The 72,089-nt window shown below is 40.1% G+C and overlaps 2 protein-coding genes across 3 annotated transcripts; one reads left to right on the top strand and one right to left on the bottom strand.

The window, feature by feature from the left end:
- Nucleotides 1-16,412: 16,412 nt before the first annotated feature.
- ALG10 (ALG10 alpha-1,2-glucosyltransferase) lies at nt 16,413-48,283 on the bottom strand. The gene is made up of 4 exons (XM_089684894.1): nt 48,056-48,283; nt 38,518-38,703; nt 25,333-25,524; nt 16,413-21,630 (listed from the first exon to the last, which is right to left on the bottom strand). Exons 2-4 carry the CDS (start codon nt 38,680-38,682, stop codon nt 20,584-20,586), a joined length of 1,404 nt encoding a protein of 467 aa, XP_089541020.1. The 5' UTR covers nt 38,683-38,703; nt 48,056-48,283; the 3' UTR covers nt 16,413-20,583.
- On the top strand, nt 47,792-71,755 carry TPRKB (TP53RK binding protein). 2 transcript variants are annotated; one of them, XM_089684915.1, is made up of 5 exons: nt 47,792-47,814; nt 56,540-56,703; nt 59,825-59,947; nt 69,142-69,318; nt 71,541-71,755. In XM_089684915.1, exons 2-5 carry the CDS (start codon nt 56,563-56,565, stop codon nt 71,625-71,627), a joined length of 528 nt encoding a protein of 175 aa, XP_089541041.1. In that variant the 5' UTR covers nt 47,792-47,814; nt 56,540-56,562; the 3' UTR covers nt 71,628-71,755. The 2 variants fall into 2 exon arrangements, with proteins under 2 accessions (XP_089541041.1, XP_089541033.1); XM_089684907.1 differs by lacking the exon at nt 47,792-47,814 and adding an exon at nt 48,071-48,199.
- Nucleotides 71,756-72,089: the final 334 nt, after the last annotated feature.

The following is a 72,089-nucleotide window of genomic DNA, read 5'->3' as shown; positions in this document are numbered from 1 at the left end:
GTTTGTGTAGTATTATGTTCAGCAGACTGTGTTCTTCTATTGTTGTGACTTAGATGACGTTCAGAGCACATTTTATGCCCAATTCATGCAAAACTCCACATAATCCCAAGGGGTTCACATATTTTTTCTTGCAACTGTAATGACTGGTAAGCTGCAATACAGTATATTACATTTTTTGTTTCATGCTGGAATGACCTGTAGATCTGTGGTGGTTTGATTGGCATGGACCAAGAATGGTTTGATTGGCATGGACCAAGAGCTCCTGTTGATATTTGAATATATTTGTCTTAAAGCGAAGTTCCACTCACTCTGTAAAAAAAAAAATAAAGGTCAGCAGCTACAAAACTGTAGTTGCTGACTTTTAAAAAACAGCCACTCACCTGTCCCACGATCCCACATTGCCCCCGCCACAGCTCGTTTCACCGGCCATCCTGTATTCCAGGTGCTGGCATCTTGAGTGTGGGCACCCGGCTGTGACAGCTTGCGGCTTCACAGCCGGGTGCCCACTGCGCATGCGCGAGTAGTGCTGCACTTCCTGAATGGCCCCGTCTTCTGGGACATGGCACGTGTCCCACAAGACTTTGGGGAGGGAGGGTAGGAGGACAACTTCTGCTTCCAATCGCCTAGGTGATCACAGCAGAAGTGGGAGCGGATACCTGTCAAATTCGGGTACCGTTCCCCCCGCTCCCCAAAGGTGCCAATCCTTAATGGGGAGCGAGGGACCATCTTTAAAGCGGAACTTCCCCTTTTGAGTGGAACTCCGCTTTTACTACTATCCTGACATACTGCCACTCATTATTGGCGTGGTATCACTGTTACACTACTTGGTTTTGGCCCCCAACTGGAAGATTGTGCTTGCTAGGTCATTTGTTGCCTTTTGTAGACATCCAATTACAGATGAAACTAGTTGAGGCAGTGTTCCCCAGCCGATACATCACATGCCATCGCATCCCTGCAGCACAAGCAAGCTTCTGATGTTGGGGCGGTGGCAGCCATCTTAACAAGCGCTGTATGTACTTGGTGCCAGTCCCTAAGCAAATATACGTGTGAGTGCCTTGTAATTATTAAGTTTATATGATTTAACAAAGTCGGCTGCTTTGCACAATGATTTTTTCCCGATACTGTTTTTTGAGTGGCGGTGTATAGAATGGAAAGAAATCGCATTCCTGTGTGACAAGACACACAGTGGGTCCAACCAAAAAAAGCGCAGTGAGACCTATCTAGTAGTAGAAGGTCCATCCATTGTGGTGAGTGCAAATCCATGTGGGGGTCACCTGGGAGGAGTCACCTGTTTTTTTTCTGTTACTAATGGCACCAGCACCTGTTCATTTACCTTTTGACTTTCAAGCAACTATTATTTGAATGAGACTTACTGATACATTGGACATTATTTGTATTTTCTCGTGTTGTCCATTTATATAATGTTTTTTTACTTTTTGCATTTTCACATTGTTCACATTGAAAATTGTTAAGTAATTTTGATTCACATTTTTGGCAGCTCAGTCTATATACACATTTATAGTGTTGACTTTTTGTCATATTAAGTATAAGCGTCCTTATCTGAGGGACAGTGGCTTAAAGCTTGGTGGATTTGGATCCATGGGAAACATCCACATGATGTGAATTACAGAAAATTGCATTGTTTAGCATCCTCTTGTAAACATCAAGTGTGGGTTCCAGTGTGTTGATTCTTTCACATGTGCTCTTGAAGAAGGATTCCCAAAACACATCGAGTCTACATGTGAATTGTACTGGAATCTATACATGTTGTTAAACTTTAAGTAGAGAGTATTTTAATATGTTTTGTATTGTTTTTACTGAGATTTAACATTAAAAAATGTTTTTTATGAAGCTCAGTTTTTTTTCCTATATAGTCCATGACTACAAATAGAGTTTGTGCTACTGAATATAATGTTTGCTTTTGGATTTAATACCTCTATAAAGACTAGTGACAGAAGTATATCAGTCCCCTTGTTGTTATCTCAAATGCACTATACCAGTCATTTTGATCTGTGGTTGGTTTACTAAAACTGAGGAGTGTAAAATCTGGTGTGCTTTACTGCAAAAGCTACGGGTGATCTCCTGTGGGGTACTCACAGGGTAGAATATCAGGTAAGCATGTCTGGAAGTCAAAATGCTTCAACCTGGGTGCCGACCTTCCAGTAGAAAGTATTTGTGGCAAAAGGATGAGAGGAAGCACCTAAAGGCTCTAGGTGGAGGTGGTGGTAATGCACCTTAGTTTGCAACCTGGGCATGATGTAAAAACTTATTCATCACCTGGTTACAGTCCCGATTTTAACAGAATCTGTCAGAGATACAAGGTGCCCCTGTTCATACGGCTGGTCCCTATACAGGATACCATCACAGTGGGCATACCCCCTGAAGGGGTTTTCAGGGTCTGGGTTTCATAGGGAGCAGAAGGTACCAGGCTATAACCTAGTACCTATTATTATTATTATTTTGTGCCTTGTACTTTTTCCTAGTCTACGCTAGTAATTTTTTGTATCTCAGTTGTGCTATTAAAACAACTTGGGAATGATCACAAAATAGTAATTGCATTGCAAACATACAGAACTAATGGTTCAATAGTGTAGCCTACACATTTGTATTTTTATCAGCACACAGCTGCAGAATTGAACAGTCAGGCAAAATTAATTCCTACTACCTGTTACTGCGTAGCTTACACCATCATGTGTAATTTTTTTTCCCATCAGTGAGCAATCAGTTGTTACACTTAGCAATTACTATTGGGCAATTTTAGTAGCACAGTTGAACTAAGGTGGCCATACACTAGATGAAAAATTGTTTGAAAATGTCATTTGGACAGTTCGTTGTGTTTTTTTAGTCCAGTTGGGCGCAAAATCGAAAATCGGTAGTGACATTTTTGAGGCAAAAAAAAAAATCAAAGTTTGGAAACAGTCTGCCAAACAGACGACGAATTGAAAGGTAATGTGTTTCTCGCCTGTTTAAAATTAAACTGTTAGTACTGTGCACATGTACCCCGGAAGCATAAAACAGACAAAAAACTGATTTATTTATGGCCATTGAACAATTTATCGTTCAAAATTCAGTCCTTACATGTTGGCAATATCGTTTGCTCTCATGGCCCTGTGTTTGTTTTTCTAAAATCCATTTGAATGATTTTTCAACTACTGTATGGCTAGCATTAATGTGTAGGTTAGGTCTATAGGACAACTGTCATGAAAACTTGTGCTACAAAACATTACTGAACGCTTTGAAGAAAAATGGCAGAAAAAATTCTTTGACCAGTGTTGGAAATGTACAGATCTCAGGATAGATTAATACAAAATCTCCTTTTTTATTTGACATTTGCCTTCCCTTTGTGTCTCTCTGCTGTTACATACGCTGTGCTGTCAGCCTGTTGTCTCAACATTGTAAATACCAGGAAAGACACACAGGGCAAACTATGTGTGCCTTTCCTCTTCAACGTGCACGTGCCACAACAAAACACGCCACCGAAATTCTGCAAAAGAGATGCACATTTTTTGCTTGTGTTCCCGCAACACACAAATGTGAACCTAACACGAATGCTGGCTGCATGAAGTCCAGAAATGTATGAGGAGTGCCCAACGGGGATATGATTATAACACATGAAATACCTCTATATTACAGTTGGATTACACATGACTGCAAAGCAACTTTTCTCATTTTCTTTTCCCCAAGCGATCTTAATGGCACCTCCCAGGCCAACCAGAACAATTCTCATTAATCTCTCCTCCCAAGGTAGACAGCTTTCCACTCCATATTGAATAATACCAAGCAACCCCCCTGTGGATGCAAATGTTTGTCACATTTTGGAAAGGTGATGGTCACCCCTACCTCCTGAAGTTACAGATAGTTACTGTAAAAAGGTTACATTGCAGAAGAATTCAGTGTCACCGAGGTATGTGATGCTGAATGGCAGTTGGGCCTTTCATAACTAAGATTCACACAGCCTACCCTGCCCACGTTCTTATAATGAAATACATATGAAACTTACAAAATGTCCTAAAACCTTCATAATTAGAGGGACCAGGGCTACTCCCCCCCCCTTACCAACTTACAATCACTATTTATTTGTATTCAAGCAGATGTGCACTTAAATTATCTTGCATATGGGTGCTTGTACATTAATGGCAGATATATTGTCAAATAGTAATTTGTTATTACACAATAAAGATAATTACAACTTACTGGCTAACCTCATAAGCAATTTCTGTAGGACAGGTTACATTACTAGTGTGTCCCAATGTTGTACAACTGGTCACAAGAAAAGATTCTGAACAATAGTTTATCTACACCTGCTGCTATGTCCAAGCCTAAAAAATACAGGGAAATTAAATATCAGAATTGAAAGCAGTAAACAAAGTTTTAATATAGCCATCTGCAACCAACTGGTTACTAACATCCTAAATTAAGTGTTATATCTGACATTTCTTTTCTTTTGTCAGCTCATCTCTGAAACCTAGACATTTCACTCAATCTAGACTGCTTTGCATCTCAGTGCCCTTTAGAGTTAGAAGATTCAATCTTTGAGCTTGACGAGCACTCACTCCAAGCACAGCATCAAGGATGTCTGTGAAGGTTGCGTTCAGCCACATCCAGACTATTACAGATGCAATTACGTCCTCTCCCTGTCCAAACTGTCTGATTTCTGTCACCAACATGGCTACCTGACATCTAGAATTCCTCGCTTATGCGTTTGGGAAAATTAAACATTTCCTTCAAACGTTATTTATGCATTGTTGGAGAACTGAAACAAACAGCTAGGCAGATGTAACTGCACAGATTAAAGCATTTGCAAGGCATTTACCCAATCCAGACAGCACATCAGCCTGTTGGGGAAACCAATCTAAACAGAGGAATTATGCAGTGCTTTGTTTCCATATAATTGCAGTTATAATAGACAAACACACTACATCCCTTCCTCAGAAGTGCAACACATTAAATATTCGTATACTGCAAAATATAAACAGTATGCACTAAATATAAATTTGATGAAACCCATACCATAAGGTCAGTGATTTATAATGAAATACAGGACACACGCCATCAGTGTTCACATTACGTATATTCTAACAGAGGCTTAAGTACTCCTGTGCCAACAGGTTCACTGAGATTCTATCAGGGCAATTAATTGGGCACAAGCTGTGGTAGGCTCAAAATTAAGGCCATTCAGATGATAAAAATTGTGGGGCAAAAACAGAAATAACCAGATGCACAAGATGAATGCAATGATGAAAATTAGAGTTAGTAACCTCATATGCCATGAGGGGGATCTATCAACTTCCAATTGAATTAGGATCTTCGCTGGAGCAAATCAGACCACTTCTTCAAAGGGTTTGCAATATTCAAAATAATATTGGCTGTAATACTGAGCAACTGATTGTGACAGTATGTTCACCCCTTGTGCCTGCAATCCTGTGCAGCTGTGACAGTTCAACACCTGTTTTTACAATCCTGGACAGTTGATTGTCAGGGCTGAAACATACCTTTACTATAAGGTGCTGCAGTAATGTCTGCTACCACAAAGCATGTGCATTAGCACATTCTCTTTTTATTGAATGGCACATCAATGCTCTAAGGCAGTGGTCTCCAAACTGTGGCCTGGGTCCAGATGAGGTCCTCTGATTGCCTCTATCTGGCCCTTGAGACACTATTCAACCCACTGACACGATCAACGGCACACTAGTCCTTCCACTGACACCATCGATGGGGCACTATTCCTCCTGCTAAGTCCAATGATGGGGCCTGAATCCTCCCACTGACACCATTGATGGGGCACTCTTCTTCCTACTGACACCAGCACTAGTGCCCTATCGATGGTGTCAGTTGGAGGAAGAGTGCCTCCATCAATGGTGTTAGTGGGAGCAATGGTGCCCCATCATTGGTCTTAGCAGGAGGAATAGGGCACTATTCCTCCTGCCAAGACCAATGATGGGGCAGCATTTTTCCACTGACAGTCAATGGGGCACTATTCCTCCCATTCATACCAAGCATGGGGCACTATGCTTCTTCTAAAACCAACAATGTGCACAATTCCTCCTGTTAAAACCAATGATGGGGCAGTATTTACTTCCAATGATGCCAGGACATTTTCTACTCACACTGGGCATAGTCTGAACCCCTAAAGCATGAAGGACAGTAAACTAGCCCTTTATTTTTAAAGTCTGGAGACGCCTGGTCCAAGACAATGTAGCCCTGATGCACATGCATTGCAGCAGATTGCAATGCATGGTAACATACTACTGTGCATCGCTGCGCTGGAAAAAATGCTGCATGCCTTTTTTAATCTATTCCTGTGTGTTGGCAGCCCATTCAAAAGGAAGGGACAGCCTTAAAGTGTTAGTTAACCTTTTCAGAAAAAAATTAAAAAGGTGAACCAACACCATACACCTCCCCACCCCCTTGGTCCCTGCTGTGATTACCCCCGGTGATTCTGAGCTGTCAGTGCCCACGCGGCCAATCTGGTTGTCTGGGGCCTTGAAATACCTGATCTTCTCTGTGCAGCACTTCCAGAATAGACTAAAGCAATCCTCACTAGTCAGTGCTTGCACAGTGGAACAGTATTTTCAACCCTGTGCAGTGGAGTACAAGGATGATTTACCATTGTAGTTCCAACAATTTTTTTTTTTAAATAACTGTGTGCTTAGCAAGTCAGCAGTCAGGCACAGTTTACATTGTTGCAAACCTATCTCCAGGCAGTAGAGGGGAGATTTTTTCTGAATCAAGCTGAAATCTTATGAGGTATCTGTCTGAATCAGTTAAAATTAAAGTCCAGTTCAACCATATAAAATCATTTAACAAAATGTATAATCCTACACCCACAGTAGATCCAGAGGAAGGAAAAAAAAAATCCAGCAAAGCATGATCCAATTTGCTCCTGCAGGGGAAAAAATTCCTTCCTGATCACCCGAGAGGCAATTGGTTATTCCCTGGACTTTACCTATAAATGTTAGTAACCAGTTATATTATGTGTATCCAAGAAAGAATCCAGGCCTTTTTTTAAAGCAATCCACTAAGCTGGCCAGAACCAACTCTTGAGGGAGTCTAATCTCCAAAGGTTTCTTCACAGTGAGAGCTGTGACAATGTGGAATAAATTTATTTTCCTCGAGACTTAAAAGAGCGCCCCCTTGTCCTCTGTGATGACCTCAAGGTGAATAACTCTACACCGAGTTCACTTTATGAACCACTGATGTATTTATACATGTTGATCATATCCCACCCTTAATCTCCTCTTCTCAAGAGAGAATAAATTCAGTTACTCTAATCTTTCCTCATAGCTGAGCTCCTCCATGCCTCGTATCAGTTTGGTTGCCCTTCTCTGTACTTTCTCCAGTTCCCCAATGTTCTGTTTGTGAATTGGTGCCCAAAGCTGAACTGCATATTCCAGATGAGGTCTTACTAATGATTTGTACAGGGGTAAAATGATATCTCTCTCTCTGGAGTCTATACCTCTTTTAATACGAGAGGATTTTGCTCGCTTTAGAAACTGCAGTTTGGCATTGCATGCCATTATTAAGCTTGTGATCTACCAGAACTCCCAGATCCTTCTCCACCATATTCTTAGCCCCCAAGTGCATAACCTTACATTTATCAACATTAAGCCTCATTTGCCACATAGCTTGGTGTCATCTGCAAATCCCAGACCCTATATTGTTTATAAATATATTAAAAAGTAAGGGTTTTATCCAGCTGTATTTACTCAGTGCAACTTATAACATCCAAATGAAAGATATAACACCAACATGTCAGAATTTCTTTTTTTTTTTTAATTCAAAAACAGAATCACTGAGTTGGAAAAAAGATCACCTCTCCTAAAAATGACTTGTAAACTCAATCAGGAGTAGCTAATCACCTTCTCAATGGCACACAAAGCCATTTGACTTTCATCTGTCATCAGAGGTGGTCATTTTGATTAGCTCTGCATGAAAAGAGCTTTACTAGAGCATTTCAGTCCCTGGTAGTGCAACTGAAGCAAACAATCAACTATAGGTGGCAAGGCACTGTCAAAAGATCTCCAGGATAAAGTTGTGGACAGGCACAAGTCTGGAGATGGATATAAAAAAAATTAATTAATGCCTAGAACAGCCTCTCTCAACCAGGGTGCCCCAGGCACCCTGGAATGCCTTGAGGTTTCTTCAGGGGTGCCTTGGCAAAATGTCTAGAAATTGCCCAAAACTTGTTTACAAGCCAGTGGGTGGAACAAGCCCGTCTTTTAGTTACACAAAGCCACAGGCTTTCATTGTGCACCATTACGACCATCTAACCACTGGCGCCCTGACAACCAATGACATCAATTGATAAGGAGGATGTCAGCTGTGCGCACAGCATCTTAGTTTGACCCTCCCCTGCCCCTCTCCATCAGTGCTGGGGTCACATTAGCTCAGTGATGGAGAAAAACTGAGGGAAAAGAGAAACACTGGAATACTAGTCAGTACCAGTGTGCAAAAGTGTATTTGCTTTGGAAGAATAAATCACTTCCAATTGTGGGTGTCCATGTGTGGATGTTGCTGTGTTATATAAAACTATTAGAATAGTTTTTCACATTTTAGAATGGGGTGCCCCTTTAAAATTATGGGCAGTCTAGAGGCACCCTATTTTAGAATGGGGTGCCTCAAGATTGTCCATAATTTTAAAGGGTACCTCAGGACTGTCGATAATTTTAAAGGGTGCCTTGACTGAAAAAAGGTTAAGAAACACTGGCTTAGAAGCACAGTGCAGTCTATTATTAAGAAGTGGAAGGTATTTGGTACAACACAGACCCTTCCTAGATCAGGACGTCACTCCGAACTGAATGAAAGAGCCAGGAGGAAATTGGTCAGAAAGGCTACCAAGAGACCTACAGCAACTCTGACGCAGTTTCAGGAATTTATGACAGAGTGGTCATTGTGTGCATGTGACAACAATATCACAAATTTTCCACAAGTGCTGCTTGTATGGGAGAGTTGCAAGAAAAAAGGCTCTCCTCAAGAAAGGCAGTCACGACTGAGCTTTCAAAAACGCACCTTGACGATTCTTAGGCCACATGGAAAAAGGTGTTGTGGTCAGAAGAGACTAAAATTGAATTATTTGGCCTCAACGCTAAATTATATGTTTGGCAGATATCCAATACAGCTCACCATCCAAACAACATCATTCCTACAGCAAAGCATGGAGGTGGTAATATCCTGTTATGGGGTGTTTCTCTGCAGCAGGGACTACAGCACTTGTTAGGCTAGAAGGAAAAATGGATGGGGCAAAATACAGTCACATTCTTGAGGAAAATCTGCTGCCCTTTGCCAGAAGGTTGTCAATGGGAAGAAGTTTACCTTCCAACATGACAATGACACAAAGCACCCAGCAAAAATGACCACACAATAGTTGAAGAAGAAAAGGGAGAATGTCCTTGATTGGCCTAGTCAGAGACCAGACTTAAACCCCACTGAAAATCTGTGGAATGACTTGAAGACTACAGTCCACAAATGGTCACCATCAAATTTAACTGTACTTGAGCAGTTTTGCAAAGAAGAGTGGGCAAATATTGCAAAGTCTAGATGTGCAAAGTTAGCAGAGACATATCCAACAGACTAAAGGCTGTAATTAAAGCAAAAGGCAGTTCAACAAAATACTGACACAAGGGGGTGATCTGTTTTCCAACTCAATGATTCTGTTTCTGAATTTTAGTTCTTTCTGGCATGCTGGTGTTATATCTTTCACTTGGATGTTATAAGTTACACTGAGTAAGAACAGCTGGAAAAACAAACTGTTTTTATTTCAGGCTGCAAAGCAACAACATTTTATTTTAAAGCGGGTGATTTTCTATTCCCACTTTATATGTGTGTATATATAGTGAAGGAAATAAATATTTGATCCCCTGCTGATTTTGAATGTTTGCCCACTCACAAAGAAATCATCAGTCTAAAAAGCGAATGATAGGTATATTGTAACACCAAGAGACAGAACAGCAACAAAAAAAATTCAAAACAAATGCATGTCTAACAAATTATGAACTGATTTGCATGTTTATGAGGGAAATAAGTATTTGATCCCCTATCATTCAGCAAGATTTCTGGCTACCAGGTGTCTTTCATACAGATAACAAGCTGAGATTAGAAGCAGTCTCTTAAAGGGAGTGCCGCTAATCTCATTTTGTTACCTGTATAAAAGATACTTGTCCACAGGAGCAATCAAACAATCAGAATCCAAACTCTCCACCATGGCAAAGGCCAAAGAGCTGTCCAAGGATGTCAGGGACAAGATTGTAGACCTACACAAGGCTGGACTGGGCTACCAAAATATCGCCAAGCAGCTTGGTGAGAAGGTGACAACAGTTGGTGCAATCATTCGCAAATGGAAGAAATACAAAACAACTGTCAGTCTCCCTAGGTCTGGTGCACCATGCAAGATCTCACCTCGTGGAGTGTCAATGATCAAGAAAACAGTGAGGAATCATCCCAGAACTACATGTGAGGATCTTGTCAATGATGTCCAGGCAGCTGCGACCACAGTCACCAAGAAAACAATTGGTAACACACTACGCCGACAAGGATTGAAATCCTGCAGTGCCCGCAAGGTCCCTCTGCTCAAGAAAGCACATGTCCAGGCCCGTCTGAAGTCTGCCACTGAACATCTGAATAATGCAGAGGACTGGTTGAAAGTGTTGTGGTCAGACGAGACCAAAAACAAACTCTTTAGCATCAACTCAACTCGCCGTGTTCGGAGGAGGAGGAATGCTGCCTATGACCCCAAGAACACCATTCCAACTTCAAACATGGTGGTGGAAACATTCTGCTTTGGGGGTGTTTTTCTGCTAAGGGGACAGGACAACTGCACTGCATCAAAAGGGACAATGGAAGGGGCAATGTACTGTCAAATCTTGGGTGAGAATCTTCTTCCCTCAGCCAGGGCATTGAAAATGGGTCATGGATGGGTGTTCCAGCATAACAAAGACCCAAAACAAAGGACCAAGGCAACAAAAGGAGTGGCTCAAGAAGAAGCACATTAAGGTCCTGGAGTGGCCTAGCCAGACTCCAGACCTTAATCAGATTAAAAATCTGTGGAGGGAACTGAAAGTTCGAGTTGCCAAACGTCAGCCACCAAACCTTAATGACTTGGAGAGGATCTGCCAAGAGGAGTGGGCCAAAATCCCTCCTGGAGATGTGTGCAAACCTGGTGGCCAACTACAGGAAATGTCTAACCTCTGTGATTGCCAACAAGGGATTTTCCACCAACTACTAAGTCATGTTTTGTGAAGGGGATCAAATACTTATTTCCCTCATGAACATGCAAATCAGTGCATAATTTGTTAGACATGCATTTCTTTTGAATTTTTTGTTGCAATTCTGTCTCTCAGTGTTACAATACACCTACCATTCGATTTTTAGACTGATCATTTCTTTATGAGTGGGCAAACATTCAAAATCAGCACGGGATCAAATACTTATTTCCTTCGCTCTATATACACACACACATATATATATATATACATACATACACACACATATACAGTTAGGTCCATATGTATTTGGACACAAATTTTCATACTTTTGGCTCTGTATGCCACCAGAATAAATTAAAGCGAAACAATCCAAATTAATTTGAAGTGCAGACTTTCAGCTTCAATTCAAGGGGTTAAACATAAATATCAAGTACAAATTTTAGGAACTGAAAACCATTTTTATACACAGCCCATCCATTTTCAGGGCTCAAATGTAATTGGACAAATGAATAAAATCATAAATAAAATGTTCATTTTTAATATTTTGTTGAGAATCCTTTACTGGCAATGACTGCGTGAAGTCTGGAACCCATGGACATTACCAAAGGCTGGGTTTCCTCCTAATGCTTTGCCAGGCTCTAACTGCAGCTGTCTTCAGTTGTTCTTTGTTTGTGGGTCTTTCTGCCTTTAGTTTTGCCTTCAGCAAGTGAAATGCATGCTCAATTAGGTTGAGATCGGGTGATTGACTCGGCCATTGCAGAATATTCCACTTCTTTTCCTTCAAAAGCTCCCGGGTTGCTTTTGCAGTGTGTTTTGGATCATTGTCCATCTGTACTCTGAAGTGCTGTCCAATCAACTTTGCTGCATTTGGCTGAATCTGGGCTCACAGTAAACACTACAGGGTTCATTCGGCTGCTTCTGTCACATCATCAATAAACACCAATGACCCAGTGCCACTGGAAGCCATGTATGACCATGCCATCACACTGCCTCCACCATGTTTTACAGGTGACATTGTGTGCTTTGAATCATGAGCTGTTCCAAGCCTTCTCAACACTTTTTTCTTCCCATCATTCTGGTACAGATTAATCTTAGTTTCACGTGACCAAAGAATGCTTTTCCAGAACTGGTCTGGCCTTTTTAGATGCTATTTGACAAAGTCTAATCTGGCTTTTCTATTCTTCAGGCTTATGAATGGTTTGCACCTTGTGGTGAAACCTCTGTATTTGCTCTCGTGAAATCTTCTCTTGATTGTAGACTTTGACAATGATACACCCACCTCCTGGAGAGTGTCCTTCACTTGTCTGGATGTTGTGAATGGGTTTTTCTTTACCATAGAGAGGATCCTGTGATCATCCAGCACTGTTGTCTTCCGTGGACATCCATGCCTTTTTATGTTGCTGTGCTCCCCAGTGTGTTGTTCTTTCCTCAGAATGTACCAAACTGTTGATTTGGCCACTCCTAATATTGCTGCTATCTCTCTGAGTGATTTCTTTCATTTTTGAAGCCTTACAGTGGCAATAGATTCCAAATGCAAATACCACACTTAGAATCAACTCCCAACCTTATACCTGCTTTATTGATGAAGAAATAATGGAGTAGCCCACACCTGGCCATGAAACAGCTTTTGACTCAATTGTCCAATTACTTTTGGTCCCTTGAAAAAGGGGGGATGGCTATTCCTAAGAGCTGTAAATCATAAACCCTTCCTCCAACAGGATGTACATACCCTCAAATTAAACCTGAGAGTGTGTACTTTCAGCACATATCCATTATATAACTATAGCTTGAACATATTTTGGTAAATACCTGATAAAAACTAAAATTGTGCCTGTGTCCAAATATATATATGGACCTAACTGTATATACACACACACAAACACAGTACAGTGCAAAGGATTTAGGCAGGTGTGAAGAAATGCTGTAAAGTGAGAATGCTTTCACAAATATATATTTCAATTGTTTATTTCTATAAATTTACAAAATGCAAAGTAAGTGAATCTAAATCAAGTCAATATTTGTTGTGATTGCTCTATGGCTTCAAAGCAGCATCAACTCTTCCACTTGCACAAATTCAGGGATTTTGTAGTCAGGTGTATGATTAATCAATTATACAAAGAATGTGCTAATGATCATCAATTTCATATGTCGGTTGAAACCCAGTCATTAACTGAAACAGGAGGCTTAAAACTGGGTGAAAAAAGCCAAACTCTGCTACTAAGGTGAGGCTGTGAAAGAGTTTCATGTCACAAGTCATACACCATGACACAACAAGACACAAGGTAGCTAAACTACATCAGCAAGGTCTCTGCCAGGAAAAGATTTCAAAGCAGACTGGGGTTCCAAGATGTACTGTTCAAGCTCTTTTGAAGAAGCACAAACAGGCAATGTTGAGGACCGTAGACACAGTGGCCAACCAAGGAAACAATGCAACAGATGAAAGGCACCGTCAAGCACCTGTAGTAGTGAGCCCTTGTAGATAGTCAACTGGGGGTTCCCCAGGGCACGGAGTCTAAGCCCCAGCCTGCTTCTTCACCAGAGCCCCTGATAGTGGGGATGGACTTGCAGCAAGCTGGGACCAGGTCGCAGCCCCCAGGTACTCCCAGCTGAGGATGTGGAGACTGCTCATGGGAGCAGAGTACAATGGGAGGAGGCAAACGGAATTCCAATAGACTAGCCGAGGTCAGGACGGGCAGAAAACAAGCAGTCAGTGTACGAAGCTGGGGTCGGTACACGAGTAGTCAAATGCAGGCTATGGGCATTAGCCACACACAGGTGCTCAAACAACTAAGAAGTTGCTCAGGCTAGACTGAGCATGTCTTATATAGGCAGGAAAACAAGGAGGCAGGCCAGGAAGTGATGGAATGGAAAGACATAAAACCCAGAGAACAGCAGACGACGCCCATAGGTGAGCACAAACCACACGTGAAAGGGATCAGGAACAGCACTGCAGAATACACAAACAAGAAACTGCAGGCTAATTTGTGACAGGCACATCATGCTTACTTCCCTTTGACATCAGAAGATATCCAGCAGTGCAGTCAGCACAGAATTGGAGGAAACCGGTAGGACCCAGGTATACCCATCAACTGTCCAGAGAAGTCTGGCCAAAAGTGGTCTTCAAAAATTGCAGAGATATGGCAGCAGGTGCTTTTGTGTGATGAGTCAAAATTTGGCTGTAGCAGGAGACAGTTTGTTTATCGAAGGGCTGGAGAAAGGTTCAATGAGTGCCTGGAGGCAACAGGAAAGCATGGTGGGAGGTTCCTTGAAAGTTTGGGGCTACATTTCTTCAAATGGAGTTGGAGATTTGGTCAGGATCAATGGTGTCTTCAAATACAGGCAGGTCCTTATCCACCATGCCATACCATCAGGGAGGCATATGAATGGTCCCAAATTTATACTGCAGCAGGACAAGGGCCCCAAACATACAGCCAATGTCATTAAGAACGATCTTCAATATAAAGAAGAAAAAGGAGTCCTGTAAGTAAAGGTTTGGCCACCACAGAGCCCTGATCGCAACATCGAGCCTATCTGGGATTACATCAAGAGACAGAAGGAATTGAGGTAGCCTACATCCACAGAAGATCTGTGGTTAGTGCTCCAAGATGTTTGGAACAACCTACCTTTTGAGTACCTTCAAAAGCTATGTGCAAGTGTACCTAGAAGAACTGATGCTATTTTGAAGGCAAAGGGTGGTCACACCAAATATAGGTTTGATTTTCTCATTTGTTCATTTATGTTCAATTTTGTTAACTACTTCCAGTCCAGACACTTTTTCCCCCTTCCTGTCCAGGCCAATTTTCAGCTTTCAGCGCGCTCAGATTTTGAATGACAATTGTGCGGTCATGCAACGCTGTACCCATATTAATTTTTTAGCATTTTTTTTAGACAGATAAAGCTTTATTTTGGTGGTATTTATTCACCACTGGGATTTTTTTTTTTTTGCTATGTAAATGAAAAAGTCAAAAAATTAAAAAAAAAAAAAGGTTTTTCTTATAAAATTTTGCAAATAAATAATATTTCATCATAAATCTTGGCCAAAATGTATTCATATTATCTTTTTAGTAAAAAAAAAAATATAACCCAAATTAGTTTATAACCAAAAATTATCATTTTTAAACTTGAATGAATGAAGTGGTGGAAGGAGTGGAGGAGGTCAGCTGTTAGGTGAGGGTGGGGTAGGCTTTCCTGAAGAGGTGGGTCTTCAGGGTGCACCTGAAGGTGATGAGGGTAGGTGACAGTCTGATGGATTGGGGTAGGGAATTCCAGAGGATGGGGGAAGTCCTGGAGAAATCCTGTAGTCGGGCGTAGGAGGAGACCAGGGAGCTAGAGAGTAGGAGGTCCTGTGAGGAGCGAAGGGCATGGGTAGGGTAGTATTTGGGTATCAGGTCAGTTATGTAGTTTGGGGCGGCATTGTGAATGGCCTTGTAGGTCAGGGTTAGCAGTTTGAATTTGATGCGCTGGGCAATCGGGAGATAGTGAAGGGATTGGCAGAGGGGGGTGGAGGATGTGGAGTGGTTGGTGAGGTGGATGAGTCTCGCCGCTGAGTTCAGGATCGACTGGAGTGGGGATAGCGTTCGTTTGGGTAGGTCAGTGAGAAGGGAGTTGCAACAGTCCAGGCGTGAGATGATGAGGGAGTGTACGAGTTGTTTAGTAGTGTCTGGGGTGAGGAATGTACGTATCTTGGAGATGTTGCGGAGGTGGAGCCTGCATGATCTTGGTATCAATTGGACGTGGGGTAGGAAGGAGACGTGTGAGTCCAGGGTGACACCCAGGACTTTGGCATGTGGGGTGGGAGTGATGGTGGCGTTGTTAGTAGTGATGGAGAGGATGAGGGGAGGGGGGAGCGGGGGCGCCGTCAAAAGCTGCAACTTTGGACACTGGTGGATGAAGTCACAGCTCCACGAAATTCTACCTTGTCATCACCTACTTTATGGTGTCACATGACAACATAAAAAGAATCAAAAAAGGGTATCTATATTGCAATTGATACTTCTTGTATGCACAGCAATGGGTAGGCAGCACTTAAAAGGTAGCTTATTGTACAGTTTTAACTTCAACTTTGATATGATCACCAAATCTCAGAGGTTACCAAATACAGATAAACACACTTCTAAAATGGTTGGAATCCTCAGGAATAGCATTTAGTATAAATCCTTTCCTACATTACAGCTGCATTTCATTTTTTTAAAAAATGCACAGCCTAACCAGTTTATGAAAGCTTTGTTTTATTAATACAAAAATATATCTGTACATATTAACAGTTCACAAAGTAACAAGAAAATGCATTTGTTTCCTTATACCTGGAAATGGACATGAAAATACATTGAAAATGACTTGAATGATGTGATTTCACATGGGAAGACTGACACCTAGTGTTCAATATAAAAACTCAAATGATTTGTTTGCTACCCCAAATAAGTTTTCTAAACAAAATATATTCCAATAAGAATACAAAAAAAACCCACTATTTTCACGAAAGGAAACAACAAATCTTTAACAACTTTATAAACATATAACCTATGTCACCTGTGATTCTACATTTACTTCATACAAAGTATAAATAACACTACACCCCTTTTTTTTGGAAAATACAGAATTACAGGAACCCTTTTATCTGATTAAAAATATTACTATTTTTCCTAAATTATTTTTTGCTAATCTCTCTACAGCCTGTTCTTTGGCAGCTAATTAACAGATGCAGGATTTGGTAGTGAAGTTAGACATGTGGACCCTACTGTGTAATTATGTGATGTGTAAATGATATTTATTCTATGCTACCAACTTCTCCCATTATTACATGTATCAGGAAAATATATAAAATGAAGTTCTCAACAGAAAATAAATATGCTTAAAAAAAAACTAAAAACACAAGTAAAACCAAGAAGCCTTTTTGCAAATATTCAGATAACATAAACCATGGACACTCTAGTCAAGAAATATATATAAATATATATATATTCCCCAATTTGCTCTGTTAAAGCCTGAGACTACTCATAATCTATTGAACGTATCCTGATTGAGCTAGTACTACTCACCTAAGTCCCGTCCATCCAAGTCCTTCTCTGGCCCCATTTTTTCCTGCAGTTACTGCTAATTCATCAGTTTGTTAAACCTCACCGCCTGGTCGTCTTTGCTCCCATCAGTCCAACGTCATCTGTCTTCATGATCCTAAGAGAACCCCTCCTTTTGTTGGCCTATACTGCCTGCCGCTGGATGAGCACATGAACACGGCCTAAGGCAAATGAAAACAGCAATTTAATTTTCTTTGCCCAATGATCAGATAGAGGGGGTGGGTAGGGGATACTTTTATCCTGCAGTTAGGATTTAAACAGTCATTTTTATGATAACTGGCAGAACAGGTGATTTACTGGCGCACACAGAATATGGTACAGCTGCACATACAGTAGTAACCACTCAGCTTCCAGGTTGTATTGTAAAAGCTTAACTGAACAAGCTGAAGTTAGAAGGCAATTGGCTACCATGCACAGCTGCACCAGATTCTGAGTGCACCAGTTTTAGCAAATCTCCCTGATAGTCTTTTTACTAAGGTTTTGGATCTACATTTGAATGGCAGCCGAGTATCTTTTTCTTCTTGCAGTTACATACATATCTTCCTAGGCCCTCTGATTCCTCTTGTACCAAATTGTATTGTAACTGTAACGTCTCCCTTAATTTTGTAAAGTGCTGTGCAAACTGTTGGTGCTATATAAATCCTGTATTATAACAATAATAATTATCCAATTTCACTGCCTTCAATATTCTTTACTATACAGAAAGATCACACTACTTAGAATTGCTAGGGATGTATATGGGTACTTTGTGTACATGCTGAATATAAAATAGATTTTGTTTTCATTGAACTGAAAACAATGAGAAGTTCTAATCCACTTACTTTCGTATCACTTACAGATAGTTAGGGATTGGTCTGTCTATGGTTTCTTAATTATTCTATCCTCCATCTGTCACACAGTAATCCATTATTTGCCCACATAAGATTATCAGTTGTTTGAAAAAGCAAATTAAGCTAAAGGATTTTTGCCTGGAGTGATTATGGTTGTTATCTGAACATCTCAAGGAGATGGATTATGGGTTTACATTGATTTTGGTCATGTTTTAATCATATTTATATGTTTAATAAAAGTTACCTTATCTATATTTTCCTGATACATATAATATGGCTCGACACATATTCAGCTGGAGTTAGTAGCATAGATATATTTTAAATTAATATATAATTTAGAAAATTACACATATCAGTTATCAGTCTAAGTTTTGTATGAACTTCATTTGAATTTCTTGCCTATAGTTTGTTCACAGTTTGTTGGTCTTATAAAAATAGCATACATTTAACTTACTGATTTATACAAATGGTTTTAAAAAAGCACCAGCTGAAAAAAATACTGTATTTTCCAAGTGTTGTAAACACTGAAAGACATCAGTGAAGCAGCTTGAAGAAAAATTCTTCTCCCAAATGCTTCAAAATGTTTGGTGCATTAAACTGTAGGCTTACTTTTTATTAGGGAGCAGTACAGCACAAGCTGGAGATTTTACAATTTTTGTAGTTTTCAATCCAAGCTTTAACAAGCAGATCTAAACCAAAAACAGAATCTGGAGAGCTATATAACCAGATTTGTTGTGAGACAAATTTTCATCCAAGACTCAAAGCCAATATAATGAACAAACTATATGGTGTGTAAATTGCAGACTGCCAGACTCCAGCTGTCATGGGATACTACCAAATCCTACCAAAAAAAAAGTTGTAAAGTTTTTAGTGTGGGCCAAAACACTAAAGTCATACTACTAAAAACAAAAAGCCCCATTTACAAGTAAATTAAATTAATCAGAGAGGTTAGGTGGGGAAACAGTTGCACAACAGGCTGATGCAACTGTGTGTATTTCTAACAACATGAAATGGCTTGTGTAGCAATTACATGCTTTTTCTTGTTTTTTTTTTGTTTTGTTTTTTTAAACAAAAGTTGCCGCTTGGCATCACCTCCTGAATCTTCAAACCACAATACCACTAAACATGTTTGGGAACATTTGAAAAGGTAAGACATTGTAATATGTTTTAGATAGAATGGGGGAAGGTTAGAACCTTTATCAGGTTTTACAGCTATCTGGGGCTTCCTTAACAATATACCCTTGCTTCTTTTATCAGACAGAAGTTATGTTCCGCTGACAAATAAAACTGATAAAGCTTACGTGCATTTACAGGAAGATGGCACACTGATCCATTAATCAAACAGTCTACAATAAGTATTGGCTGTTGCTTCATTATCTGACAAAACTTTTTTTTCCCATAAAATGGGGAAAGGTTGTTATTGCTTTTGGTTTTTCAGTTGGGGGTTTTATCCCTAACTGATCGTCTGCTGTTATATTCAACACAGCAAAAAGTACATTTAGATAATAGTCATTGTAAATGACTACTGATCTATGTTGATACTGTTCTATGGTCAGGGCCTTCATGCCTTTTACATGCTGATGGAGAAATTGCCATCTCACACAATATACATTCTTGTGGTATCTTGTGTTCTGGTCCATTCATTTGAGATGCCACTATAAAAAAAAAAAAAACAACAAACAAACACTATCAGCAACTCTAGGGTCTTGCTGATAAAGCAACCTGTGCTCCTGGCATGCCTTTTTAATGTCTGTTCATACTTTAAATTATAAGGCCTTATACACACTGGACATTTCTTTATTTCTCCTTGACATCTTTCCTCCTAACAGCATTGTTTTGGCAAAAAAACAATACATTTAGCTGCGTCAATCGTTTGGGTGTTAATTCATTTAATTGACCAGAATACAAATATACTCTGGCCACTGAAATGAATTAACATTCAAGTGCTAAACACGCCTAATGTTAACGTGTGTTTAGATGCATTTACAAATGTAAAGCATATTTTCTGCCAAAGCGCTGCTGCTCCTGGATGCGTTGTGTATGGACACATAGGCTAACATGCACGGGCATTTAGGGGCAGGAAAAAAAAAAAGCCAGGCACCCCTAGAAGCAGCTGAAAAAAAATTTCAGTGTGCATGAGGCCTAATTTGATTACCTGTTTACAAATAAAGCAAGTATAGTTGCCATTTATTACATTGGGAGTCTCTGTTTATGAAGCTCCACATATGCATTTGGCAAGAATGAGCCCATCTGAATTTCTATTGTTTATAATTTTATTGCACCTATAAACCAGCATGGTTATCTTGGCTCAATTGGTAGGTGGAAACAGTCTTCTTTACTGGGGTCACTATTTCTATTATTTTTGGAAGGGTAGAAATTCATTTTAGCTTTTTTAAATTCTTAATCAGAACAAGTAATGTTAGCTGCAATCAAAAGTTGTGTGAGATAATGCAGTTCAATTTGGTTTATGGACAGAGTTTACCACATGAATCTTTGAGTGTCTGCGCTATCAGGCCAATGAAACGTTTTATTTAAAAACAAGTGGAATGTAAATATGTTGACAGTAACATAGAGTAACAACTCTACAAGGAGCTTGCCCACAGATGGAACTGATGTATTTACTTTAAAGATGAGGTATGGCAGGATAAAATACCTAAACTCCATTAGTTTCTGAGGAATGGTAGTAGCTAATATACACACAAAGAACATCAGGAGCCACAATATGGACTTGGACTTAAGAGCATCAACAAAACTCCAAGCTGCAAAAATATAACCAGGAACCAACAAATACCTGACCAACTCATGACTCTGGAATACTTTTTTCCAAACATAAAATGTATAATGTCGATTATCAGCAATCAAGTATTTGTGAACATAAGTGAACTTCCATATTAAAAACAGGGACAGGCAAGCTACTAATGTGTATAGAAAAGGATGTTTCCAAACAGACTTGAGAAAGTCTGCAATTTTCTGAGCTGAAATTAGAACTGGAAAGGAAAAGACCAATGTAAATGCAAAAAAGTAAAAGAGCTGGGGGAAATTCAAACAGGCCTCGTGATTGCTTCTGTCACCTATTACTATGCCACCATTGATTACAATAAAAACCAGGAAACCTAGAACTAAAGTGATATAGGGCCAGGTTAACCTCAAGAGTGTCAACATGTTCTTAGGATACAGAGAGTATTGGATAAGAAATTTTACAGCTGCTGCCACGTCTGAAAAAACACCTTTGGAGGAGGTTTTTTCATCATTCTTCTTCAGGTGTGTCCTCCAAGCTTCTGTCACCTTTTCAGCAATAAGGTGTCCTGCACAGAAAATGATCCAGATGATGTTTGTCTGCCGAAAACAAAACGCACAAAGCCCAAGAAGAGCTGCACTTTTATGATTACCATAGAGGCACATTAAATAAGTGAAAAGGACAAAAAATGTAGATCCTGCATCCGTGTAGTAGAGGAATGTGAAAAAATATAATGTGGGAAATACATAAAGCGTAAAGGTGAATAATATTCTCTTCATAACAGAAACCTGAAAAAAAAAGGAAACATTTAAATGCTGTCCACCTATCAGAGATGTTCATCTTCAGTAGAATTCTGTCTATAATAAGTAGATTCTACACAGCAGTACATTTGTGAGCATAATGTATAAAATCAAAGGATACGTTCACCTTTCCTCATAAAATAATAAATGCACTTTTTTTTTTGCAGATAAATAAAAAAAAGTGCATTTATTATTTTTTGTGTTAGGAGCCTGTAAAGCACTGTACCGGCGAACAGCAGATCGCTGATGACATGCAAGTCTCCTGCACACTGTCAGTTTATCTGCTTGCTTGTGCATCCCATAAGCAAACTTGATACTTGCCAACAGGAAGACTCAATGAACTACCACAGCACCATGGCAGTTCATTGAGGACTACAAGCTGTGAGCCGCTAAGGCTGTCGGGACTTGAAGTTCATTCATTCACAGAACACTGTGAATGAATGACGCAGCTGTGTGAACAAAGCCTGGCACGGCCATGCTGTTTTTAAAAACTGACGGCTAGTACGGGGAACTTTTCCTCATACTTCTGTCACAGGGAGGGGGTCAAAGCGGGCGTCAGCTGCAGGATCAGGAACATATTACATGTTCCACCCCAAAAACAGGTAACGCAGAAGTGCCCAGGCATATGCGCACAGGCAAAACTATGTGTCTTGTTTTTTTTTTTCCCCAGAAGGGTTCCTAGCAGTTGTTCAAGCACATAGACCGGGGATCTTTTATGACCTATTGACTTCAGCCCACTTGCTGCACAGTCCAAATAATATAGGCTTTTTACATCACTCTTAGTATGTCACTGCTTCTACATGGTGCCCATTACTGCACAGAACAAACAGTCCTACCCTGTTTTCTCCCTTGTTTTAAAACAGCTGTATTTTTTTTAAAACAAGTAACTTATAAAAAGAGCAGGACAAATGGAGGGGTAGAAAGGCTCTATTATGCCCCCAATTCCTGGCCAAGAATAGAAAATTCCTACAGAGAACTTCCTGTATAGGGAATGATTATATCACTTCCCTCAGATGGTAGCACCACTGTCCAATGCAGAGGTAGATACTAGGCAACGTGGCGTTTGGATACAATGAAATATGGATAATACAAAAGGTAATATGGATTAGCAAGCATGCAATTTTACTGTGTTTGTATTAAGATTATATATTAAAAAAATATGTACAGTCAAATATAGCCCATGATTGCAGCACTAAATTAAAAATGTCTAATATTAGGGAGGTCTATCTTATTAGGAAAACACATTGGGCAGTTCTATGCAATAATTGTCTTGATGTTTTAGAATTTACTCATCATCCCCTTCCTTCTTGCAGAAAGGGACATACTATCCAAACTGTTGTATAGTCTGACTTTGTTTCTGTAGGTACTTTATTGGGACCACGTAACACAGGTTACTACCCTTCATCTTAATTGTATCCAATGCTCATATATGATAAAAGAGTACCTTTAGTCATCCTCATCAGGGTTATGGAATAAAAATAAATTATTACACCTGTCAGTCTAGCTATCCTGAATATTTTCTGAAATGTCCATGTGGATAATATTATGTAGGAGAAATGTAAACACAGAAAGTAAAATTATCGCTTTGCTAGACATAAATATTCCTTTAGGGACAAGCGTACACAATTACCTGTTTGCTAGCCATTTTGTTAAATGTTCACATACTATTTCTCAACTATTATGTTCATGGTTATAGAAAATATACCTAAAAAATAGAAGAGGATGCAATAGGGAAATGACCCAAAATAAAACAAAAAAAACAAGTCTAGTGTGTTTTTTTTCTGCATAAAAAAATGCATGGATAGTAGGTTATATGGTTTCCAAAGGCATAGTTCACACCAGTGCGGTTAGTTCCAGTTCCAGAAAAAAAGTAGAACATGCTGCAATTTTTCTGCACTGAACTATACTGAAATGCGGTAAAACGCACCGGAATGCACCAAAAACGTAACGGAACACACACGTCCTTATTTAAGGTGAAGAAAAAGGGGGGAAAAATGCACCATAATACATAAAAAATGTGCATGCAGAAATACATCCAGACTGCATTTCTATGATGTGAACCCACCCTAAATGATCTGATTTTGATCTGAATTTGTTCCTCTGAAGTGAGATATGGAGGTATTTCTATTTTATAACCATTTAATTTGGTAAATTTGTTTGCACGTTTAGGTGGATTTTGAAGGACATTTTGGATGGACTGAATATTTTATTATCATCATTTGAAAGTTCCACTCCACAGTGGGAGGGCTATCCAGGTATTATGTCTCCGTGATTCATTTGTTTTGTGTTATGCTATAATTATGAGTGGAAACTAAATGTCTGGTTCCTACATGTGTATATATACCAAAATGGTGCTTTGTATATTCAGTGCGTCTTACCTGAGGAAGGGCAGACTTTGCCTGAAAGCTTGTATGCACAGTATATGAGACATTGTTTATGAGGTTTTCATCGATAAATTAAGAGTGTTGCAACCACAGACTTTTTTTGACCATACACTTTTCAAAGAGCTATTGGGGTTGGCCATGTGAAGGAAACAGGCCAGTTTGAATGAGGAGACTAGTTTTGAGAATGGCTGAACACTGGATCTTTTCATTGTATCAAGCATAAAAAAAAAAAAAGTTTCCTCCATCGGTAGCACCTCATGTATGCGAACAGTACAAATTTAAAATTTAGAGCTGTTTCGTCTAACAACTGGTCAGATGTTTTCTAGTAGTTAAAATATAGCATGTTGTAAACCTTTTGTCTTTTAGACCCCCTTTCTGGTCTTCCAGGCTGATCTACGTCACCATCTCTGCAAAGGATCACAGGAAAGATGATGGTGCAAATCAGCCCGAGGAGACCCCCATGCTGACCCAACAAGTACTTGATACAGAGAAGGGGGGATTGTACCATTGAAAGCTTGACTTCTTCCACTGTTTCTACATAATATATTCTCCCTTTGCTGATATAAAAGTAATGAAAGCTTATCAAAAAAAAAAATTGTAGTTTTTTTTTTTTGTTTTTTTTTTTGTAAAACACGAATACAACAGCATTATTTGCCATTTATGTTGACTCATTACACATACAAAGCATGAAAAACACTAAAATAAAATGAATATGGGGTGCTACAACCTAGTAGAACAACTTTATCAATCAATTGGTTAATTGACAGCATACGGTGCCAGGAGAGGTTTGTACACCATATATTGTGTCATTCTTGTACGTGACATTTGTCGTGAACAAAACCCACAAGGCTGAAACACGTTAACATTTGCTGTCTGGATACTGTCTCTTTTATGCAGAATCAATAATTTGTGAGTCTTTGGAAGACTCTTTGCATAAAAAAAACCAATAGTAAGCCCTTTATTAAAGCAATATGCAATGTCCTGTAATCTACAGCTACATGTTAGAATACATTTTCCCTGTCCTGCCTTTGCATATCACTCTTTGCTGTTAGCATCTATCACCATCACTAAAATGTACTGTATGTACCTACACAATTACAGCTACAAAGAGAGCATTTCAGTCTCTGTACATGGGTCTACACATACATTGTCACACAAGCACAGTATAAGCAAGGCTAATTTGTTTTATTTCTTTTAACTGGCATTGTATTTCTAATTAACACTTTCAATTTATCACTGCTGCTTTGGGAGCCAAGCATGTCAATGATAAATGTTGGAAGTCAAAGCTTGGTCCTAAGAAACTTACCCTTGTGTGTAACTTGTTAAGAATTAAATAGAACATATACAAGTTGCCCAGACTGAACAGAAGGTTAATAAACCGCAGCATTCCAGAGGAGCAGACAACATTCTTGCTCCAGCCAAACAGCCAGGCAGCAGGTTTCACAATACCCACAGAAGTCAGGTACAGGCCAGGCAAGGTTGTGATCATGGGATCCCACTGAGAACAAAGAACAGGACATAAATTAGATAAAACATTACCAGTCAAATTACTGCTTTATTTGAAGTAATTCTGTTTTACAACTTGTATTTGTTACCTACAATAAAGGCATTTCTAAATAATCAATAGGTCCAGATATACAGGCAACACATCTCTTGAAAGTTGCACTTGTCCCCACACTATCTCAGTTTCCTGTTACCATTGGGTAATATACAAAGTACAGATATACCCTGTACAAAGTACAGAAACAGCCCTTGCATATGAGATTTGATCAGCTAAATAACACTAACCTTACCACAGACACAAGCCTAAGAATTAGTCTGAATGTATAATTATGTCGTATCAATGTATTATTGCTTCAGTCTGTGATCTATGTTCTCTGAACTCTTTTACCTCAAATACCATGGCTCATTTTATATTGAGCTGTCAAAAGCAGTTCAATAGAATGAACCCCTCTTGCAGACAGCACACTACACAGTTTTTTACCTGAAAAAGGAGACCGACTATGAAATATAGGGTTTCTGGTGTAATTATGTGTTATAAATAAAAGGTCTGACGTTCATTTGCAAATATTTTATGATACAGCTGCAAAGAAAGGGCCATTCTGTAATCCTGGCCATCCTAAAAACAGTTCATGGTCTGGTAGAAAGGTGTATAGCTGAACAACACTTCTGTGTACAAAAACATCTATAATAAAAAGGGACTAATCCCATTGCAATAAGATAATATTCAATAACATGGACGTTAAACAAAAAATATACATCTATATAGTGAGTAATGAATAGAAACAGAAACCATGTGAAGATAGTCTCTGCAAGTAATAATCACCATAGATCATACATTTTAGAGTGTCCATAAACAATTTTTTTTTAGTTCATTCAATAGTCTTCTGTAAGTTTTCACTCAGACTGTATGCCCAACACCTGTGCAAAATTCCACTTGATATCAAGAAGCTTCCTGATGACGCGATTCCACGAAATGCATTGAGGTCTGACTGTTGTCACTTCCGGCCCCCATTGTGCGTCACTTCCGGTGATCTGTATCCCACCTGTGGAGTGCAAGCTGGCTCAGATAGCTATAGCGCCGGTGCTTTAATGGTTTATTTCTATGCTATGCGAGTATTCCAGTGCCTGGATTGACACTTATAAATGTGAGTGGATCCTTGTTTTTTTATCTTGTGCAGAAGACCCTGGTGACACCTGCTTCCTCTGCACAAATTGAAGTAGATCTGGTAAGCCTTTAATCTTACCACACGTGGTGGTGAATAGATACCAAGTGGAATTTTGCACAGGTATTGGGCATACAGTCTGGAAGAAAACATTCAGAAGGTTATTGAATGGACTAAAAAATAATTTTTTTTATGGACACTATAAAATGTATGATCTATGGTGATTATTACTTGCAGAGACTTCACATGATTTATGTTTGTAGTCATTCACTATATAGATATAGATTTTGTGTAAATGTTCAGAATGTTATTGAATATTATCTTATTGGAATGGGATTAGCGCCTTTTTTTATTATAGATGTTTTTGTACACAGAGTGTTGGAACACTGTAAAGAGCTGCTTCCCTGAACTATTTTATATCTTTCTTTTTTAAGGTTTTGGATGGCGCCCCATGGTGTATTTATTGAACAACACTTCTGGTTTTCCATACTTGCCTAAAACATCTGCTTATCAGTTCCGATGGATAGACTGTGTACAAGTTCTGGACATTTAGTAAGGCTAAATCTTTTTAATCTCTTTCCGGCCACAGGAGTACATTTACAAATGTTCTTCTGTGACCCAAAGTCATCGGATAATGAGCCTGCTATCTGTTGAAAGGGCAAAGTCGCACTAGATTCGGGAAGGAGTCCAGCAATTGTCAGGATCCACCAGGCTGCCTAATTATCAGTTGGCTCCGTCTTTCTGAGAGCTGCAGTCAGTTGCAGCACCCCCTACCCAGCATGGCGTTGTAATGACTGCTGGAGGTGCAGAGAGGGGTGCAGTGACTGACAGTCACTGTTCTCCACTGTCAGCAGACTGAGAGCAGACTAATTCGTGGTCAGGTGATCGCTCAGCTTTCAATCTCAGAGCCGATGTGGGACAGCTGCAGTGACACATGTATAGACTGAAGTGGGTGCGTGTGGTGTTTTTTTTTTTTGTATTTACGAACCATATAATTCTCCTTTAAAAAGTCGCGTCACTGTGCACTGAATCCTTCTCTCAGCAGCTCAGATCACCATTCTTCCACCTCCCAGCTGTGACTCAACCAACTTACAGCTTTCTAAAATCTAATGTAAACAGGGAACAAGTGATCTGGAAAGCTGCCTAGTCACTGCTGGGAGAAGGGAGCATGGTGGTTTGAGCTACTGAGAGAATAGCTTCAACCACTTTGGTGCCTCTGCTATGGACATGACCTGCAGCTACAGCTCATTAACTGCTTGTTAAAGTGGAGTTCCAGCAGTTTTTGTGTTTATTAAAAGTCAGCAGCTACAAAAAGTATAGCTGCTGACTGTTAATAAACACACACTTACCTGTCCTGGAGTCCAGCAATGTTCTCACCCACGCCATCCCTTCTCTCCTCCATGGCGCCGGCATCTCAGCTGTGGGTAAGCTGTCACAGCCTGGTACCCACTGTGCATGCGCAAGTCATGCTGCGCCTGCTAATTGGTCTGGCAGTCTTCTGGGATCTGTGAAAGTTCCCAGGAGACTGCAGGAGGAAGGAGGGGGCCGAACTTCCGGCTCACTCTGCCGTGGTGAACGAAGCCAGAAGTGGGAGCAGGTACCTGTCAAAACAGGTATCTGCTCCCCCCTCCCCCCCAAAAGGTGCTAAATATGGCAGTGGAGGGGGGGAGGATGCCAATAAGTGGAGCTTCCGCTTTTGAGTGGAACTCCGCTTTAAGAATACAAGTAAAGCCATACTGAGAGAATAGGGGGCTGTCATTGCAAACATTTCGAAATACCAGTTGCCTCATTAATCTCTAGCTGTCACTGACCTGAAACAAGCATACAAAAAAAAAGTCAAAGTGAAGTTAGAACTTGATACTGCAGTGATAAAGACAACTTTTTTCAGGTCAATGCCTTAAAATGTATTGCAGTCACCGAATTAGCATGACAGCCAGGAAACCTACCTGTACAGATGGAACTGGTCAGCAATGCGAGCCTCCATATTTTCACAATAAAGATTACTTTAAATACTTGCACATACACTCAGCAGCCTACCAAACCCTTCCATAACAGACAAAGCTACAAAATTTCTAGGTAGTGTCAGAACTTGCAAATAATCTCTGCTACCACACATTCTGAATAGCCTATCACTATAATAAGCAGCCTTGCTAGATAAAAAAAAAGTGCAGGAGGAAGGAACAAACAACCTGATATTTGTAATTTTAGAGGTTGCTGCTGGTATATACACACACTTCTAGTGCTTGCATTTTAAACCTGCAGCAACTCCCCATCCCTGTACAGACAGGGTTTTTTTTTTTGTTTTTTTTTTAAGAACAGGGAGGTGATAAGATACTGCTAAACCAAAGCTCTGTGTAAGTAAAATGCATAAAGTCTCTTTTTAATAGATTATCAATGTACTGCTCTATTAGCTGTATCATAAAAGTGGCAGGCAAACTGAGATCCCAGGAGCTACTACTGTTATAAGCACTGCTCGAGGGATCATGAGCTGTATTAATCAATTACCAACTCCCATTGATTTAAGCTCTGTAAAGGAAAATCCCTTTAAGCTGCAATATAAGAGATGAGGTAATAATCTGCACTGTTCTCCATTGACTTAACGGTTGATTTAAATTAATATTTTATGGCTTGGCACATACCTAAGGTCTTAAAAGTTAGCTCTAAATTATACTTCTACTTTTCATAAAAAAGTACTTTCTCCTAAAATTCTAACAAAACGAACCTTAACAATACTGTGACAAAAGGATAAAGAAAAAAAAAAAAAAGAGAAAATGAAAGAGAAGGTACAGCTATTGAAAGCCAGGTGGTTTAACTGTGTGAGAGAATTACTTTTTACTTATCTATATTCTCAAATATTCTTTTCTTAAGGGAAGGGTCTACAGATCATCAAAAGCTGGAATTGTCCACATTAATGTGTCTGAAACGATTAAATCGTATTCATACGCTCACTGGTGTTCTCCTTTGGCTAAATAGTTGTTTTAAATGGTTTGGCGCATACCTAAGGGCCTAAAAGCTATCTGTAGATTAAGCTTCTACCTTTCATAAAAATGTAGAACTACTGTCTCTTAAAATTCTAATGACAGAACAAACCTTTTAACAATGCTGTAACAAAAGGATCAAGAAAACATTAGATAAAATGAAAAAGAGGGTACATGCTATTGAAAGCCAGCTACTTTAACTATACAGGAAAAAAGAATACTTTTTACTTATCTACATTCATAAATATTCATTTCTCAAGGGAAGGCTTTATAGATCGTCACAAAGCAGAAATTGTCCACATTAATGTGTCTAAAATGATTAAATCATATTCATACACTTAGCAGCTAGTGTATAAAATTGCAGCTGTGTGGGCACCATGTGCTGCAGGCCTAAGAATTATTCTGAATGTATGTTGTTTGCCATATCAATGTAATATTACTTCAATCTGCTATCTATGCCCTTAGAACACTTTCACTTGAAACATCATGGCTCATTTTCTACTGAATTGGCAAAAATGCAGATTGGTACTGAGATCTATTACTCTTCTTGTAGACATCACATTATCCAATTTGAAAGTTCAAAACAGAAGTAACCAAAGCCCAACTCTAGCTATTTTACTGGCTGTGGATACGGGGGAGGGTTATAACCTCTGTCAGGTTTTTGTGTCATCTGTTTCCCTTTTAGGAAGATTCCCTCATACTTCCTGTAAGGACAACACATTTTAGAACTTTTTCCACTATTTTTATGTCTTTGCTTTCCTTTCGCATGGACATCTGTAGTCCCTAAAAATGAAAAGTAAATGTAGTCTAGTATATGTCATTCAAGGCAACTGAATGAGATGGCAGCACAATCCATTCTAGAATGCATATTTTGAAGTGAACTAGTCTTAAGCCAACTGAAAACTAAATGCATCATAAAATGTAGTGTCAGATCCCTGTCCCTAGCTTAAATTTAGTGTTGCTGCTAGCCTGTGGTCATCCTTAGCTCTGAATTGTTATAGTTCTGCTCTTGTTGGATTTTCCCCAAGCACAGATTATTGTTTGCTTCTGCCTGCTTATGGATAGTGTCCCTGGCAATAGATCCTGGCCAACCACTAGGAGTTTTATTTCCATAGTTTCATGCTGGGGGAGGATACTATTATTATTATTATACAGGATTTATTACAATACAATGACAATTGTATACAATGACAATACAGCAACAATACAGTTCAAAACAAAGTTTAGGAGGGCCCTGCTCCTTGGAGCTTACAATCTAAGAGATATAAATATTTGGGGTAACCTTCCAGAAAGTATTTGTCTTTGCCCCCTGGGCTGTTGCAAGGAGAAGATGAGATACTGGAGGCCTGCCTGCCAGGCTTTTGAATGGGGAGTGTAAAGCTAAGAGTGGGTCTGAAAGGCTTACAGTGCCTTGCTGGAGAGGACATCCAGTAGGAGTGACGCTAGGGCTTTGTTGGAGCAGCAGGGGAAAGAACTGAAGATTGTTCTGAAGAGCTGGCTACAAGCTGCTGATGGAGGACACTGTGGGAAGTCTTGATGGCTTAATTTGAATGGGGTGCTACATTTACGAATACTCTAATGTACTAAAAACTCCACCACCATTATTCTTGGTAAACTAACCCATCTCTGTTGCACAATGCAAATAATACTAGGGCCTGCGCAAGATGTTAAAGTGGTTCTAAAAACAGAAGGTTTTTTAACCTTAAAGGATAAGTTCACCTTTTGGACAAATATAATAAATACACAATTTTTTGTATGAAAAAAAATGTGCATTTATTATTTTTGTCCAAATGAGTCTGGAAAGCATTGTACCAGCAGTCAGTAAATCTCTGATGCCATGCAGGTCTCCTGCAGACCTGTCAGAATATCTGCTTGCCGTTAGGGATGTACGGCCAAGCAGAAATTCTGACAGGAACCTTGAATGAATTACCACAATGCTCCACAAAGCCCACAGCCACTATCCGTGAATGAATGAGTGTTTTCTCTTTTCAAATCTGACAGATAGTACAGGGAGACTTACCTCCGTATTATCTGTCAGAGAAAGGGAGGCAGAGGGCACGACTGAAGCTAAGAGAACATGTTACATGTTCCCAAAGGTGAACTTATCCTTTAATGTATTCTATGCATTAAAGTAAAAAAACCTTTTGGGTGTAGCTCTCGCTCCAAGCCCCCCTCATACTTACCTGAGCCCCATCTCGATCATGCAGTGATGTGCATGAGAGCAGTGGCTAACCTGGGTCTCTCTCCAAACTGAGTGTGTGTGTGAATGGACAGTGTCAGGGGAGCGAGCCTGCTCGAGTGCCCTGTAGCAGGCTTGAAATTGTGGCACTCAGCAAGAGAAGAAGAGAATGGGGACTGTTCTGTTCAAAACCATTGTACAGAGCAGGTAAGTAAGTATTAAAAACATAAAACACAAGGCTTTAGTGTTACTTTAAATGCACTTACATTTAAAGGAATTCAACTAAATGCATGGCCACTGTTTTCAGATAACATATTATATGTAGGCAAATCAGTTACAACTTCCCTGCTTTCAGATTATATTCTGGCAAATAAAACACAACTAGGAAGATTTTGACAATGAATAATCAGGAAATAAAAAGGAAAGCTAAAGCTAGGGAATGAGGCTTCAAATATTAGGAGACAGATAGAGCAAAGCTAGAGAGAGAGCACAAAAATTAACAGAATCTGTAAATACTGCAAATTGAGAGCAAGGGCCACTGAAAATCGGGAGAGCAGTATCAAAGCATTTTACAATTCAAAGGGAATTTGTGCTGAATCTGATTCATAAGCCTCAGAAGAAGCTATTCCCTGACCTACACATTGTATACTAGTTCCAGGGCTGTTAAACTGAATAGGTTCAAATTCCCCAAGCTTATCCCTTTTGTTGCCAGGCCCTGCTCTCCACTTTTAAACTCAGGTGGCCAGACCATTTTTGCAATTTTTCCTTTACAGCTTTCAGAGTTTGTAAAAGAGCCCCCAAACCATACATTTTCTGAAAGTACATAACCAGTAGAACAAAAAGAAAGTGCTACTGACTTTTAAGGCCCTGTGATGTCTGTGCAATTGATCAATTGAATATTTTCGTTAAAAATCATTATTAGAAAAAACACAGCAAATTTTGCAAAATTCCTGATAAATTCCAACTAAATATAAAAGCTTAACCTGTATTGAGTTAATAAATAATAAATATTTAAGTTTTAAAATTGTGCCATTTTGTGAAATGGTGAAACTTGAACATAAGCAAAACAGTAAATAACCAAGTTTCTCAAGAAATCAGGTTTTCATTTTTCATACATAGCTTTCAGAGTTTGTAAATTACCCCCCAAACCATATATTTTCTGGAAACACATGACCAGTAGAATAAAAAGAAGGTATTACTGAATTTTAAGGCCCCATAATAGTTGTACAAATGTTAATCAAAACAATATTTCCGCAAAAAATACACTAAAATCATTATTAGCAGATACAAACACAGCAACTTCTACAAAATGTCTTCTAAATTCCTTCTAAGTATCAAAGCTTAACCTGTATTGATTTAAGAAATAAAAAAATATTTGCATATTTTATATTGCGCCTTTTTGTGAAGTGGTGAAAATTGAACATACGGAAAATTGTTGGTAAAAATGGGGTTAAAACAGTTGGCCAGGAGGCGTTGAATCGTTTCCTCTGCCTCTGGAGCGCAATCCGAACATGGATTGGGCTTCAGCAGCAAGGAAAATTTAGATTCATGTCTAAATCTACCCTTACTAGGTTTTTTCATTATTTTTAAAAAAAATTTTTGGTGTGTGTATGTGTGTTCGGGGGGGGTCTAAACAGACCCCTAATGTCTTCTTTTATACAGAGAGAAAGACTGAAGACAGTCCCATTCTCTGCATCCTGACCTGTACTGTAATGAATGAGAAAGGAGTCTGTATAGAGACTCCTATTCATTCACAAACTGACATATAGTAAACACAGTTTACTGTCAGTGATGAATGAACAGAATGATCACTGTGTGCATTCAGGAAAGAAAAGGGGCTGGTAAATACATGCTGGTGGAAGGGGGGGGGGAATCACTGGTGGAGGTATTGCAGGCATTTTAGACAAACGTTTAGTACAGGAGGAGAGGATATAATTTTAGGTTAGCTTGTTAGGCAGTAAACAGAGCTATCCTTTTGTTCAGCAGAGTCTGCTGAACATTTCTGCTATACATTCATGGTCACTGAACAGGAGGAATGAAGGTCTGTCCGTACAGACCTGGCTTGCTGGAAGCAGTGCTGTAGCTCCATACACTGTATGGACCTGGCAGTGAAACGGTTAAACAGGGCAAGCTTTGAGGTAGAGGAACCAAGCCCCTGATATAAGTGTATCTGCCACTCCTCCCCCAACCTACCAAGGATGTAACATTTTCATTGTAATTTTTGTTCAAAAGGAAGTTGTTTATTCGCAGGGTCTAACACACATCTTCCCATAATCTAGAAGCCAGCTCCAAAACATTAGACACCAGCAACAAGGAAACATTCCGTGGTGGAAAAAAGTGGGGTAGGCAGGTGTGAGATTTAGAAACTAAAAAATTACAGCTTTGGTATCCAGTGACTGTAGGGGTTATGCTAGCCCTATCATTAAATGCTACCATCCATACTACAATGCAAGTAAAAGCTGAAATGCAGATTTTCATTGCTGCTATGGTACTTTAAAAGTATATGTAAACCCAAAAACAAAAATGTAATACTGTAGCTTAACAGTCCTAAATTGTGGTGGTTGTTCAGGCTAAGAATGTTTTCTGTGATAACAGAAAATACCTGTTAATCCTGTCAAAAACCTGGTGTCCTTATAACTTCTTGTGCATTAAACTGAAACCTCAAACAATGTTATCAACTTTCTCAGCTATCTTCTTTGAACTTCAAAACAACACACCTCTATATAACATAGATTAGGAGGGGGAGTTTGTAGTCCAAATCAGGAAAGCAGACTAGGGTGACAACACTGCCCCTCCATAGATACATATATATATATATATATATATATATATATATATATATATATATATTTTTTTTTTTTTTTTTTTTTTTTAATTGATCAATCCTGATGTACTGACTGCAGATCTCATTTCTTAAGATGCCCTAAAATGCCAGGACAAATCAAATACCCCCCAAATGATCACTTTTTGGGAAGTAAACCGTCTGAGGTATTTAGTAAGAGGTATGGCAAGTTTTTTCAAGTTGTAATTTTTAGCCACAAGTTTTTGGAAAATGAAGAAATTAAAATTTATTTTTCTTTTCCTAATTTTTCTTTTTTACATACTGTCTCCAGAGCAGTATAGCATCATCATCATATGACTGGTGTGGCAGTGATCAGGGATACTGCCTGGTGACAGTGTAAAAGTAAAAATAAAGTGTATCATTTTCTTCAATTTTTTAAACTTTTTTTTTTTTAATTTATCTTTTCTTTTTAAACATACCATGACCAGAGCAGTGCAGTGTTACCAAAGTGTACCGCACTAATCTGGGGAAGTGATCAGGATTTTTTTCCAACATTATAATTGCTTATAACCGTAATCATTACTGTTATAAGCAATCATTGGCATCCATTCATTCACAGTCATTCATTGAATATTATTGTGATTAGCTGTGATTGACCACAGCTATCACATGGCACAGATGCACTGTGATAGGTCCTGTCTGTACTATGTCATCATTGTGAGTCACAGAGATCATCACAATGATACACAATGAAATGCTATGAATAAAGCCATTCATTGTGTACAACTGTGCTGTGATTGTCCAGAGGACACAGCAGGCGACAGATCATGCTGCAGCATGGCCCCTAGGGCACGTGACTGGGAGATGTCATATGATATCCACCAAGGATAGGAGAGTTCCCGTTCGGCTGTCATTTTACAATAGTCCATTTACACCTTCCTACATGCAATCCGATCCGACAAAAACAGACATATGGGGATCTGTTCCCCTTCCATTTAGCAGATCGGATGGTAGTTGGGTGTAAATGGACAGGCAGCCTGGTTACATCTGACCTACCAGAGACGAGAGCGAGCTGTGTCTGTGTCCGCTCTACATGAGTGGAGCAGACACAGACCAGCCATCCACCTGCTCAGCTGGATCAGTGGACAGATCCCTAACTGAGCAAGCCAATTCCTTGTGGAGTCCAGCCCATGTGGAAGGGGCTAAAATCTGTTTTTTTCTAATCTTTTCGTCACTGTAGTCAAAACAGTATTTAAGTCAACACAGTGACTAGATCTTGAAAGGAGCAGCATCTCACAGAGGAGGTCATCTTTCTGATCTTAGAAAGTTCCATCTGTTAGATTCACAGCACTGTGTAATTAAGTATAGGCTGGCTGGGTAAGAGTTTTGCCATTCCCTTCCTGCTACCAATCTGAATACCATTATACAGGAGGTAGCAGGAAGATGGTAAATGACAGACAGGTGTCATTTAAAAATGCACTGCATGCAAACTATTTTTTATTGAATGCATGACAATTAATCTGGGGTGATGTATAGCTGGTGACAATTACACATTACAAGCAACATGAAAATATTGGGTTACATCCACAAATGTTCACAAACACCTACATTTTAGCAAGCCATCTGGCTTTAGTTTCAGGTAGCATGAGAAAGTGTTCAAACTTCTGTCAGGTTTATACTGCTATGCCTCCATTAGGAAGATCAACCATCTCTATTTGGCCTGATGACATTTACCTTCAATACAGGAAGTGATGGATCATCCAAAATTCAAAGACATCCACAGAGTTGTCACAGGAACAGGAGGTGAGGTAAGATCTTTCAATAGGAACACCTGTTCTGGTGTCAACTGTCCAAGAGAAGATTTACCCAATGATTTGAGAGATTTCTTTTTACACACTCTGGTGTCTGTGAGACAGAAACTGAAGGAAAATCTCTCCAAGAGGACACAGCAATGGAATTTTCAACTGTGCAATAATCAATATCAGCTACAGTGCATTTACACTTCAGTACAATACTAAAGCCATGATCAATGGCACATTGATCGATGATGTACATTGCTCTTTGCCATGCTAAATAAGCTTAAAGATGTTTGTGACAGGAGTGACTTTTGGGTGTGGGGGGACCTCTGTATCATCTCCATAAATTCTTATGTTAAAGTGACCCTGTGCCTGTTAGGGTACAGGGTGTGTATGTGAATGTGTTGTCCTTTGTTATCAGCCACATGGCTGTCTATTGTCTTTTGCCATGTGCTGCCCCATTGTTCTGTGTCTTGGTTGGATGGGGAGGGGTGATGATGTGTTTCCTGCCCTGTGTATATAAGTTGTTGTGTATGTAAAATAAAAGAGTTGGCTTCCTGTTTTAAGAAGAGCTGGGTGCTGTCTATTTCCTGAGGGATTTCAAGGGTGCGGTCCGTGGATGGTGTTCGGACAGGGGAAGCTGCGGTATAACGGAATATACCCAAGAGTGGTCGGGTTCCGGTTCCGTTACATTGGTGGCAACAGTGGGATAATGTAACGGAACCGGAACCCGACCACTCTTGGGTATATTCCGTTATACCGCAGCTTCCCCTGTCCGAACACCATCCACGGACCGCACCCTTGAAATCCCTCAGGAAATAGACAGCACCCAGCTCTTCTTAAAACAGGAAGCCAACTCTTTTATTTTACATACACAACAACTTATATACACAGGGCGGGGAAATACATCATCACCCCTCCCCATCCAACCAAGACACAGCACATGGCAAAAGACAAGAGACAGCCATGTGGCCGAGAGCAAAGGACAACACATCAATACACAATAGACATTCACATACACACCCTGTACCCTAACAGGCACAGGGTCACTTAAACATAAGAATTTGGGGAGATGATACAGAGGTCCCCCCACACCCAAAAGTCACTCCTGTCACAATGTTTTAAAGGCATTTTTTTTAAAATTAAAATTACAAACATGTTATACACGCATGCTCTGTGTATAGCACAGAGCAGCCCCGAATCCCCCTATAAGTTCTGGCTCCTCTTCTGTATCTGCTCTGAGCTGGGCTGTGTATGTTCACTGACACACACAGCCTGGCTCGGCTCCGCCCCCCGCCCCCAGGATTTGACTGACAGCAGCAGGTTCCTACTACTCTCAGCCAAGGTTGTGAGAGTGGGGAGAGAGAAGAGAAGACTAGCAGATAGGTACAGCACTGGATTGATATAGGACTCTGATAAGTTATTTTGGGGGGGAGGGCACAGCAGAAAATGCGTTAAGGTAATATTATTATTATTATTATTATACAGGATTTATATAGCGCCAACAGTTTGCGCAGCGCTTTACAATATAAGGGAGACAGTATAATTACAATACATTTCAGTACAGAAAGAATAGGAGGGCCCTGCTCGTGGAGCTTACAATCTAAAGGACGGGGGAGGTGATACAAAAGGTGATAGCGGCGGTGGATGATCTGGCGGAGGTGATTCAAGTACAGTTCTTAGCTGGAGGTGGGGTAGGCTTCCCTGAAGAAGTGAGTTTTCAAAGATCGCCTAAAGGCAGACAGGGTGGGGGCTGACCGGACATGCTGTGGTAGGGAGTTCCAGAGGATGGGAGAGGCTCTGGAGAAGTCCTGGAGGCGAGCGTGGGAGGAGGTGATGAGGGAACTAGAGAGGAGGATATCATGGGAGGAGCGGAGTGGGCGATTTGGGCGGTATCTGTGGATGAGGTTGGTGATGTAGCTAGGGGCAGTGTTGTGGATGGCTTTGTAAGCTGTTAGTATTTTGAATTTTATACGTTGGGTTAGTGGAAGCCAGTGGAGGGATTGGCAGAGAGGGGCAGCAGTCGTTTCTAATAAAAAAAAAAATGTACTTTTAAAACCACTTTAAATTCAAAATACTATTACGCTTACCTGATTGAAGTGTCCCTGGCAGTACTGCTGAGCTTGGGGGATGTGGAAGACTTCATCCATGTATGGGTCCCTCTGTTCTCGTGTGATTTTTGAGAACAGTATGCTGGATAGAAGAAAACAGCCACTGAACAGAGCAGAAAAGTAATAGCCTTCAAGTCTGTCCATTCTTTACACAGCAGTCTAAGGCTGGAAGAGAAAAGATCATTAGAGGAAATCAAGATGTGCCACAGAGACCATAATACAGCAGACTAGCCAAAAATGTAACGTCTAAAAAGTGGTCATGAAGCTAAATATTCCTGCAGATAACTTCACAAACCTCTCGTCTGCCCATAGACCGCATTTTCAGTTCCAGATATTTAGAAAGAATAATAGTTGGGATGGGGGATGGGGCATATCTGTCAAGCTCAAGAAAAAAAAAAATAATTCACATGACCAGATTTTAATGAAATGTCATCTCACTTCAAATCATAGTGTTGGGTGATTCATCAAGGAGCTTAGACTCTTGTGTGTTTTCTCAATAAAGACAACAGATGAAAAAATAATTCAATGAAGAGTCCAGTGCTAAAATCCCCTGACTCCCTTACATTCATTATTGCTTCAAGTATTATTAAGACGTATTGCTGTTGTTTTCCTTGCAAGGTTGCATAACAGACAAAATGGAAGATGAATGAAGATGGTCTTCTTCATTATTCTATGCTTTCTCCAAATATTACCAGTTTGTGCACACAACTCCCAAAGACTGTTGGCTTCTTTAGACAACAAACCATGCCTTCTATCACTTGTGTTACACTATGCAGCCATGAATTTTATGAAGGCCTTGAAGATCGCTCAAGTAGAACATTAAACACCGTAAAGAAAAGAAACTTCTTTGTGGGTTTTAATGGAACTGATTGGGCACCTCATCTCTTTATCTCAATCATCTCTTCATTGAGTAGCCCCACTACATAAGTTGGCTCAAGGTCCAGGACTTCCCCAATTACAGACATTGTTTTCTTCACAAATGAACCCCTGCTCCTTACCAGTATGAAGCACCTGAATAAATGGGCTCAGGAGGTAGTATTTCCCCCCCTTGTGTGGAATAATCACAAGAATTGCAGAAAAACGGTTGTTTCACCTTCCTCTTTACCAAATGCAAAAACTTGAATTGTAAGAAAAGCCTAAGGGCCAGTGCACACTATAGAAATGCAGTCCAGATGCATTTTTGCATGCACATTTTTGATGTGTTCCAGTGCTTTTCTATGCATTCCAGTTCATTTTTTTCCCTCTCTTTTTCTTCAATTCAAATAGGGACATGCGCGTTTCAGTGCGTTTTACCACGTTCCAGTGCAGTACTGTACAGAAAAAAAATGCAGCATGTTCTACTTTGTTTTCTGCAACTGGAACTGCAAGAACTGATGTAAACAATGACATTGACAACCATATAACCTATTTTCTGTGCATTTTGGATGCAGAAAAAAAAGCAACTGAAAGGCATGTAGTGTGAACTGGCCCTAACACTAACTATTCTTCAAAACAATCCCTCCCCCTCCTCTTATCTTCCCTGCATATTAGTGGTGCACCGAAATGAACATTTTTGCATCGAAACTAAAAATTCAGGATGCATTTGGCTGAAAACCAAAGCCGAAATGGACAGTTTGTATATATATATATATATATATATATATATAAAATTGTATTATATTCAACTTTTTCATTAATATCATGAATTTTAATGAATATGAATTTAAAAACAAAAGGTGCAAAAAAAAAAAAAAAAAGCTCAAGAAAAATGCATCCCTTTAAATTCAATGTATGTCTTCACATTGGTCTGCTGCGCTTCCCTTGAGGTGTTAAAAATCCTGTTTGCCCCATTTTTAGCACATATTTGACGTGTTTAAAAACATAAAATGCACCAAAAATGTACCTCCCCATTGAGGTGTGGTTCACACCAATGTGTTTTTTAGGGCTTTTTGCAGAAATGCACTACAGTCCATTTAACATGGTTTCCTATGGGACAAGTTCACATCTATGCTTTTTTGAGCTGCTGTGTTTTTGGAAAGGGTCAGGGGATTTTTTTAATTGCAAAATACATTGCGTTTTTGGTTCAACAGACGTCAATAGAGATGCTGCAGAAAATGCATGTAGTGCGTTTTACATGATTTCATGCGTTTGCCATGCTTTTTTTCAGCATCTTCCATTTTTCATCTGCCCAGCAACAAGTTGGTAAAAAAAAAAAAAGAAATAATACAAAAAACAGAAAACACATAAAAACGCATGTGCAAAAACGCACCACAAAAAGGACATAATGCAAACTGCATTAATGTGAACCGGGTCAAAATGCATTGAAAACACATAAAAATTGCACACGTGTTGCGTTTTTTTATGTGTTTTGCATTTTTAATCTGCCCAGCAACACATTGGCCCAAAAAAAAAATCATTCAAAAAACGCAAAACACATAAAAAAGCATCCAATATGCACTGCAAAACGGACAAAATTCAAACTACAGGCCTAAAATGTGTTTTATGTGTTTTCAGGTTTTCAATATGCCCAGAAATAAGTTGGCCAAAAAAAAAAAAAATCAGAAACCGCAAAACGCATCAAAAACGCAATGCAAAACGGAAAAAATGCAAACTGCATTGGTGTGAACCAGGCCTGAAATGCATTGAAAAACCATAAAAATGCACACGTGTTGCGTTTTGATGCGTTTTTTCTTAGTTACACAACCTATGAAAAACAGACTCCAAATGTGGTAAAATCGTGGAAAATCGCAGCTAAAACAACAGCAAAATCGCATGTGTTCAGCGGCTATATTCGGCAAAATGCCGATAGCACTATTTTCCGCCGCTGATATAACAGTGCATCCCTACTACATATCCTGTGTGTGTGTATGTGTATGTGTGTGTATGTGTATGTGTGTGTATGTGTATATATATATATATATATATATATATATATAATCTGCATACTTTTTTTTTTTTTTTAATAGGCTCTGGTCTGGTCATGCAGCTTCAGCTTCCCTGTGTCAGGGAGTGGCTGTAGTGGCACAGAGGAGAGGACACATAGGCCATGGGAGCCTATGGGTGATGTCTCACAGCTTTCAGATCTTACAGCCATTGTCGAGCGCCCTCTTATACAGGATTACAGGATCCCAGAACCGTAGTTGCAGGATCACAAGACTGGACTGGACCGTATTAACAACTTGCCGCCCCAACACAGTTCATTTACTGCGACATGTGCAGATTCAGTCACGTATATATACGTGATTGAGCCTGCACATGTTTAGGAGCGTGCAGCATGCCCTTCCTGTGACCGCTGTGTACACCGGACACAGTGGATCACGGTTACCGGTAACGATGTATCATGTGATCGCTATCACTGGCCATAGAGATCACATGAAAATAATGTAAGCAACCTGTCATGAATGGTTTCCCATACATGAACAGCTTGCTCACTGATGTGATCTGTGATTGGCCCACAGAAATCACATGGTACCTGCCTACCTTTACCATTTGATTAGCTTAGTCAATCACAGACCAAAATCAATAGCAAGCTGTTCATGAATGGGAAACCCACTCATGACAGCTAAAGCTATTGCCTATACAGTCATCTGCACTGTATAAGCGATAACAGTGTAGTACAGTGAAAAAAAAATTTGAAAGAAGAAAAAAAAAAGTAAAACATTGAACAAAAAATTATTATTTTTTTTTACATACTGTCATCAATCAGTATACCTGATCACTGCCACACCAGTAATATAATGAAACTTTACTGCGCTGGTGACAGTATGTAAAAAAAAATTTCCTCATCTTCCAAAACATGACAAAAAAAAATTACAGCTTCAAAAAAACTTGCCATGCTCTTACTAAATGCCTCAGTCTGACTACTTTCCAAAAAGGGGTCAATTGGGTGGTAACTGTACTGTCTTGGAGTTTTAGATCCTCAGGAAATGCGAGACCATCAGCACATCAGGATTGATCAATTTTCAAATATATATTACAGTTTGTGGCAGGGTGGATTTGATTTAAATCACGATTTAAATCACTAGTCAGTAAGGCATGATTTAAGTCATAGTTTTCTACATAGACTAATTCTTGCTGGTATAACTTTAATATGCAAGTAGATGAAGAATTTTAGAATAACAACTTTTCAGATTAGTTTTTTTATCCCCAGTTTAATAGGTTAATCATTCATATTTGGACAACTTTTCTGTTGTACTTAGGAAGGAGAAAAATAATCATTACCTTAATAATACCAATTTAAATAGATTTATTCAACTGAAACAATAACATTCCAGCATATGTTATTCGCTTAAACAAACATCCATGTTTGTTAACTAATTTGGCTAAACAAAATATATATATTTTAAGAAACGTAGACTGTCAGCCCCTTCCTCCTCACACTTAGTTTCACTTTCTTCTTGTGCAGATCTATTCCACTCCAAACAATCAGAAAAATATTGTTTCTATTCTATTCACTGAACTTCTTGAAATTTAGCACTGAAGGGGTGGATTCTGTATTCATAGGTTTGTAGAAGTTAGGATTAAGGTCTTTTTCTTAACTCTGTTCATGTTATAACATTTTTGCTGTAAAGAAGAGGCATGTGATCTCCGCTGAGTCAAATTCAGTTTTGAGAACTGCAAAAGTAAACCAAGCATTTGTGATAATATCTTGTAGGCAGAGAAACTGCCCAATAATCTTACAAAAACCTCTGGAAGAGCATGACATTGTGAATGGATTAATGGAATTTATTTACTAAAAAAATTAAACATATACAGCCTTCTTCTACACAATTAAAAAACGAATCTTTATTTCATGATGGAATAACCTTTGGATGGTAATATATTTTCCTCAAAAAGCATTTTATTTAAAAAAAATCTGATTTAAATAAAAAAAATCCGATTTTTTTTATTTTTTTTTAAAAATCCTTGATTTTTATCCACCCTGGTTTGTGGACAATATAACTTTCACACAAACCAATTAATATACACTTATAAGGATTGTATATATAAGGATATAATAAAAAATAAACAACCCAGTAGTGATCAAATACCGCCAAAAGAAAGCTCTAGTTATGTGAAAAAATGATAACAATTTCATTTGGGTACTGTACTGCATGACTGCACAATCGCCAGTTAAAGTAGCGCAGTGCCAAATAGCAAAAATGCCATGGTCATGAAGGAGATAAAACCTTCCAGAGCTCAAGTGGTTAAAAAAGGTATGTATACTACCCTCCCTCCAAGGAGCAGGGCCCTCCTAACCCTCTTGTATTGAACTGTATTGTTGCTGTATTGGCTCCCATTATATTGTAAAGCGCTGAGCAAACTGTTGGCGCTATATAAATCCTGTGTAATAATAAACATCTTTTTATACAGGGTATGCAGTATAGTTAGGAGGAGGGGGAGGCAACATTTTAGGAACAGTTAGTGATAAGTGCAGTAACCAGTCAATCAACACTGTGCTGGAGTCAAAACACAAGTTGGTGATGCATTTGGCTTGTATAGCACATCATCCTATTTACCTCTCACAGGAAAGGTGCTGATAATGATAACTGACTTCAATGCAAAGTTGAGTCCCATTTACTTCAATGCAAAAATGCCCCCTATTGACTTCAGTGCAAAAATGCCTCTATTTAAGTTTTTTCATTTTAGATATATCTCATTTTATTTTCTGTCCAATTTTTGTGTGGTACTTTCAATAAAAGTTATTTTACATTACTGGATTGCATTTTTTTTAAATCCACATTCATTTAAATTCATATTAATTAAAAAGTTGAATATAATACAATTATATAAAAAAAAAAATTTGTCTTTTACAAAACTGTCCATTTCGGTTTTCGGCCAAGTGCATCCTGAATTTTCAGTTTTGGTCCAGAGCAGAGTGAGCAGAAAGATGACCTCATCAATCTCTAGCTATTCAGCCACTGTCCAATTAGCAAGCTGGGAAAAGGGCATCCTAAAGTGTATGTATAGTCAATTTTTTTTTTTTAAAGTTGGCTAGAGTAGAGAAACACAAACCCCTGTCCATTTATTTTCACTGTCTATGGGGGTTATTTACTAAAACTGGAGAGTGCAGAATCTGGTGCAGCTCTGCACAGAAACAAATTAGCTTCAATGTTTTATTTTCAAAGATTAATTGAACAAGCTGAAGCTAGAAACTGATTGGCTACCCTGCACAACTGCAGCAGATTCTGAGTGCTCCAATTTTAGTAAATCTCCCTTTATGTCTTGTCACCCTAGGTTTACACCTAAGCATTTTCCGCAGCGTTTTGCAGAAACGCACTACAGTCCATTTAACATGATTTCCTATGGGACATGTTCACATCTCCATGTTTTCACCCGGTGCGTTTTCTATAAAGGGTCGTGGACTTTTTTTTAAACTGAGAAGGTTGCGTTTTTGTTTCTATAGACTTCAATGGAAACGTTGCAGAAAAGCATGTAATGCTTTTTTAATGCGTTTTAAATCTACCCAGCAACAAGAGAAAAAACACAAAACGCATCAAAAACGCAATACGGACCGCAAAAAGCACTGCAGAAACTGATCAAACACAAACTGCATAGGTGTGAACTGAGCCTAAGGGACATTCCCTTTCACTTACTGTCCCAGAGGTGTTACAATAAGGCTGGCCATACACTGTACAATTTTCTGTTCAATTTCTGCCCAATTTCCTTTAGATTTACCTTCAACTATGTAGTGCAAGGGCTTGCCTAATTGCATCCAATTGAAAGTGTTGATAGGTTTGACCTCCTATTATATGGTTTTTGGTAAATCTAAACCAAAAATCTCAAGAAAATTGTATAATGTATGGCCAGCCTTAGTTAGAAGAAAACTTTATAAAAGTGAAGGGACCTTCCTACATTTACAGTTGTCACTGGGACAGGTGCCCCGTATAGAAGAGTTCCCCTCACCACTCGTTTTGGTGACAACTGTAAGGTCTCTTTTTGCACAAGTGGCAGCTTCAACCACCTTTGAAAATTGATCTGTACTCAATAACTTTCTGAGGGTGAAGGAGCAGCAGCTTCTAGGCATCCAGGAGGCGATCCTTCACTTTCTTAATGCGTTTTTTGTACCATAAGCACACAAAACAACAATGGGCTCGCAGTTGCGTAACAGAACCACTAACTTCAAAGCACAAGTTTGACAGGCAGTGAGGTCAGTCTAATTCGGCATGCCAAGGTAGGCCCTGAACACACAATGAGAATATTGGACAAATCATCGTTCATTTTTTTTGGGATGCTAGTCTCATATTGAAAATGAACTGGTTACTTAAGTTACAAAAATTCTCGTACGACAGGATAGAACTTTGGAAGTGATATAATGGATTGTATTCTTTCGTTTCTGAGCATGCATGGCTTCAGTCTTTTGATTTTATTCGGACGACTACTGTACTAAATAAATGAAAATCGTTTGTTCTGGTGTCATACAAGAAAAAAGTTTGCGTTTGTCTCTTTGGATATTGTTGCACGAATTGTCGTGTTCAGCCCTTGAAAGCTGTGTACCAACAATCAGATTATTGGACGATCGCTCCTTGTATGGAAAAGTTTATACGATTTTCCTATCGTGTGTATGGGGCATTAGACAGAACAAGCGTTGTAGTGGTGGCATGTGTATAATCCCCTCAGGCTGCATACTATATTTTAGGTCGAAGTTCGGGTCAGTAAAACCACAGCTCAACCACCTGTTTTTACCATGCCCTGGCCACCCATGTGAAAGGTCTAAAATACTGGATTCCCATTACATTCTTTTCCTGGGTTAACCATCGCCAGAGCAAAAATAGTGAGAACAAATCTCCCCCAATGGTGACACAGACAGCAATAAAGACCTAACAGGGGTTCTAACTCCCCCCAACTCTACCCAGAAAGCATACACTTTAACTGTAAGTGGTGTCATCCTTCTGGCTGTGTTATTTAACTGAGCTGTGTGCATCTCAGGACTGGATGGCCAGAAACAGAGAATAAGCCATGAATGTGTATTCTGTGCATTTCCCTCGAGTTCAAACTAACAACTCGTTCACACTAGCAATTGCTGGGTGGTAAAGCCATGCAGTTAAGATGTACCCTTACTGCCCCCAAATGTTAACCCCTTTAGCGGCAGTGGCAGAGGGTGTACACATGCCTCGGCAGGAATTATACCCCCCTACCACTTTCAGTGGGAGCTACCAGACCCAATCAACTGATTAGGGTCACTCTGAGCTCTGTGCAGGGTTTCCACGGTTAAAGCAGGTGGTGATACAACACCTCCTCACTGTCTCATCAATTGCTCTCTGAAGTGCAATCAAAACTTGGATCGCTCTTTGGAGCGCATAGCTAGTTTCACAGTACCAGACCCATTTAGCTGTGTCAGGCAGTGTGTGTCCCCCTCTCTGTGCTTCCTCCCACTGCAGGGCACAGGAGAGTTCTTCTGACTAGATTGTTTAATTCTATGACTCCACTGAAGAAAGTTCCTCTCCCTTTCTATCTCTTGTATCAATGGGACAGGAAATGGTGGTGAACTGGGTCACCAGGACAAGAAATGGCAGTAGGCGCGATGGGCAGGAAATGGCAGCAGGTGGGGTCACCAGGACAGGAAATGGCAGCGGGTGGGGGTCACCAGGGCAGGAAATGACAGGATACCCTTACTGCCCCCAAATGTTAACCCCTTTAGCTGCAGAGGCAGTGGCAGAGGGTGCACACATGCCTCGACAGGAATTATACCCCGCTACCACTTTTGGCGGGGGCTACGAGACCCAATCAACTGAATAGGGTTGCTTTCAGCAGGGTTTCCACAGTTAAAGCAGGTGGTGATACAACACCTCCTGTCCATCAATTGCTCCCTGAAGTGCAATCAAAACTTGCATCGCTCTTTGGAGTGCACAGCTAGTGTCACAGTACTAGGCCCATTTAGCTGTGTCAGGCAGTGGGTGGGGTCACCAGGGCAGGCAATGGCAGTAGGTGGCGTCGCCAGGGCGGGAAATGGCAGTAGGTGGCGTCGCCAGGGCGGGAAATGGCAGTAGTAGGTGGGGTCGCCAGGGCGGGAAATGGCAGTAGTAGGTGGGGTTGCCAGGGCGGGAAATGGCAGTAGTAGGTGGGGTCGCCAGGGCGGGAAATGGCAGTAGTAGGTGGGGTCGCCAGGGCGGGAAATGGCAGTAGTAGGTGGGGTCGCCAGGGCGGGAAATGGCAGTAGTAGGTGGGGTCGCCAGATCAGGAAATGGCAGTAGGTGGGGTCGCCAGAACAGAAAATGGTAGTAGGTGGGGTCACCAGGACAGGAAATGGCAGAAGGTGGGGTCACCAGGACAGGAAATGGCAGAAGGTGGGGTCACCAGGAGATGAAATGGCGGAAGGTGAGGTCACCAGGACAGGAAGAAAACAAAAACCTAATTTACCTTCGAATTCCTACCACTGTCACCCAGAGAGGAAATCAGGAGAACTCTGACAGTAAACATAGCTATAAAAACCTGCCCGTGACTGCACCCTCCCTAATTCTATCCAAGAATAGCACACAGTATTGGATGGAGCTCTCTGTATCAAACCGGTACTCACAGTCCTCCCAGAACCACAATGATAATAATAGAGCTCCCATACCAGAAACGCCTTCGCCAGCCAATCTGAGCCGCGCTGTATTCTTCCCCGCGCCTGGGTGCACCCTGGATCGCTGTCCGTGCTCCGCTCTGCTCACAGGTTCCGCCCTCCGGTGGAGAAGACTGGAGCACGCTGGTCCTGTGGCTGGTATGTGGAAGGTGGAGTGTTGGTGGTCTCAGGGCTCGTGTCTGTCTTCTAGGTGGACTGTGAGAGCGCTCCATGGATATTATGTGTGACTGTGGACTGTCATGTGTTAGGGGAGAGCTGTATGGGACGTGTGAGAAGTGTCTCCTTTTCTCTGGCCTCATTCATCCCTGTACATTGTCCTAATGTATGTCAGCAAAGTACAGGCTATTCTTGTGAATGGATGTCCTATGTGTAAAAAACACGCCAAAAGACACTGCGCACCTTTGACCTCATGCACACAGGACGTTCTAAAACGCATTAGCTGTAGAATGCTGCATTAAAAACGTGAGTTTTGTCGTGTTTTATTAGCATTCTTGCATTAAATTTTTTTTCTGCGGATTTTAGTGTTTTTCAGCGTTTGTGTTATTTTAGGAAAATTATACTCCCACAAAATGTTCAGGTTCAAAAACACTCATAATGAGCATTTTTCAGCTTTTATCAGCGTTAGAACATTTTTACAGTTAAAAAACTTGTGAAACCCACTTGTTCTGGGGTTATTTTCCAGCCAGAAAACGCTCCTGCCAAAAAACACTGATTAACCGCTTCCAGACCGCCCTATACCAGATATACTGCTACAGGGCGGCACGGGTGCGCAAAATCACATATATATAAGTGATTTTGCATGAACGGGTAGGGGGCACGTGTGAACCCTACTCACACCGCCATTCGCAGCTGTCAATTACCGGGTCACAGCGCTCGGTGATTACCGAGGATCTCCGACGGAGAGGAGGACTATTTTGTCTAACAGTAATCCTCCCTGTCAGCTTGGGCACATGGCTCTGGATGGCTATGCACAGCTATCCAAAGCAGCGTGATTACAGTGAAGCACACAGACTTGGCTCCCTAGTAACACTCCCAGCACACAGTTAACCCTTTGATCGTCCCTCATGTTAACCCCTTCCTGCCCAGTGTCAGTGTTTTGGGGGTTTTTTTAGCGCTTATCACTGTATTGGTTTCACTGGGGATGTCAGTCCTTTCGTGTCAGAATGTGTCAGAATGTCTGTCGCAGTCCCACTACAAGTCACTGATTACTGCCATTACTAGTAAAAATAACGAAAAAAAATCCCAGTATATATGCCACCATTTGTAAACGCTATAAATTTCACGTAAACCAATTCATTTACACGTATTGGGATTTATTTTTAGCAAAGACATGTAGCAGAATACATTTTGGCATAAATTTATGACGAAATTTGATTTTTTTGATTTTTTTTACTGGACATCTTTCATAGCAAAAAGTAAAAAATATTGTGTTTTTTTTCTCAAAATTGTTTTTTTTGAGGTTTTTTTATAGCGCAAAAAATAAAAAATGCACAGGCGATCAAATACCACCAAAATAAAGCTCTATTAGTGGGAAAAACGGATGTAAATTTCATCTGGGTGCAGTGTTGCATGATTGCACAATTGTCAGTTAAAGTAATGAAGCGCCGTAAGGCAGAAAATGGCCTGGTCAGGAAGGAGGGTAAATCCTCAGGAGGGCAAGTTGAAGCCTATGTGTGCATGGACACATAGGATAACATGCTGGGGAGTTTACTGACTGTAGAAAAAAATGCCAGAAGCCAAAAACAGCCGCTGTAAAAACGTCCAGTGTGCATGAGGTTTATATTCACATTTAAAAGCGCCAAAAAAAATCCTCATGCTGCACTTTTCAGGCATTTCCATTAAAGCTATGGGAACAAAATCGCTTAATTCTGTCTGAAATGTAGCTCATGTGCTTTTCTAAGCAACAGGCATTTTCCTTCTAGTGACAGGACGCTCAACTGTAAAAACGTCCAGTATGCATGAGGCCGTATATTCACACTTAAAGCGTCATGTTTTCAAGAATTTTTTAGTGTTTTGTGGAGCAGGATTTGCAGCTTTTGTCAGGCATTTTTCAACTAAAAGAGGCGGAGAGCTGCTGTTTGAACAGAAAATGTGACAAAACGCCATAAACAAAATCCTCATGCTGCACTTTTCTGGCATTTCTATTAAAGCTATGGGGACAAAGTCGCTTAAATCTGTCTGAAATGTAGCTCATGTAATTTTCCGAGCAACAGGCATTTTCCTTCTAGTGACAGGACGCTCAGATGTGAACAAGGGCTATTGGATACAATGGAGTTTTGCTTGCTGAGTGTTTTTGAGCTACAAAACGTTGAAAAATCAGGTACACCTGTGCTATGTTCTCTCTTGTTCCAATAATGTGATCTACCAACATAAACTATAACTAATAATAAATAAACAATAAGTATGTGCGCTTGTGACTGCTTCTGCTCACTAGTGTCCCCCTTGGATGTGCTAAATTTGATAATTAATATACACAGCGCTGTCACCACCTATATAACTAAAATTGCATACAACACAAAATGTATTTAGTACAACACATACAATATTAGGAAATATTTCTCAAAGAAAAGAGAGAAGTCCCAAAAAGAAATTGCACTCAAAGTAAAAAACAGTCCCACTCTTCCTGTGTAAAGTGCACCATTCAGAAAAAGTTCCCCAGTGCATTGCTATAGCATAAATTCATCTGTGTACTTCATGCAAAGAAACTCCCATGCTCTCTCTGCACTCACCGGAGATTAAAGACTCTTTTTCTTTACAGCAGGGGTCTCCAAACTTTCTAAACAAAGGACCAGTTTGCTGTCCTTCAGACTTTAGGGGGGCCAGACTGTAGCCAGTAGGAGTAGAAAAGGTCTCGATGGCGGTGGGAATAAACAATGCCCCTTCTTTGGTGTCAGTGGGAGGAGTGGCGTACCATTGTTGGTGTCCTTGGAACTGATTGTTGGTGTCATTGTGAGGATTGTGCACCATTGTTGGTGTCATTGTGAGGAACTGTGCCCCACAATTGGTGTCATTGGGAGGAATTGTGCCCCTCCATTGGTGTCAGTGGAGGGAATTATGCTCCATTGTTGGTATCAAGTATAAAATAGTACCCCAATGGCCAGATAAAAGCAAGCAAAGGGCCGTAGTTTGGAGACCACTTCTTTACAGGATATAAGTCACACAACCTTTGGATATCACCCTCCTGGGTATCACCAGTGGTTTCCAGCCTTTCTGCTCCTTTGCTGTTGTCCTTTGATTCTTCAAGCCACAGCAGTGAATATTATTATACAGTATTTATAAAGCGCCAACAGTACGCTCAGCGCTGTACATTACAATGGGAGACAATACATGAGACAGTACAATAACAATACAATACGATACACGAGGGGTTAGAGGGCCCTGTTCCTTGGAGCTTACAATCTAGGAGAATATAATCCTCATAGAGGCCTAATAGTGCTCAAATAAAATATAGGGGGGCAAGAGGGGAAGCTGCCATAGTTCAGTATAAATGTATTAATAAAAAGAAAATGTCATTACACTCGCATTGAAAAAGAATAAAGACCACGTGTAGACCTGGAAGCTCCCCCTAAGCGTGAGCTCCACAAGCCAGAAGTGACATCACCAGGAGTCAAGCCCAATGCATTTCATCAACGTCTTCAAGTGTTTTACTATATAAATTTGGCATTGTATGCAATTTTAGTTTTATAGGTGGTGACAGCGCTGTGTATATTAATTATTAACAAGATACAAAACGCTCAATTGTGAATGGGGCCTGAGCAGTGAATATTATGTGTTTTTAATGTACGTTTCCTAGCCGTGTTTTGGGTGTCATTACAAGTTAATGGCATAGGAACGTGCAGGTGTGAATATAGCCTAAAGTGGAATGTCAGGTTGATCTGTATTACATAGTTACATTGGTCCAGCCTGGCACCTTAGATATACCAAAACTGTGTAATATGAGGACCTACCCAAATTATCCATTCAATCTATATCCAATCAGGCAGGAGGATGTTTATCATGGTCAGTTATGTTCCACAGGCATACAAACATTTTTCACAGCCAGTTCTGCCAACATTCTCTGATGTCTGTAGCAGTGTGGATTTGATTTAAATCAAGTTGATTTAAATCATGATTTAAATTTCTAATGAAAAGGCTTGATTTAAATCATAATTTTTAAAGAACTATCATCCCTGTCCCGCAGCAGCTCCTCCTCTGACCTGCTGTTTGCTCACCAACAGTCCCATTCACTTTAATGGGACGGCTGGTGATGTGGCAGTGACACAAGGTGAGGGACGTGGCGGCAGCAGGTGAGTGGATGCCTGCCAACAGGCGCTGCCATGATGGATCTGAAATGACAGGTGCTCTTTAAATGTAAAAAATTTGACTCATTCTTTCTGGTAGTTACAATCTTTAATATTTGCAAACCAAATGAAGGTTTCCTTTTTAGAATAATAAGCTGTCAGGTTAGTAAAACAGCCATATCAGAACCAATTTTAGGTTAATCTCACATAGTTGAACTACTCAAAATCTTTTATTTCATGTTTTTCCTCATGGTTACTATGAAATTGTGTGAATGCATCAATGCAGTGCATGTTATTTCCACTTGCAGAACTTGGATTCATTGAATGAGTTTACCAAAAATGTAAATATTGCAGAATATACAGCCTCATGCTACATAACTAAGCTCCATTTCATGCTGAATAAACTAAATTATCAATGTATCTTGGATTTTTACTCCAAAAGCATTTTCGTAAAATAAATTTGATAAAAATCAAAAAAATCCAATTTAAATAAAAAATAAATCTGTTTTTTTTTTTGTTTTTTTTTCTTAAATCATCGTTTTTTATCCACCCTGGTCTGTAGTCATCTTAAATGATACCTGTCATGAGAGAAACATAGAGGATGCCATTGCTGAGATCTGTTTCTGAAAATGCTAGCTACCCAGTATGACTACTGTGAGACACAGGCCTGAAACAAACATGCAACAAATGAAAGTTGGAACTCCTGGCTTTATAATTGTATTCACACATTGCTCTATACAAAGCTTCATAAAAAACCTATAAGGCTTAAGCAGGCAATACATGGATTGAAATATGGCTGGTTTTGCAGGAACCAGTCAAATTTCAGTCCATGTATGAGCAGGGAGTCTGTACAGAAGTCAATCTACAGGTTGACTTCTGTACAACCACCCTGAGAAATTTTCCCCACTCGATCAGCACTGCAGGCTATAGTGGGCAGCACTGTCAGTGTATTGTGATTGCAAGGAAGTCTCCCGTGGACAGAATACAATAGCTCAGCAGGGAGGATTCCTCCATCTACATTAACATTTGTTTGTTTTTTTTCATTCAACCTGCTGGTTGAACGAAAAAAAAAACCTCACCTATAGGCTGCCTTAGTCAGTAAACATATCCCTCCATTTCTCATAAAGAGCAAATACTTGCCCCACATGTATTGACGGGCACCAAACTGACAATCATCAGGATCGTGAAAGCTACTTCCTAATCTAGAATTGCAGGGTAAACCTAAAGAAACCTTAAAATGCCCCTCCCCCTCTACTAACACTTATGCTGATTTCCCTAATAAGAAAGATCTGCTCACTTAGCCATTTTCAGCTGACTCCAGTCATGTGATCTCCCGTGTCAGCCAGCGGCAGCTCTATAGGGGAGTGAGAGCTCAACAACAGCTGGTAAAGCTTGGAGTGGTGGCATCACCCATAGACCCCTTATGACCCATTCGTTGTTGGCGCTCTCTCCTCTCCCTGGCAGCTGCTGCAAGCTGACACAAGGGGGCCGATCACATGACTGGACCAGAGAGGGATGAAAGTGGGTAATTATATGTACATCTTTCTTACACAGGTTATTCAGTATAGTTGTTAGGAGGGGGAGGGAGCATTTTTAAGTCTCGTTAGATTTAGCCTGAAATTCTACTTTAAAGTTTAGCTAAAAGAAACCCCTTTTTTATATTCAGATAGAGAGTGAATCTCCCTAATTTGTCTCACACTCTAAGGACATCTTTACACTTGTGTTGCTTCCTGAAGTGCGGTCTGTGGTGGCGTTATGTCATTTCCTCACCACCTGTTTTAAAAACTCAACAACCCACACCACATGGTGGATCACTCTTCAGAAGGTATTGCATGGGGTTGTAGCGCAGCCCTTTTTCAGTTGAATGGGTCATGTTCAGCAGGTAGATACATTTTGCATCAGCATATGTACACCCCTGTCCACTACCGAGGGGGAGCGGTCGAGGGCACAACCACAAGTGTAACTGAAGTGTAATTGTCCTGATCACCAATGACACCAGAAATGAAAATGAGGGTAAATCCAAAATATCTGAATTGCCACCAGAACAGGAATAGAGGGGAAATCTTCCAATAAGTACATTTGTAGTGACAACTGTCTGAAAGGGAATTTCCCTCATGTTAAAAAAGATATCCTCTCACCTTCTGGACAAGAAGTAAAGGGAAATCTCTATAATTGGACACAGGTCCCATTCATATTGTTGCTTATTATGAACAAATGGTTAAAAATCCTGACGTGGTTCTTATAGATTCAGCGTTATCAGGAATGAAAGTGAGGCTAAATCCAACATTTTGAGTTGCCACTAGAATAGAGGGGAAATCTTCTAATGGAGACACAATCACTATGACAGTAGTCACTAGGACAATTTGAAGGGGGGAAACTTTCAGTGGGGGCTTAACAGCAAAAAGAAAATCAGACAACACTTGGGCTAGTAGTACATAGCCACATTCAACTGGACTAGGTCTGTAATGCTAAAAATATTCTGCCATCATCTAAGTGACTTCATTGGTTGCAATAAGTGTAAGGAATGTATCCAGCATTGATTTATTTATTAGCATGTGGCTAACTTGGACACCTCAATCCAGTCATTATTATGTCATGTAATGAGTCAAAGCAGATGATCATTATCCAGGAGCATTATGGTAAGTGTGAAAGTTTGTAATACTACCCTGTGCTTTTTCATCACTCATTTACCATTGTAGACCGCAATGAAAAGGAAACCACACACCAGTAATTGATCTGAAAACTCTACTGGGTTATCAGGTGGTAAAGCTATACATACATGGTGCACGCCTGGAACCTTTCTCCATGTTTGCAAGTTTGAAACATTTACCATTGTGCCTTTACATGTTGAGACAGATGGGTTACATTGCTGAAGAAACGCATTCTCCACTCCAACATTTTAAAAACCTAGTTTTGGCTTAGGTAAACGTTAAAGTACATTGTACATATTTCGGTGTTAGAGGACTTGAAAATGTATGCTAGGAAGGTGTTTCGTATAAAAATAAATTTGATTTTCTCATATAGTCATAGATCTTTGCAGTATGTACAATCACCAGACCGGAATTCCCCAAGGCGTGGAATCTAAGCCCCGACCTGCTTGTTCACCAGGGCCCCTGATGGTGGGGACGGACTTGGAGCAGGCCAAAACCAGGTCGCAGCCCCTGGGTGCTCCCAGCTGTGGTAGAAGCACTGGCCAGAGGTGTATAGCAGGTGAGAGCCTGATGTAAGGAGGTAGAAAGAGCAGAGTCGGGCAGGCCGGGTCAGAAGCGGTGGAGGCAGAATGGTACAAAACAGTAGACAGAAGGATAAACTGGTCACAATCCGGGGACGGTAACAGGAGATCAAAACGCGCAGGAATTAGACAGGAGAATGGTCAGGTAAGCTAGCGATCAGAGCAGGAGACAGTCAGCGAATCAAGGTCAGGCAGGGTCGGCAACAAGGCAATCTAATTCAGGAAACACAGGATACAGATAAGACCATACGGCAATTAGAGCACAGACCTGAGCTGTTTAAATAGGGCACCCTGATTGGTGCCAGGCACGTGTCTGCAAGTGCGAATGGGCGACCGCCGCTGCCGTCGCGGGTGCCCAGGTCCCAATGATCGCACGCTAGTGCAGCCAGGCATACCGCGCATGCGCAGACCCGTGCGCAATCGTGGAAAGATCTGGGGTCCCTGACAGTCATTTTTCACCATTTTGTGGGCACATGCAGTTTTGATGTCTGACATTCATTCCACTAGCTCCACACAACCTTCATCTTTTATTGCGTTTGTGTGCACTCAAATTCATTTGTTTGTTTGTTTTTTTTTAATATACATTTGATAAACCGCTGTACAAATATGGTGCGACATAAAAAAATTGCAGCAACCATTTTTTTTTATGCTACAGAGCCTTTGGTTTCATAAAATACATAATGTTCTGGATGTTTTAAGTAGTTTTATACTCAAACATTAAAATTTTAATGTCTGCAAAAAATGTAATAACTCTGGAGAAGAGGGTTAAATGTAAAAATAACTGGAGGAGAAAAGGGTTAATCAGGCACTGGAATATATGCCTGCAAAATCCTTGATTGTGTGCAATTGTACCTGGAAGAATTAATGTGGTGCGAAGACACAATAAATATTAATTTGACTGATAAAGTTTATGTGGAGCTTTGTCATAAGATAAATCTGTGTAATATTTTTATCCTACATCTGCAGGGGCTGTCTAGAGCTAGGTTACAATGGCTGTAACTTATCACCTTGAACTGTTTCCTGAACATAAAGTGACTTTACTTTTATTCAAAGATGTTAAAAATGCATCAGGACTAAGAAAGAAAGCAATTGATGGAACTATTGATGGCGCTTTACTGAATCCTGCAATGGTAAGAGGTTAAATTGTTGCTGTATATAATCCTTAACCGCTTCCCGACCGCCCTTTAGCAAAAATACTGCTACAGGGCAGCACGGGTGCGCAAAATCATGTATATATACGTGGTTTTGCATTTCCGGGTAGGGGGTGCGCGCGCCCTACCCATGCCACCATTCACTGCCACGGGTGTCAATCACCGGGTCCCAGTTGGTGATTACTCGCCGGCGCCCGGTGATTACCAAGGATCACCGACAGGGAGGAGAACTGTTTTGTTTACTAACAGTAATCCTCCCTGTCAGCTCGGGTACACTGCTTTGGATGGCTGTGCAAAGCACAACCATCCAAAGCAGCGTGCTTACAGAGAAGCACACAGACACTGCCCCCTAGTAAAACGCACATAGTTAACCTTTTCATCGCCCCTCATGTTAACCCCTTCCTGCCCAGTGCCATTAGTACAGTGTCAGTGCTTTTTTTTTTTTTTTTTTTTTTTTTTTAGCACTGATGACTGTATTGGTGTCACTGGGGATGTCAGTGACACCAAGTCAGTTCCCTCCAGTGTCGGAATGCCCACCACAGTCCTGCTATAAGTCACTGATCGCTGCCTTTACTAGTAAAAGAAAAAAAAATCCCAGTATATAACTTTCACTTAAACCAATTAATTTATTATTTACGTATTGGGATTTTTTTTTTAGCAAAGACATGTAGCAGAATACATTTTGGCCTAAATTTATAGCAAAATTTGATTTTTTTAAAAAATTTTTACTGGACATGTTTAATAGCAAAAAGTCAAAAATAATGGGTGTTTTTTTTCTCAAAATTGTCTTTTTTTTTTTTTCTTTTTTTTTTAATAGCATAAAAAATGCACAGGTGATCAAATGCCACCAAAGAAAGCTCAATTTGTGTGAGAAAAAGGATGTACATTTCATTTGGGTGCAGCGTTGCATGACCGCGCAATTGCCAATTAAAGTAACGCAGCGCCGTAATGCAAAAAATGGCCTGGTCAGGAAGGGGGGTAAATCCTCATGAGGGCAAGTGGTTAAATACATTTCCTTACTGTTTTGTTTACTTATGCAAGTTCTAATACTTACACCCAATGTCAAAATGTGCCACACTCTCTCACCCCTCACACATTCCCAGAAATCCCAGAACTTTGATCGAGAAAACCACTTGTGTAATCTAATGTTTATGCAGTGCAAATTTCCAAAGTACTCATGATTTTGGTGTGGAACCATTCACAGAAATGCTGCGGTTTACTTCCAGGATTTCGATGCACACACCTGCAGGCACATATAGTATGAAAAAGCACACTGTTTCTGTAAATGCAAAGAACGAACTTCAATGTTCCACAATGCTTTAAAAGAGAAGTATGAGGTTAGCAAAAAAAAAAAGTTATACTTAACTAAGTGGATGCAGCATCAGTCTGATGCTGCTTCTGTCCCCTGCTGCTTCTAAGACTGCTGATTGCTCGGTTCTCAATCTTCAATGAGCAGAGAGCCAGTGACTTTAAGTCACTGGCTCTCTGCTCTGCCGCTCCAGTGCTCACTGAAGTGCTTGGCTGTGCAGGGGGTGAGAGTGGCTGGCTCAGCCTCTCAGAAGCTTGCTGAAAGGCTGAACCAGCTGCCTATTCAGGTATCTGGGTGGATCCCGACTGTACTGGGTGGATCCCACATCTACTGAGCATGCTCAAGTTTATTCCATTCTTAGCTGTTCATTTCTTTCTTTTTTGTATCTGTGCAGCTCACATGATCATAGAATCACACATGTGGGCGCGGATAAATGACACCACACTCTGTCCCTCCTCCTCCATGCCCGCTAAACACAATGGAGGCAGAAATTACATGTTGATTGATAGAGGCTTCACCTCACTGTAATTCTAAGTGCATACAAATAATAGACATTTATTTGATGATAATTATGTATTTTTCCTTTGCATTCCAAAGTTAGTTTATTGCTTTTTTTGGTTGTGGGTTTTGTTTTATGGTGTTTTTTTATGTTTACCTTCAGGCTGGAAAAGAGCTGGGACACATGAGAGCAGTATATCAATTCTTTTATTAAAATAAATACAGTACCATCATCCATATACTCAAAGAGAAGAGATCATGTAAATTAACCTCTTGACACCAACACCTCCCGGCCCTTTAACAGTTTCAGAAGCCAGGGCGGGGTTTTAGGGTCATGTGACCGCCGTGATTTGCCATCACGGCGGTCACATGATCGGCAAAGGTCTTGATCGAAAGGGGAGATCGGGACCTTTCTGGGAGTCGTGGACAGATATGCTTGGAGCGTGCAGGGCACGTTCTCTCAGCACATATGTATTTTCTAATTGCACACAAATATGCGGTCGCTCGGCGTCAAGCCCCAGACGCTGAGAGGCTACACATTTCCGTGCGATCAGCGTCGAAAGGGTTAGACGGCTCAGGGATTTTTTATTTTCATTATCAAAATTGGATGGACAGATCAAGGGAGAAAATATGATGATATCCATCTCCCAAGATTCATCTGTGAGGCCTAGGCAACATGTGGTTTGGAGAATAAATGTATATTTATCTTCACAATGCAAGATGTTTTAGCACAGTATATTGTGCTATCAGATTTTAGCACAGTCACCATGTTTGACAGTTAGCATTATGAGTTCTGCTCCTGTTTCACTTTTTAATTGTAATTGCTCTATAAAGTAAAAGATCGTGTTCTGCGATTCTGTAAAATATACAACACAAAACATTTTGCTGCATAATATTTCATAATTGGTAAAATTGTATGATATTCCATTTAACATTGGTGGATACTTTAGTGTTTGAAGTACTATTAAAAGGAAATTGTACTCTACTAAGCCAGCTAGTACTAGCCTAAACTTCCAAAAGATTCATATTTTTTACCAAACTGCTATCAGGTAAGATTCGTTAAAATAGATTTATGATAAAAAGTAATCCAACCAATTATTCGGTAACTGTCAGCATCACCAAATTATTACGTTTTTAAACATGAACACCTGTTGATTTGATTAAGTACCTATATCCATGAAATTTTAAAGTGCCTTTTAGTTACCCTTTACCAGATTTTTGTAAAGCGCTGTGCAAACTGTTGGTGCTATATAAATCCTGTATAATAATAATTTTTATTTTTTATCTTTGGAGATTGTAGATCCACTTCAGGTTCTTATTGCAGTAAACAAAGCTGTCCATTTACACCTGGTGGGAAAAATGAAAACAAGAAATCTTAACTCAGAAATTATATTCAATTTATCACCAACAAACAATGTAAGTATGGCTGTAAATCTAACACCCACAATGTAATGTATAGTTAATAGCTTTATTTCCAGGGAGTGAATGCAAGAGAAATCTTTGTGTTCCACAAATACAAAAAGTTGGCTGTTTAGTGTAAAACATAAATATATTTTGTTCTACTTCTCCCTTAGTGGTACATCTTTACCTGCCTAGATGCCTATTTGCAGTCTTTCAGACAGACTATTTTTTCTTAGGAGTCTATACCACTTTATCTCATATATAGAACAGGAATGAGGTAGGATTTGACACTTCAGAAAGTACTGTTGTAGGCCTTGTGAAAAAGTTTCTTGCCAAAGGAAAGGGCTATACAAAACAAGTAACTTGTAGGCCTCATTCACACTGGCACTGTCAAACCTACATTTATATGCATGTGGAGGACATTTTTAAACATATAAAAATCCATGTAATTATTTTTCAACCATGTCATTTAAACTGCATATTTACTTGTATTTAGGTGCAGTCACTTTAGCTGTGTTTAGAAAAAAAATTGAATTCTATGCTTCCAGGATCTGATTAGAAACTCTAAGGGCAGGTTTACACCAGGAATTACACAGGAACGTGCTGTACCTTCCTGTGCAATTCACACGCAGTTCTGTGTGGTGTGATTTCAGCCCATCTATGTGGATTGGGCTGAAATCGCACTTCACCGTAGCAAAAGTAGCACGTACACTCCTTTTTGGAAGCTCACTGCAACCAGATCACATAGAACTTCTGTACCATGCGATTCAGTGCAGGCAAACACACTGCATGTGCAAACTGTGTTTGGGGTTTCATCAACTTATTGACACCCACTGCAGATTGCAACTGCAGTTCATTTTTTTGTTGTGTGGGAAACGCGCATGGAACGCAGGTTTCTCGCACCGCGTTCTGGTGTGAACTGGCCCTACATGCATACAAACATGGCTAAACCTGCTTTAAAGCGGTAACATCTAAACACAGGAAAAAGTTATCTTTGAAACATAAAAGTTGTTTCTACTTTTTAGATTACTTCTGCATTTAGAAAAGCTAAACACAGGACTGCCAGTGTGACTGAACCCTTAAACTACATTCACAGCGCAGTGATTAATGGAGTGCGAATTGTAGTGGCAGGAACCTCCTCTTCTTACAGGAGGAGGTGGCCCGACCCTTGACTTTGCTAAACAAAGTAACTATTTGTATATCGGGGCCCTGGAGCAGAAGAGGGAAAGAAAGGGCTGACTTGATGCTTTACAGTATTTTTGGATAGAGACATTTTCTCTGAAGTGGAACTCTGTCCAAAATGTTTTTATTAGTTTTTAGATATGGATAGAGTAGGGTAGAGTAGAACCTCTGTCAGATTTGTTTTTTGATTTCTATATCCCTGCTTGCAAAATATTCTTACTACTTTCATATCATCAGGAAGTCGGGTCATGAACAGCAATGAAATCTAGACTCTGGTTCTAGCCCTCTAAAGTTCTGCTTTAAAGTGGAAGAAAAGGCTAATAAAACTTTGCCTAAAATTATTGCCTTCGCTGTCCTCCTACCTATGCTGCATACTGTTTGTAAAAGGAAGCATCATAAATTTTTATTCATCTTATGTACAGTCACGTAATTCAGAAGCAGTGCCTCCCCTGTGTCAAGGAGCGCTCGACAACAGAGCTGAATTCATGGAGCTGTGATGTCATCCGCCAGTTTTATGGCCCCTCCTTTGTCAGTACTCCCTCTCAATGCCTGCAGTAGCAATTCTCTGACAACAGGGAGCCAATGCATCTGAGTCACATGGTTACAATCAAGCTAAATAAAAAATAGGTATTTTCATTTCTCTCCTTCATAAACCATATGTGGTATAGGTATGAGGAAGTGGGAGGCAACATTTTAAGTAAGCTTACACTCACCAGCCACTTTATTAGGTACACCTGTTCAATTGCTTGTTAACACAAATTGCTAATCAGCCAATCACATGGCAGCAACTCGATGCATTTAGGCATCTAGACGTGGTGACAACGACTTACTGAAGTTCAACTCGAACATCAGAATGGGGAAGAAAGGGGATTTAAGTGCCTTTGAACATGGCTTGGTGTCAGGGCTGGGCTCCTGCTACTTAACGAGCAGCTCTTTTCTTTCAGTGCTCAGAAGCTGCTCAGCTGTCACTTAACTTCTTGCCGACCGCACATAGCCGAATGACGGCTTCACCGCGGCTGGCCAGTTCTGAGTGGACGTCATATGACGTCCTCCCAGAACGCGCTCTCCTGCGCGCCCCAGGGGGCGCGCACCCGGCGATCTCCGTGATCGCTGTGTCCTACGGACACAGCTGATCACGTGATGTGGTGAAAGGCCGATCCCACCGGCCTTTTACCACGTGATCAGCGGTGTCCAATGACACGCTGATCACAGGGAAATGCAAGTGCCGGTTCTCGGCTGCACTTTCCTCACGCTGTCAGATCGTGAGGAAAGTACTGCCGAGAACCGGCAGTTGTCAGAGCGGGGATCGGCACCGATCATCAGGGCACTGATGATCAGTGCCCTGATGATCGGTGCCCAGCAGTGACACCCGCAAGTTCCGCCCAGCAGTGCGCCCACTAGCCCCGCCCACCCGTTCCCAGCAGTGCCCCCACCTGTGCCCAGCAGTGCCCCCACCTGTGCCCAGCAGTGCCCCCACCTGTGCCACTCTGCAGTGCCACCTACCTGTGCCCAGAAGTGCCACCTACATGTGCCCAGCAGTGCCACCCACCTGTGCCCACCAGTGCCACCCACCTGTGCCCACCCACCAGTGCTGCCCACCAGTGCCACCCACCAGTGCTGCCAGTCAGTGCCACCAGTCAGTGCCCAGGGGTTGTGCCAGTCAGTGCCGCCAGTCAGTGCCCAGAAGTGATGCCAGTCAGTGCCGTCTATCAGTACCCATCATCAGTGTCACCTATCAGTGCCGCCTATCAGTGCTGCATATCAGTGCCGCCTATCCGTGACCCCTAATTAGTGCTGTCTATCAGTGCCGCCTATCCGTGCCACCTCATTAGTACTGCCTATCAGTGCCCTTTAGTGCTGCCTATCAGTGCCCATCAGTGCCGCCTATCAGTGCCCATCAGTGCCGCCTCATCAACGCAAATCAGTGAAGGAGAAAAAATACCTGTTTGAAAAATTTTATAAAAGAAACAAATAAACTTTTTTTTTTTTTTCAAATTTTTTGCACTTTTTTTAATTTATAGCGCAAAAAGTAAAGCGCCCAGTGGCGATTAAATACCACCAAAAGAAAGCTCTATTTGTGAGAAAAAAATGATCAAAATTTCATATGGGTACAATGTTGCATGACCGCGCAATTGTCAATCAAAGTGCGGCAGCGCTGAAAGCTGAAAATTGGCCTGGTAAGGAAGGGGGTATAAGTGCCTGGTAGGCAAGTGGTTAATTACCAGATGCTCGTCTCCACAGTGACTCACCTAGATACCATTATCTGAGGGGTGTTCTTGATCCTCATCCTCAGATGTACTTGCTGCTGCCCATCTCTGTGATTTCCATTTACTTTTTTCCCTGAAGCCTGGTGCCCCCCCCCCCTTCCCCCAGGTGGAGAGGTCGTTAAGGAGGGGTACAGTCAGGGCTGGGCTCCTGCTCCTTAACGAGCAGCTCTTTTCTTTCAGTACTCAGAAATCGGTTAATTACCAGCTACTCATCTCTCCACAGTGACTCCTGGATACCATTACCTGCCTCGTTAGTCTAGCCTACAGCCAGCCCTTCTTGCTATTTTAGCAGCTTATGTCTATGAAATACCTACAGCGCAATGGATCTCTTATACATCAAATATTGCAGCTAGCATGTATTGTGTTCCCACATATAAACCATAAATCAAAAAAATGCAGCGCAGTACTATAAACTCAAATAAAGTACTAAATAAATCAATATACATATGTGAATAGAATCGTGCTTTGTGACAATAATATGTGCTACATTAAATGAATATCAACACATATATGTAAATAAACTACATATACCAGTGCTAAATAATAATGTATCCAAATACCAAATGAATTATATAAACGGTGAACTGTCCCTTTCATACTCCAAAATTTTCTCATGTGCTTATGTGATATGCCTCCTGTGCATCATATACCATCAAACGCGTGTCCCAAAAAAAAAAAAGGTATCAGATTGCTGGTGAATTGTCCCTTTAAGACCACTGTGCTCCAAGTGTGAATATACACACACACAGGTTGCTTCTGTGTCACCGCTTCTGTGTTGTCCACCTCCGACACACTATTGCGCTCACCTTCTGGTTTGACCTGAATATTCAACGTGTTGTGCATTCAGAGATGGTGTTCTGTACACTTTAGTTGTAACGAGTGGTTATTTGAGTTACTGTTGCCTTTCTGTGATCTTGAACCAGCCTGCCCCAGTCTGAACCAAGTAAAAAATAATATATACACAAAACAGGCTAGACAGATGATATCCTAATACTCGACGTGCTTCATCAGCTTTCACTTCTCCAGGAGACAGTAATATTCCATAGAATGTCTGTGGAGAGGCCATATCAGTTAATTTAAAAAAAAAACTACCAAAACTCACTACATGGAGTAGTTTCGCCAAGAAAACAAAACCGTCAGAAACAAAACTTACTAAGTATAATGTACATCAAAGTTACATATTCTTTTCTGGCAAACAACGTTGGGAGACAATGGGAGAGGAGGCACGGGGCATGCTCATTTTGAGAGCTGTGGAAAGGGTAGGGAGCCACCACACAGAGACCATATCAAGAAAAAGTTGGGCCAGATTGAATAGGATCAAATGATTGACTGAAAACAAACAAAACTGCGTCCAAAAGTACATGGTCTACTAAAAAAATATAGTTCATATAAAAATAAAAAAAGTGAACTATGTCATGGGCCACCACTAACAAGTGCACTAAATAGAGACCCGAGAAAAACAGACAGGGCCATAAAAACTGGAGAATCAGAGAAAGTGCCAAAACACCAGAGTGCTATAGGAAGAGTTCCTGAATGACTGTCAGAGACCTAAGTAAAAAGTGAACTATGTGATCCTCGATAAAGGATCGAGAATAAAGAAAAAAACACTGTGTGTGAACAGTGAATAATCCAAGTAGAACATAGAAAAAGAAAAAAGACCAAACATAATTGATCAAGTCTCACAATAGGGTAACCCAACCAATGAAATTACACAAGAGTATATATAGCATAGCAGAAGCATACCTGAAGGTGGAGATCTCTCCTGTTGTATCCCAACGTTGTTTGCTAGAAAAGGATATGTAAATTTGATGTACACAGACTGTACTTCGTAAGTTTTGTTTTATTATTAACTGACATGGCTTCTCCACAGATATTCTATTACTGTCACCTGTAGAAGTGAATGCTGATTCATAAAACGCGTTGAGTGTCAGGATATCATCTATCTAGCCTGTGTTGTGTATATATTATTTTGTAACATAATTTTCATATATTGACATGCCCATTGGCATTTTATTGTGTTTTTAATTATATTTTATACAATACAATTGAATTGTTTTTTAGAGACAAATATCTGTTGATTTGTTGTTTTAAGTGTAGTCTCTTTAAAATCCCTTGGGCAATTTAAGTAATTGAAAGTCTTCATAATTTAGGGATTGAGCTACACTCCATTCACTGTACCTGGGCTGTTTTTTTTTTGGTTGCTTTAACATTGCAATGTGTTCACTGTACTCCAATGGCCTCTACAGTAACCAGATCTCAATCCAATAGAGCACCTTTGGGATGTGGTGGAATGAAAGATTGGCATCATGGATGTGCAGCCGACAAATCTGCCACAATTGTGTGATACTCTCATGTCAATGTGGACCAAAATCTCTGAGGAATGTTTCCAAAACCTTGTTGAATCTATTCCATAAAGAATTAGGGCAGTTCTAATGCCCTGTCCGGTACTAGCAATCGCCTAGCCTTTACTTTTTTACTTAAAATAATTTCCCTAGTATTTTAGCATAATTGTTGCGCTAGATGAGCAAAATACAGATTTGCTTCAAATCATTTTGAGCTTTTGAAAAATATTTAGCATTGTGGCCTCTAACAGGCAACAGCCATAATACTGAACAGTGCAGTCACTTATGGCCTCAAAAAGCTTGATCACATACTGTATTTCTTAATCCTTGTTGTCACTTCCCTCATAATGGCTCCAGATTTCCTGTGTTTTCTGAGGCTGAACTGAAGGAGCTGTCTGCTCTTCCATCATGTGACAGAAACAATATTTTTTTCATAAAAGGGAAGCCATTAAAACATCTCTCTCTCCCCTTGGTCTGACAATATTGAAAAAGTGGCCCCTTTAGTTTCAGAATTCATTTTGGCAATAGCTGTTTTGTCCCTTGGTTAAAGAACATTAAGAGATTTCTGCTTTGAAAAATGGACTCCAGTTTCTAACCAACCTAGAACAGATAAACATACATTGGCAGCTCCAAGATACTGAATTCATTTGTTATTTATTTGGATTTTTAAACAAAATATGTGTATATGGACACATTGCAATTCGGTGAAATTCACAGTATATTTGAACTCTCACCTTGTAAAACAACCCATTCAGTTTAAAATAGAAATGAAAGGCAAACCATTTGTGTATACATATGGAAAATTCTAAATACATATTTTCTTATTTTATAAGTGATCACATACCCTCTGTTCTCACCTGCATAAGAGCTGGGGGAGGAGAAACAGCAGCACCCTGATCTTCCCAGTGAATAGCTGTGGGGGGGGGGGGGGGTTCAGCACAAGCCTAATTATTGGATTAGCTCCTGGCACAGCTAGAAAACTGACCAATCTAGTATGGCCAGTTTTTAATAGGAAAGTAGAACACCAGAGATTTCACACAAAGGAGGCAATACAAATGGAACAGGATGCTTTTTCATACAAGTACATGGTACAGCAGGCACATATCAGGAATATGAAATGTTGGGTTTACATATTCTTTAATATCCTTTTAAAAGGTATCCAGCTGTGTAGGGGAATTCACCCCACTTTTGTTTTGTGCTGGGGAAAAAATGAGTTTCTTATTTTTGTGGAACCAATTGTGCACAAAAGTAACTCTGACTCTAAGCAGGACTTTCTAATTGGAGAAGTAAATGGAGAAAGTGCTGTTCTTTATAATTGCCTTAGGGTTGCGATGGAATATAGAGAGGATTATACATAATTTTAATTGACCTTTATTTGAAGCCATTCCCTTTCCTTGCTTCTCTGTACTTAGAGCAAGACAGCAGAAACTGGTATTATTTTAAGAACAGAACTGTGTTTTGTTTCTATTCTTAGTTGTTATTCAGCTGAATGTATTCATTTGTTAAACAGATAATGTCATTGTACTTTTGTCTTGTACAATATTTTACAGCTGTGTGTGTAGCCTTTTTGTATAAACAGCTGCGTGGTTCAACCCAGGCCCAATGTAAGGGAACATAAAAAACAGTTGTGTAGTATGTGTGCATTTTTATGCAGCACAACTCGCTGCACCTCTAGTCTTCACAACACGTTGAGGTACATAGAGTGTTTTACCACACAGTAAGTGTGAACAAGCTCCAAAGTTAAAGTGGTTGTAAAGGCTGAAGGTCTGTTTACCTTCATGCATTCCAAGCATTAGCATATTATGGCTAAAACCTTGGCTGCAGGAAGAAAAGTTTAATTCCACTTTAAAAAGATAAAATAACAGTGGGTCTGATGTTTGAAAAGTAGGCTAACAGGAATATTTTAACCAAAATCCACCTTTTCGTTTTCAACCAGGAATCTGAAATGCAAATCGGGAGAAAAGTCCTTTTTGCATTCATGTTCCAGGTTAACGGTGTCTCAATGTTTAGAAGTGTAAACATCAGCATGACAGGCTGGAAACTAGAATTTTTAAGAGAGGCCAGCAGTGGAGGCCTGCATGTCACAAAAGATTCCCTTTATTATTTGCTTAAAGATAAAGCTGAACTTCAGGAAAATATACAAAAAGGTATTTTTTCATACAAAATAATTTGCATAATTGTTAAATGTAAATTAGCAGAGTTTTTCATGATGTCAGCCTCTTTGAATGGCAGCAGTGAGACAGAGACAAAGGGGTCCAGTTGTACCAGGCTGTATTGCTTAGCTGTGATTACTGTGGCTTGATTTCTGGCCAGGGTGTCCAAATCTCAAGATTGGTTGAACACAGAAGTCCTTTGGCGGAGAAAACAGTTCACATAAGGCATATGCATACAACTTTGTGCTTAGCTGTTAGCTTGGAGTTTAGCCTTTGTTACAATGCAAGGCCCTGCTGTGGGTTGGCACTAATGCAGAGTGCGGGGATCTGGCATGTTTATTGTGAGGGGAGAAGACTGTGTTTACAGCTTTTACTGGGTTTTGTAATCCGGGATTGGGGCCTGGAGCATGAAGGCTTCAAAATGTTTTGGTTGGGATGAAGCCTTCAATCGTGTGTCCGGGTCTTGCTAGAGACCTGCAGGCCTTGTGAGTGCACAGGTGTGCAGATTTGTTAGAAGTCAGGCCTGACAATAGCTCAAAGCTCTCATTTAAAGACAGAGATAGGTGTGTGCTTCAGCCAGGAGACGTGAACTAATTGGACAAGACTCCATGTTGGACTCCATGTTGGAGACAATCCCTACCTGCAGGACTGGGAGAGTTGGGACCGCTGAGCTAGTCTGCAGGACTGAGAGATGTGAGGCAACTAGCGAGTCTGGGGGAATGGAAGGAGTCTGTAAGGCTCTGGAAGAGTGAATGAGCCCAGTATACCTGGAGAACCCCAAATGAGAGGCCAGACATGGGCCTGGGTAATTTGGTGCTGCAAGAAAAGACTGAGTGAGCCAAGAAAGCCAGAGAGCTGCAAGCTGGACTACAAACTGAGAGAGCCAGGTGGCTTGGTACTTTCTGTTATCTGTTTTTGCTGGAGAACAACCCCTGCATGGTCGACTCTGTCTGTGGACTTTTCCTTTTTTTTGCTTCATAAAAGAAGTCCGGAAAGCTTTTAACCACAGTTTGGACTGGCACAACTCAACACCAACACCACTGAACTAAAGTTCCCCCATATCACACCTTACAGTATTTACATTTTGCTAATCACATTGTAAACATGCAGATTCATAAAAATAAACAATACTTTCCACTGAAATGCTATACAATCAAAGCACTTCTGGACAAATAGTCTTCTTCCTTTCTCTACATGAGGAAATGAACCTGTATAAACACGATATGTCTAAAAAAAGAAAGCTTACTAATGTCTTTTCCATTTAGATTTCGGAAGCTTTTAGAAAGTTTGGCCTGTCAGACAGCGATTCTGGAGTTCTTGTTGTTTTAACTGACGATGGGACTAAAGCCTTGAATTCTCAAGAAATAACCTCTCACGTGGACGGCCAGCAAGTACCTCTAGCAGAGCTGTCACAACTAACAGACATCACGAAAGTGAGAAAGGTACTTGGAGGCATTAGACGAGTACTTTTATTTTGAATGTATTGATTGGTACTGGTTGGAATACCATTGGAGAGATCTGACGTAATCGCTCATGTGTACCCTGTTATCTGAATTTCAAGAAAGTTCTACAGGACTCTTGTCACAAAACTGTTCAATAAGAATAAAATATAACTCTGTATAACTCCCTTACGCTGGCAATGTATCTTAGTGTGCAACCAGCCAGTCTTTCCTCAGGACAATCACTTCTTCCTCTTTCATGATATCCAATATTTGAAATGTCATTAAACCCAAAATCTTAAAAAATGTATTTTCATGCTATTTTGCATTTCATACATAGGGAATTAATTATTATCAAATTAGATGTATGCTTGCCTGTGTCCCTGCTGTAGCATGATATTCTATGGCTCAGCCGTTGCCATTTTCACTGTGCATATTTCAGCACTGGGTGCAGTGAACAGGCAAGCTGTGCAGAAAAATGAAGACAGCTCAGACTTCCCTATATGCCATAGTAGATTTTCTCACAGATGTAGATGCTAGCAGCTTCTCCCACTGATTGTTCCCCGTGGATAGGAAAGATCATGTGACTTCTCTACAAAACAGCAAAATTAAAGTGTTACTAAACCCAGGACCCTGAATTCTCTATATCTGGTCTCCCACAGTACACAGAACATGGAAATGCAATTATTTTAGTAAATATAATCTGCTAAATACCTTTTCTCATCAGCAGTTAGAGCAGTCTTGTGACTTGTACCAGTGTCCAGCCGAGCACTGGTTAAAGATTGTTAGAAGAGTTTTCATTTTCCTTTCACTGTCTTATGAGATTGCATAACCCCTGACCCTCTGTCTGGACAGTGCTGATTGGCCCTATGCTGATCACATGCACCCTCCCAATAAAAAGAAAAAACTAGCAGTACACACCAAACTGAGCATGTGCAGAGTGTCCCCCGAAACTCTGTTCTATCAGGAGATGAAATGGGGAATGTGGAACAAGGCGCAGATCAGAGAAGACAGGATCAAGCATCCTTTTTACACAGTTCAGAAGATTAACCCCTTAAGTTCCACAGTGAGTATAACAAGCATGCTTCACTGCATTTACAGATTGATTTTACTGTTGTGATTTTTGTAACACTTTAAGGTAAACAAAGGCTTTTTTTTTTAAGCTTGACCTTTTTAAGTTTTACCCCCTTTATGACCAGACCATTTTTTTGCTATTCAACACTGTGCTACTCATTTTTTGCTATTCATGTGACAATGTGCACAAATTAATTTTATATATTTTTTTTTTTTAACACAAGTAGAGCTTTCTTTTGATGGTATTTGATCATTGCTGGGTTTATAATTGCTTATTATATTATAAGCAAAATAAAAGTGAAAATTTTGAAAAAGAATTATATATTCCACTTTCTGTTATAAAACATATCCTAGAAAAAAAATCAAATCAAAGTTTAGGCCAAAATGTGTTACATGTCATTGCTAATTTTTTTTCTCAATTATTTTTACATGCTGTCACCAGTGCAGTACAGCGTCGTCATATTACTGGTGTGGCAGTAATCAAGGAGACTGACTGGTGACAGTAAAAAAAATAAAAAAAAACTTAAAACATTTTTTTAAATAATTTTTAAGTTAATTCAACATTTTTTGTAACATACTTTTCTTTTTTTTCCTTACTTTCATCGGAGTAGTTCAGTGTCACCATAGTAAGACTGTACTACTCTGGGGGGTTGATCAGGGGTTATTTTTTTTTTTTCATTGCTGTTGCAATGATGATCACTGTAACAGCAATGTTTTGAACTGTCATGAATGGGTTACATTTATAATAGCTGTGATTGGCTACAGCTAATCACATGGTATAGGCTGCTGTGATTAGTCCAGGTACCATGTGATAGCTGTGGGCCAACCACAGCATCACTCTATAGGAAGCACAGCTGTTATGAATGAGATTCATTCATAACAACATTGCTGACATTGTGATCATGTGATTGCATAGCGTTACATGATCCCCAGGCTGCTCAAAGCAGCTGGGCACTGGGAGCCACAATCAACTGGTATTTACAGATAGCATTTTCAGATGGAAGTAAGTAATAACAGCCTCCATATTTCTCCATGTAGGTATCCTTTAAACCAGAATTATCTAGTATTTAATCCAGCACAAGCTTTCACGGCTTGATTAGTTTTGAATTTGTAAATAATTTGAATTTTAATAGCAGTGTCTTTATTTGCAGATGTATAAACTGACCACAGAAGAAGATAAAATTGGTTCTGTATTGGACGCTGTAATCTGTAGAATGGCAGTGAAAGATATATTGTGAAGAATGTATTAATGCAAAACTCCAGAGAACTGGTGGGAACATTCATTTGTACTTTATATATTAGTATTGTGCTTTGTACAGTTACATTTATAATCTATTGTTTTTGGAATAAAAATAGTGAAATTCTATGTTTTAATAATTTTCTACATTTGTTATTGATAATTAATGTTTTACTTTCAATTGAAGTTCACAGTGAACACATATAGCTTCAGTCTCACAAGTTACCTGCTTAAACAATGCACATAATCAGATTTGGGCAGATAAAGTTCTAGGCAAATTTTCACGTTTCTTCAAAATATGAGGAAGAAAAAAAATAGAACTTAACTCCACTCCCACTTAAGAACGAATCTGGAAGCACCAGATGAATTTTTGTTTTAGTTTTGGGTGGAATTGAGAGGAATTAGAAAGCCTGCTGTTTTGTTTTTTCTTTTATTGCTCTCTGTACCCACATTAGGGAGATTC

This window comes from Staurois parvus, unplaced genomic scaffold, assembly GCF_062004578.1.
Source record: "Staurois parvus isolate SC_StPar_1 unplaced genomic scaffold, SC_StPar_1.0 ptg000019l, whole genome shotgun sequence".
Classification (NCBI taxonomy): Eukaryota; Metazoa; Chordata; class Amphibia; order Anura; family Ranidae; genus Staurois; species Staurois parvus.
Note: the sequence above shows the minus strand (reverse complement) of the source record. Positions and strands in the feature narration are given on the sequence as shown.

Excerpts from the sequence above, each read along its gene's own strand:
- ALG10 (XM_089684894.1), bottom strand. The coding sequence starts at position 38,682 with ATGGACAGACTTGAAGGCTATTACTTTTCTGCTCTGTTCAGTGGCTGT. Across the intron at positions 25,525-38,517 it reads GCCAGGGACACTTCAATCAG|TGGGATCCCATGATCACAAC; the intron begins GTAAGCGTAATA and ends CTTTGTTCTCAG. Across the intron at positions 21,631-25,332 it reads TTAACAAGTTACACACAAGG|GTTTCTGTTATGAAGAGAAT; the intron begins GTAAGTTTCTTA and ends TTTTTTTTTCAG.
- TPRKB (XM_089684915.1), top strand. The coding sequence starts at position 56,563 with ATGGCTGTAACTTATCACCTTGAACTGTTTCCTGAACATAAAGTGACT. Across the intron at positions 56,704-59,824 it reads CTTTACTGAATCCTGCAATG|ATTGTAGATCCACTTCAGGT; the intron begins GTAAGAGGTTAA and ends TTATCTTTGGAG. Across the intron at positions 69,319-71,540 it reads ACATCACGAAAGTGAGAAAG|ATGTATAAACTGACCACAGA; the intron begins GTACTTGGAGGC and ends CTTTATTTGCAG.